Source organism: Lethenteron reissneri, chromosome 64 (assembly GCF_015708825.2).
Source record: "Lethenteron reissneri isolate LAM-NWPU_2019-01 chromosome 64, ASM1570882v1, whole genome shotgun sequence".
In the NCBI taxonomy this organism is placed as follows: domain Eukaryota; kingdom Metazoa; phylum Chordata; class Hyperoartia; order Petromyzontiformes; family Petromyzontidae; genus Lethenteron; species Lethenteron reissneri.
The window spans coordinates 11,125,745-11,186,692 of record NC_083842.1 but is presented as its reverse complement, the minus strand read 5'-3'; the positions used below and the strand labels follow the sequence as shown (position 1 = coordinate 11,186,692).

General features: G+C 49.6%; 1 protein-coding gene across 2 annotated transcripts; it reads left to right on the top strand.

Moving 5' to 3' along the window:
• Positions 1 to 229: 229 nt before the first annotated feature.
• Positions 230 to 22,806, top strand: LOC133359114 (thioredoxin domain-containing protein 12-like). Of its 2 annotated transcripts, XM_061577510.1 has the most exons (8): positions 230 to 425; positions 6,554 to 6,614; positions 9,222 to 9,274; positions 12,141 to 12,214; positions 13,355 to 13,424; positions 16,176 to 16,259; positions 18,442 to 18,558; positions 22,761 to 22,806. In XM_061577510.1, the coding sequence occupies exons 1-7, from the start codon at positions 332 to 334 to the stop codon at positions 18,507 to 18,509; spliced, it is 504 nt and encodes a 167-aa protein (XP_061433494.1). In that variant the 5' UTR covers positions 230 to 331; the 3' UTR covers positions 18,510 to 18,558; positions 22,761 to 22,806. The 2 variants fall into 2 exon arrangements, with proteins under 2 accessions (XP_061433494.1, XP_061433493.1); XM_061577509.1 differs by lacking the exon at positions 22,761 to 22,806 and having other exon boundaries at positions 231 to 425; positions 18,442 to 21,063.
• Positions 22,807 to 60,948: the final 38,142 nt, after the last annotated feature.

The window sequence follows — 60,948 nt, the reverse complement described above, 5'->3', positions numbered from 1 at the left end:
TAGTGTATAGTGTAGTGTATAGTGTATAATGTAGTGTATAATGTAGTGTAGTGTACAATGTAGTGTATAATGTAGTGTACAATATAGTATATAATGTAGTGTATAATGTAGTGTATAGTGTATAATATAGTGTATAATGTAGTGTAGTCATACAAGGGAGTTGACAGTTTTTGCCTTCTATGCAAAATTCGACGGCGACGAAAAACTGCCAACCGACCAATGGGATGGCGGCATTTCGCGCCCTGAAAACGCCGCCTCCGCCCCATTGATCGGCCAAAGTTTTTGTTCTCACCGAAGGAACGTTTCGAAGCGCTCCTCGTAAACAATAAAGATGCTGCTGCTGATGCTGCTGCTTGTGTTGCCGACGATGTTGCTTCTCCCGTGGGCATCTGCGACCGATGCTCAGGAAGGGAATCGTGGCCGAGGTGAGTGAAAGGTTGAAAAACCACGAAGCCGGGTGGGGGGGGGGGGTTGGGGTTGTGTTGCGGGGATTGGAGAGCCGAAGCCGGCAGCGCGGCTAGGAAAGTCGTAAGGCTCCGTGACTAGGCCTACCCGGTGTTCTCGTTGAAATTGTATTTGTCTTCTAAGTCAATGGGAACCTTTGGTCAAACCAGAAAATAAAGTTGATTGTTTCGCAGATAACAGAGAGACGGCCGAATGTTAAACATCGAAAAAGGAGCAGATTTCGGCTTATTGAATGCGAAAAAAAAGACTTAATATTAAAGTTACGGCTAAAGGGTTTTTTTTCCCCGTGTGCCATGCGTACGTTTTACGGTTCTTAACTTTCCACACTTGCGCCTGCAACGCGTTTAACATTGTCGCATTGATCCGTTTAATCATTCTTCGATTTTCTGAGGTTTTACTTTAACCCGGGGCGTAAGGCCTCATCGAGCTGCCGAGGTTTAAATCTCCTTTTTACCGCAGCGCGAATGATCGTGCTCAAGGAAGTTTGGTTTTATCATCATCATCATCATGTGGAAATGTTTAGCAGTTAAATAAATAAATCTTAAAACGCGTGATGTTGATTGTAAATTTGAGAGAGACCTCTTGCATACCAGGCGAGGTAGTCAACATCTCTCAACTGTGATGATGATGAGAGAGAGACACGCAAACTCCAAATATACAGCAGCAGGCATCGTCAGGGTCGGGATCGAACCCACGACCTCCTGTACACCAGGCGATGTAGTCAACATCTCTCAACTGTGATAATGATGATGAGAGAGAAACACCACCAACTCTAAATATACAGCAACAGCATCGTCAAGGTCGGGATCGAACCCACGACCTCCTGTGTACCAGGCGATGTAGTCAACATCTCTCAACTGTGATGATGATGATGAGAGAGAAACACCACCAACTCTAAATATACAGCAACAGCATCGTCAAGGTCGGGATCGAACCCACGACCTCCTGTACACCAGGCGATGTAGTCAACATCTCTCAACTGTGATAATTATGATGAGAGAGAAACACCACCAACTCTAAATATACAGCAACAGCATCGTCAGGGTCGGGATCGAACCCACGACCTCCTGCATACCAGGCGAGGTAGTCAACATCTCCTAGCCACCGTGATGATGATGATGAGAGAGAAACACCACCAACTCTAAATATACAGCAGCAGGCATCGTCAGGGTCAGAATCGAACCCACGACCTCTTGTACACCAGGCGAGGTAGTTGACATCTCTCAACTGTGGTGATGATGAGAGAGAAACACCGCAAACTACAAATATACAGCAGCAGGCATCGTCATGGATCGAGATCGAACCCATGACTTTCCTGTATACCAGGCGAGGTAGTTAACATCTCGCAACTTTGATGATGAGAGAGAAACACCACCAACTCTAAATCTACAGCAGCAGCAGGCATCGTCAGGGTCGTAATCGAACCCACGACCTCCTGTATACCAGGCGAGGTAGTCAACATCTCGCAACGGTGGTTGCGTGCACCCCCTGGTAAAGAAACCACGGCCCCAGAGGGAGCTCTATAGAGAGAGCCCCTCGGGAGAGATCGATAGGCAATGCGTGTTCGTTGGAAAGGTGCAGGCACACCTCGCTTAACGAGCGAGAAGCGTTCCGCAACAGTAGTGAGTGCCTAGGTGGCTAGGAGATGTTAACTACCTCACATGGTCTACAGGAGGTCGTGGGTTCGATCCCGACCCTTGACGCCTGCTGTATATTTGGAGTTTGCGTATCTCTCTCATCATCATCACGGTGGCTAGGAGATGTTAACTACCTCACATGGTCTACAGGAGGTCGTGGGTTCGATCCCGACCCTTGACGCCTGCTGTATATTTGGAGTTTGCGTATCTCTCTCTCATCATCATCACGGTGGCTAGGAGATGTTAACTACCTCGCCTGGTGTACAGGAGGTCGTGGGTTCGATCCCGACCCTGACGCCTGCGGTATATTTGGAGTTTGCGTGTCTCTCTCTCATCATCACGGTGGCTAGGAGATGTTAACTACCTCGCCTGGTATACAGGAGGTCGTGGGTTCGATCCCAACCCTGATGCTTGCTGCTGTATATTTGGAGTTTGCGTGTCTCTCTCTCATCATCATCACGGTGGCTAGGAGATGTTAACTACCTCGCCTGGTATACAGGAGGTCGTGGGTTCGATCCCGACATGGGTTTTTCTCCGGATCCTCCTGTTTTTCCCTCCACATTTCGATTCATCATCACGCGTTTAGAATATTTGACTGCTATACATTTCCACGTGATAAGCCACTTCGTCGAGCTGTCACTTGTTGCTTTTGAAAAGGAGCTATAGAGCTCAATGGGCTTTAGTTGGTAAAATAAAAAAATAGTTTTTAAATACGTGAGAAATACAAATTATAATTTCAAAATAAAGTTATAAAACATCAAATATAAAAACTTGCCGCACGCGAAGGACCGCAGTGCATGTATGTGTAGTGTCCTCCTTCCTCCCGGCGTGTGCGTGTGCGCGCTTGTGGTGTACGGCGCACACACTCAGTCGGAGGCGAGGCAGTTGCAGGAGGCACCGACTCTCTATTTATCCCGTTCACACCACCAACTCTGGCCTCCTCTCTCTCGACCACGCTGCCGTACGGCCCGGCCCAGACACGACCGCCCTGTCCGCGTTGCACCGACGGCGTCGACCGAGACGGTCAACTACTGTCTGCCCGCGCAATGATCGGGCGAAGGCGGCAGCGACGACGAGACGAGGCCACTCCTAGAACCGACAGCCCGGAGCTCTCGACTCTCCGCTGGTTTTAGTCTCCTCGGCGGCGGCCTGGCTCCGCCCTAGCCGCACCTCCCTTCTCGAACCCACCAGAGGGTTCCGGGGGCCTCCCTAATCGGCTCTTCCGTGACCATTGCCCCAGTTCCTCCGCCTTGCCGGCACACCCGTGTGTGTATATTCTCGATGGCGTGTGCGCTAACTGTTCACCGCAGTTTCCGCTGCTGGCCAGCAGTCGGCGCTGTGTCACTGCACATGTGTATGTGTGTACTGCGTGTTGAACTTCTTTCGCACCGTACGTGGCCAAGCGTGCTAATCGGGGGTGCGGGAGAAGGACAACAACAGTCATTAGTATTTATATGGTAGAGTTTTCTCCAGTAATCGCGCATGCCTTCCCCCATGTATTTATTTTACAGAACCTCTGTCAATCCACTGCTGGATGAAAGCCTCCCCCACACCACACTTAATTGTCACTTGACCATTCTTCACCTCGCTGGGCAGTGCGGGTTGGTGAAGGTGAGGAAGCATTGCGGTGCAGCGCAATGGGGTGGTCTTTGCTGCACAGTCGGTCTGCTGACCGCCTTTTCTCCACGGTGGCCTGTGACACCGGCTTTGTGTGTATCGTGGCGTGTCTCCAGGCTCAACCGCCTTGCATGGCTTCCGAGATCTGACCATCGTATCAGGGGCATTCTCGGCTAATGGATTTCTAGTTTTATTTAAAAAAATATCGCTTGGAATGAGTCAGCGATTTGGAAACGTACGCGGACTTCGAAGCCCCATCACCATCCCGGTGATGGGGCTTTGGTCTTGTGTGGAAAGCCCAAGCATGATCACGCGCGCATCTTTTAAAGTATTCTTAGGTTTTTTTCGGTAAAGTCACGTAGGTAAAAAATTAAAATTAATAAAAGTAAAATAAAATAAAAATCACGACGTTTCGGAGGCAACACAAGCTTCCGTCTTCAGGTGGAACCGTCACAGCCACGACAGCTGTATCAAGTAGATGAGAGATTGCAAGAGCTTTTACTTGATACAGCAATCTTGGCTGTGACGGTTCCACCTGAAGACGCAAGCTTGTGTTGCCTCCGAAACGTCGTGATTTTTATTTTATTTTTATTTTACTTTTATTAATTTTAATGTTTTACCTACGTGACTTTACCGAAAAAACCTAACAATATGAATCCTTGCAGTCACGAAAGCTTCAAATCTAGAATCTTTTAAAGTGTCGGATTTGTATGTTCACTGAATCGTGGCTCCGGCACTTTGTTAAAGGTTCTTAAATAGGAAAAATGCTGCTTTTCGTTTTACTTCTTGTATGCCAAGATGGAAAACTCATTTGTTTAGAACTGCTTTTTGTGTTTAATTTGTTGTGTCCTCGCCCCCGAACCTTTAGATCGGCACGGTTGGCAGATACGGTGCGAAAGACGTTCAAAATACATATAGTAGTGAGTGTAGTTGTAGTGTAGTAGTGGATGTAGTGTGATAGTGAGTGTAGTTGTAGTGTAGTAGTGGATGTGTAGTGTAATAGTGAGTGTAGTAGTGAGTGGAGTTGTAGTATAGTAGTGGATGTAGTGTAATAGTGAGTGTGGTGTAGTAGTGAATGTGTAGTAGTGAATGAAGTATAGTAGTGAGTGTGTAGGAGCGAGTAGTGGTGAATGTGTAGTTGTAGTGTAGTAGTGAGTGTAGTAGTGAGTGTAGTTGTAGTGTAGTAGTGGATGTAGTGTAATAGTGAGTGTGGTGTAGTAGTGAGTGTGGTGTAGTAATGAATGTGTAGTGTAGTAGTGAGTGTAGTTGTAGTATAGTAGTGGATGTAGTGTAGTAGTGAGTGTGGTGTAGTAATGAATGTGTAGTAGTGAATGTGTAGTGTAGTAGTGAGTGTGTAGGAGCGAGTAGTGGTGAGTGTGGTGTAGTAGTGAATGTGTAGTGTAGTAGTGAGTGTGTAGGAGCGCGTAGTGGTGAGTGTCTAGTAGATTCAAAACTCGTTTCTTTTAGAGCTGCCCTTTTGTCCTTTTCGCCGCACCTTCCGATCACCACGGTTGGCTATGTAGGGCGCGAAAAAAGTTGAACGTACGCACAAAGTTGGCAGCTATGATGTGCAAAAGAATGCCGGTTGTACACGTGGCTTCTCGATCAACCTGTTTTGACACGACACAGAAAGTGAGTCGGTGTTCTCCAACAGATCTGTCGGTTCAGAAGGGTGGGACTCGGAGCCGGGTGAGCCAGACCAAGGCACCTTGGTAATTCCTTAGGCTCCGTTGTTAATGTTTGAGACACATCCAAGCCAAACTAAAGCGTACCTGTCAACCCAAACGGTTTGCCCCGTATTCTTGTGCAGGGAAATTGAGTTTTCAGGTCCATACGTCGTACAGCCGTTTCAATGCGGGCAACATTTTTTTTCGTCTTTTTTGTGTTTCTCCCTTGCGATGGGACTTTGTAGCATGAATGTTGAGATGTATAAGGGCACGGGGTGACCAGGTAGGTCTTAATTGGTCTGTAAAAAATTTACCCGCAAAAACAAAGTTTTTCACTATAAATCCTTTATATGCGTGGCATCGGTTTTATTTTATTATTAATTTCTGTTTTTCTTGAGTAAGAGTTTCATTTTTATCACATTGGTATTTTAAATTAAATATGAAAAAAAAATTTCTTAAAAAGTGGAAAATTTTGGAAAAACATTTTCACGAAAATAAATTGTCACGCACAACGAGTCTGTGTGCAAAATGTCAGCTCGATTGGATCACGGGAAGTGGGTTACGAAACGACCGAAAGATTTGCACGGTCGTAAGCGCGCAAGCAAGCAAGTGAACTTAATATAAAGGATTTAAAAAGTTATACTAAAGCCTCCTTAGGAATCATTAGGCTGAGTTGTTAATAATGCCAGACTGACACCGTTGTTTAATGTTCGAGATTCAGAGAGCCAGGCTAAGGAGTCGTTAGGATTAATTGATAATTTACAAGGTCCAGAGAGCCAAGCTAAGGGCAGCACCTTTAGGATTAATTGATAATGTCCAAGGTAGATATTGGCCTAAGAAAACCTATTACCGTAAACGAATACTATGCTATTAAACACGTGAAAATCATCTCATCGCTTTATCTCCCGTGCATAACGAGTGAACACTCCTCTCTTTTCACTATTAATGCCTTGACGATCAGAATCGCGATAAGGCCCCTTAAGGATTCTTAGTATCCTACATTGTCAAACTTTCAATCGGAAAGACCGTGGCACAGTTGGGCATCTTAGGGTTTCGTTTTCTGAGGCTCAAGACGAAGGCACCCCTAAGTGTCACCCCTCCCCCTCCCCGGCTCACCTGATGGACCCACGTGCTGACGTTGACGCTGATGTGGCTGTGTCGCCGCAGGATTTGGGGAGCACATCAACTGGCGGCCGTACGATGACGCACTCAAGGAGGCGAAGGCCAGGTGAAGCGCACGAACACACGAGGGTGCTTCCGTGTACACCGTCACGCGTGTGCGGTTACCAGCGGGACATCCATGCATAGCATGTATGTCCCGCGGTTGGGTGTGTAAGAAGTTCAACATACCATTGGAACCTCATTTGTCAGAAGAAAAAAATATGATAATTGGTTTTTTACCCTTTTATCTGGAAACAAAACTGACACCTTTTTTTACAAGGAGTCATGTTTGCATAGACCACAATACCTGCGGTCGTAATGCAAACAAAACACATAACTCTGATTAATGTGCCCTGTCCTTGAAGTTGATTGGTCCACACCCGAGACAGCTTTCCTTAGAGCCTAGTCTCACATGGTGTTGGACCAGATGACGCCAAAAGGCGCACAACTCAAAGACAATGCACCATCCAGAGTATGAGAGCTCGGGGTAAGCATTTACACCATTGGAACCTCATTTGCCAGTAAAAATATGATAATTGTTTTTTTTACCCTTTTATCTGGAAACAAAACTGACACCTTTTTTTACAATGAGTCATGTTTGCATTGACCACAATACCTGCGGTCGTAATGCAAACAAAACACATAACTCTGATAATGTATGCACTGTCCTTGAAGTTGAGGTCATATTTTTCTTCTGGCAAATGAGGTTCCAATGGTGTAAATTCTTACCCCGAGTTCTCATACTCTGGATGGTGCATTGTCTTTGAGTTGTGCGCCTTTTGGCGTCATCTGGTCCAACACCATGTGAGACTAGGCTCTAAGGAAAGCTGTCTCCGGTGTGGACCAATCAACTTCAAGGACAGTGCATACATTATCAGTTATATTTTGTGTTTGCATTACGACTGCAGGTATTGTGGTCTATGCAAACATGACTCTTTGTAAAAAAAGGTGTCAGTTTTGTTGCCAGATAAAAGGGTAAAAAAAAACAATTATCAAGTTCAACATAGATGCATACATAGCACGGTTGACAATGTACGGTGCGAAAAAAAGTTCAACATACATAGGGGCTGTATTTACACTCGCATAGGAACCTGTACTTACATACTCATGCAGCTCAGCACATGCATAATATTAATAAACGAATGATTAGCTATATGAATATGAAGAAAACCTATTACCCTAAACGAATACGTAAATATGCTATTAAACACGTGAAAATTATCTGATCACTTTGTCTCTCGTGCATAACGAGTGAATACACTCTCTTTTAATTATTAATGCCTGGCGATCGGAATCGCAATAAGGCCCCTTAAGGATTCTTAGTATCCTACATTGACAAACTTTTACGGTAATAGGCTATATGAATAGCTAATCGATGAATGAATAGCTACAAGAATAATTTTGTCCTTCCCCTGCACCTCCGTTTAGCATGGTTGACTACGTACGGTGTGAAAGAAGTTCAACATCTACACACACACGGTCCAATTACTATTAAAACATTTCTACTGGAAAGTCCTCTATTGGGTTTTTATATCAAGAAACCCGAGCACCCGGAGAAAAACCCACACACTATCCCATCAGAGTGAAACGGATGATATTCACCACACTTGCTACAACGCTGAGCACATGCGTATCACACCGACCATTCGTGATTACTTCCACTGGCTAGCGATAAAACAGAGGGTTGATTTACAAGCTGTGTGCCCTTCGTGTACAAGTGTCTACACCAATCTGTTCCACTCGATCTGATGGACACGTGGTGTGTGTGCTAGTACATCCACTCACCCACCCACTCATCCAGTCATCCACCCACTCATCCAGTCATCCACCCACCCACTCACCCACCCACTCAGCCACCCACACACTCACCCACCCACCCACTCAGCCACCCACCCACTCAGCCACCCACCCACTCAGCCACCCACCCACTCAGCCACCCACCCACTCATCCAGTCATCCACCCATCCACTCACTTACCCACCCACTCAGTCATCCACCCACTCATCCAGTCATCCACTCACCCACCCACTCAGCCACCCACCCACTCAGCCACCCACCCACTCAGCCACCCACCCACCCACTTATCCAGTCATCCACCCATCCAGTCATCCACCCACCCACTCAGCCACCCACCCACTCAGCCACCCACCCACTCAGCCACCCACCCACTCAGCCACCCACCCACTCAGCCACCCACCCACTCAGCCACCCACCCACTCACCTACCCACCCACTCACCTACTCAGCGGGCTATCGGCGTGGAACTCTTCCCTGCTGCATTATGTTTGAGACTCTTTACAGACGGACATTTAGCCGGTTCAGTAAACCTTTAAACCAGTTCAGTAGAAAATGCACGACAGAGCTGCTTAATGGAGCTTACGATGTATGAACAGTGCACACATGCGACCACCTAGGTGATAAGAGTTGCGCATTTCAACATTCACTTACTTCGATACCCAACCGGAAGGATGTTTTGCAACATTCGTGTGATCCAGCAACCCTCGCCTCCGCAGCGACGGCTTAAAGGCCGCGTGCATAGCCACCACCGCCCGGCATATCGCTCGAAGAGACACCACCATCAAGCAGTCGAAGGGGACAGGAGAATGATGACGTGCGATGTCCCGTATGCAACAGTGTAACATGCGCCCCCCCCCTCCACCCCTTCTCTCTGACAGCGGACTGCCCATCATGCTCATCGTGCACAAGTCCTGGTGTGGAGCGTGCAAAGGTAACCGCCCGCACGCCTCGCCATTCACCGACATTGGGGCGCCGTGGTGGCTAGGAGATGTTAACTACCTCGCCTGGTACGCAGGAGGTCGTGGGTTCCATCCCGACCCTCGACGCCTGCTGTATATGTGGAGTTTGCGTGTCTCTCTCTCTCTCATCATCATCACGGTGGCTAGGAGATGTTAACTACCTCGCCTGGTGTGCAGGAGGACGTGGGTTCCATCCCGACCCCGACGCCTGCTGCTTTATATGTGGAGTTGGCGTCTCTCTCTCATCATCATGACGGTGGCTAGGAGATGTTAGCTACCTCGCCTGGTGTGCAGGAGGTCGTGGGTTCCATCTCGACCCTGACGCCTGCTGTATATTTGGAGTTTGCATGTCTCTCTCTCATCATCATCACGGTGGCTAGGATATGTTAACTACCTCGCCTGGTGTACAGGAGGTCGTGGGTTTGATCCCGACCCCTGACGCTAGGTTCCAGAGGTGTTTGTTCGTAAGGGGCCGTCCATAAATGACGTCACGCACTTCGGGGGGGGGGGGGTGGGGTCAGACATTTGTGACGATGTGTGACGAGGGGTGGGGGGGGGTTGAGAAATGTGACGTCACATCAAAATGCGCAACTTTAAATAAATATAGACAACACGTTCTACTTAATTAAATAGACTTTGTAATAAATGTTTTCTCCTACAACATCGGAGTGCGGCGCCACATTAAATACGCACTACAATGACAATAGTTTAAAGCAATTTTAAGCATGTTTTATTTTCAAAATGCAAATATGGTTTTGGGGGGGCGGTGGGGGGGGGCAGCGATAACTTTCAACGGCGGTGGCGGCCCAGGCAGAAACGCAACTGTGGGCGGCTTTGGGTCGTAACTATGACGGTTCGTGGGTGGAGGAGCCTCCTGTGCTTTGAGAAGCAGTAAAACCAGATCGGGGACCTCCTTAGGGTTTTGCATAGGGAAGCGATCATTTGGGTTTGTATAGCCCAGGGAATCGGCAAAACCTTCACGGGACTGCCTAATGGCGTTTATTTATCAAGGGACACCCGCCACCTTTCTGCGTATTCTTGAAATATTGACGGGTTTTTTTAAATCCTTTATATTAAGTTCACTTGCTTGCGCGCTTACGACCGTGCAAATCTTTCGGTCGTTTTTTAACCCACTTCCCGTGATCCAATCGAGCTGACATTTTGCACACAGACTCGTTGTGCGTGACAATTTATTTTCGTGAAAAAAAATTCCTAAATTTTACACTTTTTAGGTAAAAAAAAATATATTTAATTACCAATTGCTTAATGGTGGCAGGCAATCACCTGACCCATAGGTGGCAGCCATCTCAAGCCAGAGGACGAGAGGACTCTAGCCGCCACGCATATAAAGGATTTATAGTGAAAAACTTTGTTTTTACGGGTTAATTTTTTGTTACCGAATTCGAACAAAAAAAATGGCCGTCCTCTTTGTTATTTTGGTTTCCGACCGCTGGTATCGCCTCATTTACATCTGGTTTGCATTTTCCGCCGATTTGTTTTAGCCGGGTCTATTTCCACCCCCTCTCTCACCACCCCTCCCCCCAGAGACCGCTCCTAGTGGCCTGTCCTGTATTTCTGCATGCCTGAAAGCTGTTGCGTGTGTGGTTTTTGTTTTTACTGTGCCGTGAGTCACAATGGCAATTAAAAATTAGTTTAGTCGACGTACAGATGAAGGTTACGCACGCGCACAAAGACAAAGATCCCCCGTGTAGCCTTAACAGACTGTAGGGGCAAGTGCTGTCACAGCGAGCACCTATGAAGGCCGACACGGCACACGAGGGGGTGGGTGGCCAGCACCACGCCCGGCCGCCTTTATCTCTCCAGTGGCGATGTTTACTACACACCGTTCCAGGTACTCATTTGAGGCCGAGTCGACCTAGGGGAGGCCCAGGACCGGTTCAGATAATCGTCACTGATGGTGTTGGCCGTGAGCGGGAATCGAACTCGTGTCACCAGGTTCGTAGCGCAGCGTAGCGCTACCCGCTACACTACACACCCACGCGTTACGCACGACGCATCAATCTATTGGGGAGCGGTAGTGTCACTGATTGGCTCGCTGCCTCTAGCACCGGTGACGATTGTCTGAAACATCAGCCCCTGTGATCCAGCTGATAATGTCGATGGTGGTGATTATTGCGACGGTGATTATGACGACGCCAATGGTGAGAGCAATTCCAAAAATGATGATGCCATTGATGATGACGATTATTGTGATGCCGTTGGAGATGAATGTCGATGACGATAATGACGATGATAATTACGACGTTGGTGCCGATCACAACGATGTCTGTGGTGCCGATGATAATAATTAATGATGATGAAGATAATGGCAATGAATATATTTAATGCTGGAAGTGTCAATTATTTAGAACTCATACTCTTAGTTCTTTCGGTAAAGTCACGTAGGAAAAAAATGAAATTAAAATTATTAAAAAATAAAATGATAAAATCACGACGTTTCGGAGGCAACACAAGTCTCCGTCATCAGGTGGGACCGTCACAGCCAGATTTGCTGCATTTAATTTTTATTAATTTTAATTTCATTTTTTACCTACGTGACTTTACCGAAAGAACTAAGAGTATGAATCTTTGCAGTCACGAAAGCTTCAAATCTAGAATTATTTAGAACTCCTTTTTGCGTTTAGTTTGTCGTCCTTCCCCCGCACCTCCGATGGGCACGGTCGGCTACGCGCGGTACGAAAGAAGTTCAACGTATCTACAATTCGGCCTGACGATGATGATCTACAATGATTTTGCCGGTGTTATTGACGACGACGTCAATCACGACAGCGATGATGACGATGACGACGACGATGCCACCACCTCTGCTGTGTGCAGCTCTGAAGCCGAAGTTTGCGCTGTCGAAGGAGATCGCCGAGCTGAGCCACAACTTTGTGATGGTGAACGTGGAGGTGAGTTGCTGGGTGGCTGGGACCAGCGCTGTGTCAATGATAACCCTCGGGGGTAGATAAAATCAACCCGTAAAAACAAAGTTTTTCACTATAAATCCTTGATATGCGTGGCATCGGTTTTATTTTATTATTCATTTATGTTTTTCTTGAGTAAGAGTTTCATTTTTATCACATTGGTCTTTGAAATTAAATATGAAAATGTTTTTTTCCTAAAAAGTGGAAAATTATGGAAAAAAATTTTCACGAAAATAAATTGTCACGCACAACGAGTCTGTGCGCAAAATGTCAGCTCGATTGGATCACGGAAAGTGGGTTAAAAAACGACCGAAAGATTTGCACGGTCGTAAGCGCGCAAGCAAGCAAGCAAGCGATCTTAATATAAAGGATTTAAAAACGAGTACCACTTTGTGAGCGTCGCACCTCCGCCCTCCACCGTTGTTGGAGGGCGACTGCGTCCAACCGACCCAGTAGCGCCCGTCACGAGCTTCCTCCACAGAGGCCGATCTTGACACCGACAACAGCCACAACAGCCGTCATTCGCCACTTAGTGGCGGTGACGTCACCGCGGCGCTTGTGCCGGGCTATGTGCACTTTAAGGCCACGTGGCAGAAGGTCACGGGACAAATCTAGGTGCCATGTGTTGACCGACTGAGACGACTGGCAGATGCACCACTTGTGCGTTGTAGCCGCCCGGCCCTCCGCTCGTTGTTGTGAGCATCGCTCCTCCGCCCTCCATTGTTGCTGGAGGGCAAAGACGAGGGACAGAGATCCCCCGTATAGCTGAACAGAATGTTGGGGCAAGTGCTGTTGGCGATCGGCACCTATGCAGGCCGGCACGGCACATAACGACTAACAACGCTGATGTCACCACGGCGCTTGTGCCAGGCCATGTGTACACTTTAAGGCCACGTGAAGTGTGGAACGCCGGCTGGCAGGAGGTCACGGGAACACGCCCAGGTGCCGTGTGTTGACCGACTGAGATGACTGGCCGATGCACCACCTGTGCCCCCCCCCCCCTACTACGCCAACTTGCTGTGCTCTGGCCGCTCCGCTCGTTGACTGACGCTGCTTCTTTGCTGCCCCAACCCCGCGACCCGCCAACCCACCCACCCGCCCACCCACCGTGTGTCGTCCGTGCAGGATGAGGACGAACCAGAGGCACCGGAGTTCAGTCCGGACGGCGGCTACATCCCCCGAATCCTCTTCCTCGGTGAGACGTCGCCCGTCACCACTCCCCACCCCCCCCCCTCTCTTCCCCCAGCCACCCGCACCCACTGCTCGTGTTGAAGCTGACGATGATTGGGGGGGGGGGTCTCGGAAGAAGAAATAAGTTGATAACCCACAACAACAACCGCCGCCATCCGCCACTAACACTCGGCTTCGCCACTTTCCGACGACACGTCTATTCGCGCCACTGCGAGCGCGTTAAACAAGGGACACTCGCCGTACAGACACACGCTGGGCTTTAACACAGGTAGGAACAACAGGTTCCACACTGCCCACCAGGGATTATTTGTCTGTCTGTCTGTCTGTCGTGCGTGTCCGGAATTCCGCCCACCCATGCACCTCCCCACCGAACACCGAGCAACGCCGCGATTGGTTGATGATGTCGGAGAGGGTGGGGGGGGAAGGGTCAACACGCCCACTCACCCGTACCCGATACCTGGCTACCCGTACCCGGCCGAGCATCGGGTAGGGTACGGGTACCTGATTGTGACCTCTGGGATGAAGCCATGTTGCAGGCGCGGGTGGGTTGATTCTAGGAACTTGAATTGTGAGAAGAGACAAGACGTTGGGAAATGAGTGACAAACGGTGACTCACGGCCTACCCATACCCGGCCGCACCAGGGTCGCAAACGGGTACCCGTACCCGTACTCGGCCGGGTACGAGTAGCCGGGTATCAGGTAGGGTACGGGTATCGGGTACCCGGTTGCGACCTCTGCTACCTGCCCACGTGTTCCCTGTTTCGTACGGGGAGAGGCAGTCGGTCAAAGGCAGAGTGGATGATTAGCCAGCAGAGGGCGGCACATACCCACCGACGCTGCCGAGGAAAGAAATAATGTTTGTTTAAGCAAGTGATTCTTAACCTTTACTGCAGCCTTGCACCCAGAGGTCCCAACCGGGTACCCGATACCCTACCCGATACCCGGCTACCCGTACCCGGCCGGGTACGGGTACGGGTAGGCGGTGAGTCACTGGTGAGTAACTGTTTGTCACTCATTTCCCAACGTCTTGTCTCTTCTCACAATTCAAGTTCCTAGAATCAACCCACCCACGCCTGCAACATGGCTTCATCCCAGAGGTCGCAATTGGGTACTCGATACCTGTACCCTACCCGATACCCGGCCGGGTACGGGTAGCCGGGTATCGGGTACGGGTACCCGATTGCGACCCTGGTGCGGCCGGGTACGGGTAAGGAATCAAAACCCGTTTGCGACCTCTGCTTGCACCCCTTTGCTTCTTAATCGTTAAAAAAAAATGTAAATAAATACATCGGTTTGATGACACAAAGTGGTTATCACTTACGTGCCCATGCTTATTTTGTATTTTCGATGCTTTACCTTCTGAATAAATGTGGCCATGTCTCGCACCCCCAGAAAGGGCATCTCGGACCCCCAGGGGGGGGTGTGTGTGTGTGTGTCCCCGGGTTAAGAACCACTGGTCTAAGCCAACAGTTGGAATTCGCAAACCGAGCATTTGGCCACATTTAAGCGCAGAAGAACATTTTTTCACGTCACTCACATCCGTTGCGCGTGCGACTGGGCTTGAGACCGTGACACGACTGCACTTGACGCGCCGGTTCAATCGCAAGCTCGCTCCCGTCGCTCACAAACTATTTCCATCGCTCTCTTACGTAAACTGCTGAATCTCGTAAACTACTCCCGTCGCCCGCTGTGAACTGCTCCATCTCACCCCTTCTTGGTTCTTTCGGTAAAGTCACGTAGAAGGGAAGTAATAAAATAATAAAAATAAAACATGATAAAACAATTCTCACGACGTTTCAGCCACAACGCAAGCAGCCGTCCTCAGGTGAAGACCAGGTCATTCAGACGCTGTCTCCCCGACAGACCTGATCTTCACCTGCGGACGGCTGCTTGCGTTGTGGCCGAAACGTCGTGAGAATTGTTGAACTGCTCCATCTCACCCCTTCTTGGTTCTTTCGGTAAAGTCACGTAGAAGGGAAATAATAAAGTAATAATTATTTCGTCAAGGAGCATAAAGTATCACGTGACCTCCAAATCTTGACAGCGGCTTTTGGCAAGCCGAAAGAACCAAGAATATGAATCCCTGCAGTCATCGAAAGCTTTAAATCGAAATACTAACTTTTTATTCCTTTTTATATTTGACCAGGTAAGGCCCACTTACTTGGTAAAATAGAAATACGGCCACAAATGATAGGCCAATAAAAAGTGGCTTATAGCGTGGAAATTTATATCAGCAGCCAGTTGCTCTGAATGCATGTTGACGCTTAAATGTGGGGGGGAAAACCGGAAGACCAAGAGAAAAACCCATGCGATCAAGGGTCGGAAGAGAACCCACGACCTCCTGCATACCAGGCGAGGTAGTTAACATCTCATAGCCACCGTGATGATGATGAGAGTCGGGATCGAACCCACGACCTCCTCCATACCAGGCGAGGTAGTTAACATCTCATATCCAACGTGATGATGAGAGAGAGAGACACAAACTCCAAATATACAGCAGCAGGCATCGTCAGGGTCGGGATCGAACCCACGACCTCCTGTACACCAGGCGAGGTAGTTAACATCTCGCCGCGGCGCCGTCCAAAGCTCCGGGTTTCACAGCATCCCACGCCTCTTGACTGCCGTGTGGCCGATCAGGCTGAGCGTCTGTGTCTCTCTGTGTCTCTCTGTGTCTCTCTGTGTCTCTCTGTGTCTCTCTGTGTCTCTCTGTGTCTCTCTGTGTCTGCGTGCGTGCGTTGTCTTTGTGCCCTCGCAGACATGGACGGCAAGGTGCACCCGGAGATTATTAACGAGGACGGCAACCCCAAGTACAAGTACTTCTACAGCTCGCCCAGCCAGGGTGAGCGGGCGCCCACACACACACGTACACACACACACACTAACACACACACGTACACACACTAACACACACACGCACTAACCCCCTACATATACACACACACACTAACCCCTACACACACACACTAACACACACACACACACTAACCCCTACACACACAAACCCCCTACACACACACACTAACCCCTACACACACACACACTAACCCCTACACACACACACACACTAACCCCTACACATACACGTACACACACACTAACCCCTACACATACACGTACACACACACTAACCCCTACATATACACACACACACTAACCCCTACATATACACACACACACTAACCCCTACACACACACACTAACCCCTACACACACACACACTAACCCCCACACACACACACTAACCCCTACATATACACACACACACTAACCCCTACACACACACACACTAACCCCTACACATACACACACTAACCCCTACACATACACACACTAACCCCTACACACACACACTAACCCCTACACACACACACACTAACCCCTACACACACACACACACTAACCCCTACACACACACACACTAACCCCTACACGTACACACACACACTAACCCCTACACGTACACACACACACTAACCCCTACACACACACTAACCCCTATACACACACACACTAACACACACACACTAACCCCTACACACACACTAACCCCTATACACACACACACTAACCCCTATACACACACACACTAACCCCTACACACACACACACACTAACCCCGACACACACACACACACACTAACCCCTACACGTACACACACACACTAACCCCTACACACACACTAACCCCTATACACACACACACTAACACACACACACTAACCCCCACACACACACACTAACCCCCACACACACACACTAACCCCTACACGTACACACACACACACTAACCCCTACACGTACACACACACACACTAACCCCTACACGTACACACACGTACACACACACACGTACACACACGTACACACACGTACACACACGTACACACACGTACACACACGTACACACACGTACATAAAGATCCACCACCACCACCCCCGAGAATAGCCTTAGCAGACTGTTGTTGGTGGCAGTGAGCGGGAATCGAACTGGGGTCGCCGGGTTCGTAGCGGAGGCGCGATTATCACCACACTACCGCTCCCACACAAAGACAAAGATCCCCCGTGTAGCCCAAACAGACTGTCGGGGCAAGTGCCGTTAACAAGTAGCGCCTATGAAGGCCGGCACGGTGGCACACGAGGGGGTGGGTGACCAGCACCACACCCGACCACCTTTGTCTCCCTAGTAGCGATGTTTACACACCGCACCAGCTACTCGTTTGAGGCTGAGCCGACCTAGGGGAGGCCTGGGACCAGTTTAGATATTCGTCACTGGCCGTGAGCGCAAATCGAACTCGGGCCGCCGGGTTTTGTTGCACGGCCGCGCTAATCGTAACACGACCGCTCCGCATGTACACACACGCACACACACACACACACAAGGATAGACAAAGATCTCCCATATAGCCTTAACAGGCTGTAGGGGCAGGTGCTGTTAGCGAGCACCTATGAAGGCCGGAACGGCACACAAGGGGGTGGGTGGCCAGCACCACGCCCGACCGCCTTTGTCACCCCAGTGGCGATGTTTACTAATCGCACCGGGGTACTAATTTAAGGCTGAGTCGATCTAGGGGAGGCCCGGGACCGGTTCAGATAATCGTCACCGGTGTTGGCCATGAGCGGGAATCGAACCCGGGTCGCCGGGTTCATAGCGCAGCGCGTTAACCGCTACACCACCGCTCCCCCAACACGCACACACACGCACGCACACACGCACGCACACACGCACACACGCACACGCACACACACACGCACACACACGCACGCACACGCACACACACGCACACACACGCACACACACGCACACACGCACACACACACACGCACGCACACACACGCACGCACACGCACGCACACACACGCACACACACGCACGCACACGCACACGCACACGGACCCATACACCCCGCTCTCTCTCACACACTCGCCCTCGCACACCCGAAGCGACGTCTCGCCTCCCTCCCTCCCTCCCCCCCGCCCTCCCTCCCCCCCGCCCTCCCTCCCTCCCTCCCCCCCGCCCCCAGTGCTGGCATCCATGGCGGAGGCCGAGAAGAAGCTCACGGGCGACGTGACGGGGCGCGACGAGCTCTGACACCAACGCCGCGGAGAGGGGGGCTGAGCCTGCACGCACGCGTACACACGTACACACGTAAACACATACACACGCGTACACCTTCACATATAAACAAACACACACACATACACCTTCACATATAAACACACACACGCGCGTACACACGCGTTCATATATATACACGTATATACACATATATACACATATATACACACACACGTACACACACACGTACACACGCGTACACCTTCACACATAAACTCATGCACAGATGCACACTTGTACACGTACACATCCACATATAAAGCCACACACACACACATAGACATAAACCCATACACACGCACAAATACAAGTACAAAGATCCCCCGTGTAGCCTTAACAGACTGTTGGGGCAAGTGCTGTTAGCGAACACCTCGGAAGGCCGGAACGGCACACGAGGGGGTGAGTGGCCAGCACCACGCCCGACCGCCTTTGTCTCCCTATTGGCGATGTTTACACACACCGCGCACCAGGTAATCATTTGAGGCCGAGTTGACCTAGGGGAGGCCCCGGTTCAGATAATCGTCACCGGTGTTGGCCGCCAGCGGGAATCGAACTCGGGTCGCCGGTTTCGTAGCACAGCGCGTTCACCGCTACACTCCGACGTACACACACACGCACACACGCACACACACATGCACTAGGCATGTAACGATTCATCCCCGCGCCCCCCCCCCCCCCCCCCAAAATATTTCGACAAATCGTCACGATGCAAACTCTTGATCAGATCCCAGATTCTAATCGATATTTCGCTCTGGTCTCGATTCTCACCGTCTTTCATTTGTATCGTTTGTCCTCTCTCTCTCTCGTCCATGCGCCCACCGTGACATGTGCCCCCCCCCCCGTGGCAAATCCACCACCACGGCAATTTGTTTGGACATACTTCACCGCGCCGGTGAACGGAGACGGGCGCTTCCCCGCCCCCCACCCGCCAGAGGTCGCAAACGGGTTTGATTCCTTACCCGTACCCGGCCGCACCAGGATCGCAATCGGGTACCCGTACCCGATACCCGGCTACCCGTACCCGGCTGGGTAGGGTACGGGTATCGGGTACCCAATTGCGACCTCTGGGATGAAGCCACGTTGCAGGCGCGGGTGGGTTGATTCTAGGAACTTGAATTGTGAGAAGAGACAAGACGTTGGGAAATGAGTGACAAACGGTGACTCACCAGTGACTCACGGCCTACCCGTACCCGTACCCGGCCGGGTACGGGTAGCCGGGTATCGGGTAGGGTACGGGTATCGGGTACCCGGTTGCGACCTCTGCCACCCGCCCATTCCCGGCCGTGAAATTCACGGTGCGTGGATATTGGCACCTCCGATTGGCGGTGCGATGGAGGTTGGGGGTCGAACGTGCGGAGAGCATTTCCCCCTGTGGCTTGCACCCATTACGCCGTCAAATAGTCTGCGCGATGTCGTTTAAGATTGGTCGTAAAAAAGATTTGTTAGCGTGACGTGTTTTTAAAAAATATATATTTTTACGATCAAACTTAAATAACGTGCGTATTTCAATGTAAAACTGATTGTATATTTTACGTGTAAATATATACTCGATCTTAGATTGCGTGCAGTGGCGAGCGCACAGCGCTACTATCCCAACCATATAGCTAATTATATATTTATATATCGGTATCCTTATATAAATATATATTTACAGAAATAATAATATTAAAAATATACGTTTTCTATATAATTACCTAGATATAAATGTGAGCTATTTTGTATCCATGAATGGCTGCATCGTTACATGCCTAATCACACGCACACGCACGCACACGCGTAGACCTATAACAAAGACAAAGGAGCCTGCCAACAGCCATACGGACTGCCTGGGGCAAGTGCAGATTAGCGAGCGGCTTTTGTCGAGGCTCTGCACATTGGCCAGCCACACCGCACTAAGCTGCCTATGCCGCTCTTACCGGCTACTCGTTCATTCGGGGCAGCTTTGGGGAAGTTTGGTGGCCGTTCAAAATGATCGCCGGCGTTGTTATCCACGTCCGGGAATCAAACCGAGGGCTATGGGATCGTAACGTCGTGCACTGCACCACCGCTCCTCACGTGATGTACAGCGAGGGAAAAAAATTAACCCGTAAAAACAAAGTTTTTCACTATAAATCCTTTATATGCGTGTTCAATGGGCCACAACCCAGCCCACATTGGTCTTTGAAACGGGCGGCTAGAGTCCTCTCGTCCTCTGGCTTGAGATGGCTGCCACCTATGGGTCAGATGATTGCCTGCCACCATTAAGCAAATGGTAATTAAATATAATTTTTTTTACCTAAAAAGTGTAAAATTTTGGGGAAAATGTTTTCGCGAAAATACATTGTCATGCACAACGAGTCTGTGTGCAAAATGTCAGCTCGATTGGATCACGGGAAGTGGGTTAAAAAACGACCGAAAGATTTGCACGGTTGTAAGCGCGCAAGCAAGCAAACAAGCAAGTGAACTTAATATAAAGGATTTAAAAAGTATTTGATCCCCTGCTGATTTTGTACGTTTGCCCACTGACAATAAAATGATCATTCTATAATTTTCATGGTAGGTTTATTTTAACGGTGAGAGACAGAATAACAGCAAAAAAATCCCGAAAAACGCATGTCAAAAATGTTATAAATTGATTTGCATTTTAATGAGGGAAATAAGTATTTGACCCCTCTGCAAAACATGACTTAGTACTTGGTGGCAAAACCCTTGTTGGCAATCACAGTGGTCAGACGTTTCTTGTAGTTGGACACCAGGTTTGCACACATCTCAGGAGGGATTTTGTCCCACTCCTCTGCAGATCTTCTCCAAGTCATAAAGGTTTCGAGGCTGACGTTTGGCAACTCGAACCTTCAGCTCCCTCCACAGATTTTCTATGGGATTAAGGTCTGGAGACTGGCTAGGCCACTCAAGGACCTTGATGTGCTTCTTCTTGGGCCACTCCTTTGTTGCCTTGGTCGTGTGTTTTGGGTCATTGTCATGCTGGAATACCCATCCACGACCCATTTTCAATGCCCTGGCTGAGGGAAGGAGGTTCTCACCCAAGATTTGACGGTACATGGCCCCGTCCATCGTCCCTTTGATGCGGTGAAGTTGTCCTGTCCCCTTAGCAGAAAAACACCCCCAAAGCATAATGTTTCCACCTCCATGTTTGACGGTGGGGATGGTGTTCTTGGGGTCATAGGCAGCATTCCTCCTCCAAACACGGCGAGTTGAGTTGATGCCAAAGAGCTCCATTTTGGTCTCATCTGACCACAACACTTTCACCCAGTTGTCCTCTAAATAATTCAGATGTCCATTGCCAAACTTCAGACGGGCATGTATATGTGCTTTCTTGAGCAGGGGGACCTTGCGTGCGCTGCAGGATTTCAGTCCTTCACGGCGTAGTGTGTTACCAATTGTTTTCTTGGTGACTATGGTCCCAGCTGCCTTGAGATCATTGACAAGATCCTCCCGTGTAGTTCTGGGCTGATTCCTCACCGTTCTCATGATCATTGCAACTCCACGAGGTGAGATCTTGCATGGAGCCCCAGGCCGAGGGAGATTGATAGTTCTTTTGTGTTTCTTCCATTTGCGAATAATCGCACCAACTGTTGTCACCTTCTCACCAAGCTGCTTGGCGATGGTCTTGTAGCCCATTCCAGCCTTGTGTAGGTCTACAATCTTGTCCCTGACATCCTTGGAGAGCTTTTTGGTCTTGGCCATGGTGGAGAGTTTGGAATCTGATTGATTGATTGCGTCTGTGAACGGGTGTCTTTAATACAGGTAACAAGCTGAGATTAGGAGCACTCCCTTTAAGAGTGTGCTCCTAATCTCAGCTCGTTACCTGTATTAAAGACACCTGGGAGCCAGAAATCTTTCTGATTGAGAGGGGGTCAAATACTTATTTCCCTCATTAAAATGCAAATCAATTTATAACATTTTTGACATGCGTTTTTCTGGATTTTTGTTGTTATTCTGTCTCTCACTGTTCAAATAAACCTACCATTAAAATTATAGACCGATCATTTCTTTGTCAGTGGGCAAAGTACAAAATCAGCAGGGGATCAAATACTTTTTTCCCTCATTGTACATCTGCAGAACGTGACGAACCAGTGGCATCTACATCTGCAGAACATAAAGAACCAGTGGCATCTACATCTGCAGAACGTGACGAACCAGTGGCATCTACATCTGCAGAACATGAAGAACCAGTGGCATCTACATCTACATAACGTGAAGAACCAGTGGCATCTACATCTGCAGAACGTGAAGAACTAGTGGCATCTACATCTGCAGAACGTGAAGAACCAGTGGCATCTACATCTACAGAACGTGGAGAACCAGTGGCATCTACATCTGCAGAACGTGACGAACCAGTGGCATCTACATCTGCAGAACGTGACGAACCAGTGGCATCTACATCTGCAGAACATGAAGAACCAGTGGCATCTACATCTGCAGAACGTGACGAACCAGTGGCATCTACATCTGCAGAACATGAAGAACCAGTGGCATCTACATCTACATAACGTGAAGAACCAGTGGCATCTACATCTGCAGAACGTGAAGAACCAGTGGCATCTACATCTGCAAAACGTGAAGAACCAGTGGCATATACATCTGCAGAACGTGGAGAACCAGTGGCATCTACATCTGCAGAGTGTGAAGAACCAGTGGCATCTACATCTGCAGAACGTGAAGAACCAGTGGCATCTACATCTGCAGAACGTGAAGAACCAGTGGCATCTACATCTGCAGAACGTGAAGAACCAGTGGCATCTACATCTGCAGAACGTGAAGAACCAGTGGCATCTACATCTGCAGAATGTGAAGAACCAGTGGCACCTACATCTGCAGAACGTGAAGAACCAGTGGCATCTACATCTGCAGAACGTGAAGAACCAGTGGCATTTACATCTACAGAACGTGAAGAACCAGTGGCATCAACATCTGCAAAACGTGAAGAACCAGTGGCATCTACATCTGCAGAACGTGAAAAAACCAGTGGCACCTACATCTGCAGAACGTGAAGAACCAGTGGCATCTACATCTGCAGAATGTGAAGAACCAGTGGCATCTACATCTACAGAACGTGAAGAACCAGTGGCATCTACATCTGCAGAACGTGAAGAACCAGTGGCGTCTACATCTGCAGAACGTGAAGAACCAGTGGCATCTACATCTACAGAACGTGAAGAACCAGTGGCATCTACATCTGCAGAACGTGAAGAACCAGTGGCACCTACATCTACAGAACGTGAAGAACCAGTGGCATCTACATCTACAGAACGTGAAGAACCAGTGGCATATGCACCTGCAGAACGTTTATTGTAAATGCCGTACAACGTGTTTGAAATCGACGTCTGGAACTTAACTCTTTCATAAGTAAAGGAGTCTTTGTGTATATCCAGGAGATAGATGCCAGAGTCGAGGTCAGCCAGCCACTTGAGGACTTCAGGAGAGAGAGAGAGAGTTCGTGTAGATTTGGCAATTCCCCCCCCCCTCTGTCGAGGGAGCTCCAACCACAGTGGGTTCACCGTACAGTCCGATAGTTTGAGTTTTCACGGCCACAATTGCAGTGCTCTTGACACTCGCCCTGCCTGAATGAAACAACCAGAGACCAGCACTAGCCACGCCCTCCCCACACTAACCACGCCCCCCCCACACTAGCCACGCCCTCCCCACACTAACCACGCCCCCCCCCACACTAACCACGCCCCCCCACACTAACCACGCCACGCGCCCCCCCACACTAACCACGCCCCTCCCCCCACACTAACCACGCCCCCCACACTAACCACGCCCCCCCCCACTAACCACGCCCCCCCCCCACACCTAACCACGCCCCCCCACACTCAAACCACGACCCCCCACACTAACCACGCCCCCTCCCCACCACTAACCACGCCCCCCCCCACTAACCACGCCCCCCCACACTAACCACGCCCCCCCCCCACACTAACCACGCCCCCCCCACACTACCACGCCCCCCCACACTAACCACGCCCCCCCCCACACTAACCACGCCCCCCCACACTAACCACGCCCCCCCACACTAACCACGCCCCCCCCCAACACTAACCACGCCCCTCACACTACCACCCCCCACCCCACACTAACCACCCCCCCCCCACTAACCACCCCCCCCCCACACTAACCACCCCCCCCCACACTAACCACCCCCCCCCACACTACCACCACGCCCCCCCCACACTAACCACCCCCCCCCACACTAACCACCCCCCCCCACACTAACCACCCCCCCCCACACTACCACGCGCCCCCCCCACACTAACCACGCCCCCCCCACACTACACCCCCCCCCAACACTACCCCCCCCACACACTAACCACGCCCCCCCACACTAACCACGGCCCCCCCACACTAACCACGCCCTCCCCACACTAACCACGCCCCCCCACACACTAACCACGCCCGCCCCCCCACACTAACCAACCCGCCCCACACACTAACCACGCACGCCCCCCCCACTAACCACGCCCCCCCCACACACTAACCACGCCCCCCCCACACTAACCACGCCCCCCCCCCACACTAACCACGCCCCCCCCCACACTAACCACCCCCCCCCACACTAACCACGCCCCCCCACACTAACCACCGCCCCCCCCCCCACTAACCACCCCCCCCCCCACTAACCACGCCCCCCCACACACTAACCACGCCCCCCCCCACTAACCACGCCCCCCCCCCCCCACACTAACCACTCCCCCACACTAACCCGCCCCCCCCCACACTAACCACGCCCCCCCACACACTAACCACGCCCCCCCCACACTACCACGCCCCCCACACTAACCACGCCCCCCCCCCCTAACCACGCCCCCCCCACACTAACCACGCCCCCCCCACACACTAACCACGCCCCCCCACACTAACCACACCCCCCCACACTAACCACTCCCCCCCACACTAACCACGCCCCCCCCACACTAACCACGCCCCCCCACACTAACCACGACCCCCCACACACTAACCACGCCCCCCCCACCAACCACGCCCCCCCCACACTAACCACCCCCCCCACACTAACCACGCCCCCCCCCCACACTAACCACGCCCCCTCCACACACTACCCCGCCCCCCCCATACTAACCCGCCCCCCCACATAACCACGCCCCCCCACACTAACCACGCCCTCCCCACACTAACCACGCCCCCCCACACTAACCACGCCCCCCCACACTAACCACGCCCCCCCACACTAACCACGCCCCCACACTAACCACGCCCCCCACACTAACCACGCCCCCCCACACTACACCCCCCCCCCACACTAACCACTCCCCCCCACACTAACCACGCCCCCCCCACTAACCACGCCCCCCCACACTAACCACGCCCTCCCCCACACTAACCACGCCCCCCCCCACACTAACCACGCCCCCCCCACACTAACCACGCCCCCCCCACACTAACCACGGCCCCCCCCACACTAACCACGGCCCCCCACACGAACCACGCCCCCCCCACACTACCACGCCCTCCCCCCCCACACTAACCACGCCCCCCCCCACACTAACCACGCCCCCCCCACACTAACCACGCCACCCCCACACTACCACGCCCCCCCACACTAACCACGCCCCCCCCCACACTAACCACGCCCCCCCCACACTAACCACGCCCCCCCCACACACTAACCACTCCCCCCCACACTAACCACGCCCCCCCACTAACCACGCCCCCCCCACACTAACCACGCCCTCCCCCACACTAACCACGCCCCCCCCACACTAACCACGCCCCCCCCCACACTAACCACGCCCCCCCCACACTAACCACGGCCCCCCCCACACTAACCACGCCCCCCCACACTAACCACGCCCCCCCCCCCACACTAACCACGCCCTCCCCCCCCACACTAACCACGCCCTCCCCACACTAGCCACGCCCCCCTCCACACTAACCACGCCCCCCTCCACACTAACCACGCCCCCCCCACACACTAACCACGCCCTCCCTAGCCCCTCCTTACCCTCCCCACCCAGCCCCTCCCCACACAGCCCTACCCCTCCCACCCCCCACCCAGCCCCTCCCCACCCAGCCCCTCCCCACCCAGCCCCACCCAGCCCTTCCCCACCCTCCCCTCTCCACCCAGCCCCTCCCCACACAGCCCCTCCCCACCCAGCCCCTCCCCACCCTTCCCTCTCCACCCAGCCCCACCCCTCCCATTTTTGGATGCACGACGGACGGACGGACACAACAATCCCCTGTGGGCTGGTGTAACCAGGTGGTTCCTACCAGTATAAGGCTTGCGACTCTCCGCACTTGCCCCAACGAGGCGTTGCGTGTCGCTGGCTTGCCACGTGTGGATCTCGTGTCGTCGTCTTTGCCTCCGCCTGGCTCAACGAGCCGGCAGCCTGCAGGCGAGGCGGGCGAGTGAGGGGGGCGAAACGCCCCCCCCCCTCTCTCTACGGATTCCTGACATCGGCGCTTGGCACGACCGCTTGATTGAAAGTTCACAAAGGGGGACTTTTTTTAAAATCCTTTATATTAAGTTCGCTTGCTTGCTTGCGCGCTTACGACCGTGCAAATTTTTCGGTCGTTTTTTAACCCACTTCCCGTGATCCAATCGAGCTGACATTTTGCACACAGACTCGTTGTGCGAGACAATTAATTTTCGTGAAAAAAATTGCTACATTTTACACTGTTTAGGGAAAACAAATTAAATATTTAATTACCAATTGCTTAATGGTGGCAGACAATCATCTGACCCATAGGTGGCAGCCGTCTCAAGCCAGAGGACGAGAGGACTCTAGCCGCCACGCATATAAAGGATTTATAGTGAAAAACTTTGTTTTTACGGGTTTACTTGTTTAATCCTTTATATTAAGTTCGCTTGCTTGCTTGCTTACGACCGTGCAAACCTTTCGGTCGTTTTTTAACCCACTTCTCGTGATCCAATCGAGCTGACATTTTGCACACAGACTCGTTGTGCGAGACAATTAATGTTCGTGAAAAATTTTTTCCAAAATTTTACACTGTTTAGGGAAAACAAATTAAATATTTAATCACCAATTGTTTAATACTGGCAGACAATCATCTGACCCATAGGTGGCAGCCATCTCAAGCCAGAGGACGAGAGGACTCTAGCCGCCACGCATATAAAGGATTTAGAGTGAAAAACTTTGTTTTTACGGTTTTTACTTATTCTCCTGGCCACGTCGGCAACTTGACCACTAGTCGAGTCGGCACAATGGCACCTCCATCACCACCACGCCCCTCGCCTGTCCGTCTGGCGAGATGTCGACTACCTCGCCTGGTGTACAGGAGGTGTCGTGGGTTCGATCCCGACCCTGAAGACGCTGTTTCTGCTGTATATTTGGAGTTTGCGTGTCTCTCTTTCTCTCTCATCATCATCACGGTGGCTAGGAGATGTTAACTACCTCGCCTGGTGTACAGGAGGTCGTGAGTTCGATCCCGACCCTGACGCCTGCTGCTGTATATTTGGAGTTTGCGTGTCTCTCTCATCATCATCATCAAGATGGCTAGGAGATGTTAACTACCTTGCCTGGTGTACAGGAGGTCGTGGGTTCGATCCCGACCCTGACGCCTGCTGTATATTTGGAGTTTGCGTGTCTCTCTCTCATCATCATCACGGTGGCTAGGAGATGTTAATTACCTTGCCAGGTGTACAGGAGGTCGTGGGTTCGGTCCCGACCCTGAAGACGCCTGCTGCTGCTGTATATTTGGAGTTTGTGTGTCTCTCTCTTAGCATCATCATCATCACAGTGGCTATGAGATGTTAACTATCTCGCCTGGTATGCAGGAGGTCGTGGGTTCGATCCCGACCCTGAAGACTGCTGTATATTTGGAGTTTGCATGTCTCTCTCATCATCACGGTGGCTAGGAGATGTTAACTACCTCGCCTGGTATGCAGGAGGTCGTGGGTTCGATTCCGACCCTGAAGACGCCTGCTGCTGTTGTATATTTAGAGTTTGCGTGTCTCTCTCTCAGCATCATCATCATCACGGTGGCTAGGAGATGTTAACTACCTCGCCTGGTGTACAGGAGGTTGTGGGTTCGATTCCGACCCTGACGCCTGCTGCTGTATATTTGGAGTTTGCGTCTCTCTCTCATCATCATCATCATAATCACGGTGGCTCGGAGATGTTAACTACCTCGCCTGGTATACAGGAGGTCGTGGGCTCGATCCCGACCCTGAAGACGCCTGCTGCTGTATATTTGGAGATTGCGTGTCTCTCATCATCAAGGTGGCTAGGAGATGTTGACTACCTCGCCTGGTATGCAGGAGGTCGTGGGTTCGATCCCGACCCTGACGCCTGCTGTATATTTGGAGTCTGCGTGGCTTTCTATCATCATCATCACGGTGGCTAGGATATGGTAACTACCTCGCCTGGTATACAGGAGGTCGTGGGTTCGATCCTGACCTTGACGATGCCTGCTGCTGTATATTTGGAGTTTGCGTGTCTCTCTCTCAGCATCATCATCATCACCACGGTGGCTGGGAGATGTTAACTACCTCGCCTGGTACACAGGAGGTCGTGGGTTCGATCCCGATCCTGACGCCTGCTGCTGTATATTTGGACTTTGCGTGTCTCTCATCATCATCACGGTGGCTAGGAGATGTCAACTACCTCGCCTGGTGTACAGGAGGTCGTGGGTTCGGTCCCGACCCTGACGCCTTCTGCTGTATATTTGGAGTTTGTGTGTCTTTCTCTCAGCATCATCATCATCATCACGGTGGCTCGGAGATGTTGACTACCTCGCCTGGTGTACAGGAGGTCGTGGGTTCGATCCCGACCCTGACGCCTGCTGCTGTATATTTGGAGTTTGCGTGTCTCTCTCTCATCATCATCATCACCACGGTGGCTAGGAGATGTTAACTACCTCGCCTGGTGTACAGGAGGTCGTGGGTTCGATCCCGACCCTGGCGCCTGCTGCTGCTGTATATTTGGAGTTTGCGTGTCTCTCTCATCGTCATCACGGTGGCTAGGAGATTATCTGAACCGGTCTTGGGACTCCACCCTAGGTCAACTCAGCCTCAAATGAGTACCCGGTGCGGTGTGTGGTAAACATCGCCGCCGGGGGAGACAAAGGCGGCCGGGCGTAGTGCTGGCCCATCGGCACTTGCCTGCACAAGTCTTGTAAAAGGGCTATACGGGGGATCTTTGTCTCTGTCCTGCCTCTCCGTGGACACAATTGCCTCTCCAACCCCGTCTGGTCTGGATACAAAAGCTCCCCTCCTTGTTAATCCACACCGGTAGGATGGGAGGGGTAGCTTAATTAGGACTTAGATGAGATCAAAATAAGTCATGTTTAAAAATAGTTTTTGTTTTTAAACCACGCTTTAATTAAATGTACCGTACTGGTAATGGCAGAACTCCACGACTCCAGGAAGTGGCCCCGAAGCTTGCCACAACGTAAGGGTGCCGTGGTGATTTCCAGCCAACGTCAGTTGAGCGTGGACAATTAGACCCGAGCCGAAACGTAACATATAAAAATATTGTTTGAAAATATAGTTTTTATTTCTAATGATATAATACAGTATTGTCATCAGTAAGACATATGTATACCAAGTTTGCAGTCGATACCGCATTGGGAAGTGGGTTAAAATTGAGTTACAAGATTTGAGGATACAACAACGACACACAGAGTTCATAGAAAGCGTGTAAAAAGATTGTTTCAATTTTTTTTTATTTTTTATGATAGAATATAGTATTGTCATCAGTAAGACATAAGTATACCAAGTTTGCAGTCAATACCACATTGGTAAGTGGGTTAAAATTGAGTTACAAGATTTGAGGATACAACAACAACAAACAGAGTGAGTTAAATGAAAGCGTGTAAAAAGATTTTTAAAATTTTTATTTTATTTTTAATGATAGAATATAGTATTGTCATCAGTAAGACATAAGTATACCAAGTTTGCAGTCAATACCGCATTGGGAAGTGAGTTAAAATTGAGTTACAAGATTTGAGGATACGACAACAACAGGCAGAGTGAGTTAAATGAAAGCGTGTAAATAGAAATGTACCAGGCCCCGTACCCACCACATATCAACAGAGGAATTTAGCATATTTATGGAAAATGCAGAGATGGGATTAGTCACTACTTGTGGAATGTGTAGGTGGTGGGGGGGGGGGTCCACAAGTAGTGACTAATCCCATATCTGCATCTTCCATAAATATGTTAAATTCCTCTGTTGATATGTAAATTCCTTTGTCAAGGCGCCCTTCCTCCCCTAACCCAGCTTAAATATACGCTGCCAAGCCTGGTGGTGTTCATTCGAAAGCTGTCTTTCCGACAGCCCTGTTCTTCACCCGAGGACGGCTGCTTGCGTTGTGGCCAAAACGTCGTGAGAATTGTATTTTATTATGTTAAATTTATTATTATTTTATTATTTCCCCTCTACGCGACTTTACCGAAAGAACCAAGAAGATGAATTTTATTTCATTAAGTTTTATTTTTATTATTTTATTATTTCCCCTCTACGCGACTTTACCGAAAGAACCAAGAAGATCTTTCGGCAAAGTCACGTGGGTAGAAACATAAAATAAATCACCGACAGAAACAAAGAGGCCAGTTCTAAAGACACGAATTGAGGATACGCACCTATTATGTTCAGTGGTCACTCATCCAAAGCCCCGTCAAAGTCCACGCCCGCTGAGCTTCCAGTGAATTGTGCCATCGGCCACACGCGCGCTCTGCATCGACACTTACTTCGCAAAGACAAAGATCCCCCGTGTAGCCTGAACGGACTGTTGGGGCAAGTGCTGTTAGGGGCAACACCACACCCGGCCGCCTTTGTCTCCCCCAGTGACGATGTTTACTACACACCGCACCAAGTACTTATTCGAGACCGAGTCGACCTAGGGGAGGCCCAGGACCGGTTCAGATAATCGGTGTTGGCTGTGAGCGGGAATCGAACCCGGGTCAACCGGGTTTCTATCCCAGCGCGCTAATCACTGCGCCACCGCTCCCCACGGAGTATCCCACCACCGCCCCATTCACCAACCAACCCGTACTGACCGGCGTGGTGAAGTATGGTTAAAAAACATTAAAATAAAAACCGTCAACGCACACGAACTGCATGGCTTAGGCCTTAGGGACACGCTTTCATACAGCAGTGGATTTTATTTTTGTTAAAGGGGCTATCTTTGCACGCGTACCAACCAACTTAACATTCCTTCGGTTTCACGTCTCAAACGAAACCTGCCCGGCAGGTTTTAAACATTCCAGCGATGCTGTCGGCAGCGATGGTTCAGACACGTTTTCCTAATTCAGCAGTACGAGCTGCTTTAAAAAAAAAAGAAGAAACCCACACAACCGCACCCACAACTCAGCTTCACCATGATTAGGAATTGTCAGTATTTTCTGGAGCCGTACATAATCGTTGTCACCTAACCATCATCCGTTGTGCCCTTGCCTAGATTTGCACAACATAGATTATCTCCCCCCCCCCCCACTACTTAGAAATTATTAAAAAGTTAACTATTGTTTTATTTTACCGGGTAAGGGGCCGTCCTTAAATGACGTCACGCACCTAGGGGGGGGTTGGGGGTCAGATATTTGTGACGATGTGTGACGATGGGAGGGGAGAAATGTGACGTCGTCACATCAATATGCGAACTTTTGATAAATATAGACAACACGTTCTACTTAATGAAATACTTTTAATTAATTAATGTTTTCTCCTACAACATCAGAGTGCAGCGCCACATTAAATACGCACTACAATGACGCAATAGTTTAAAGCGATTTGAAGCATGTTTTATTTTTTTGGGGGGGCGGGAGCTTTGTGACGTCATTTGAGGGGGGGGGTCTGACATTTTGTGACGCTGTGTGACGATGGGGGGGGGGGGTCAAAAATCGTCCAAAATTGCGTGACGTCATTTATGGACGGCCCTTTAAGACCGACCGAGCGACATAGCTGGCCACAAATGAAAGCTCAACAGAGTCGAAATGTACAGCAGGAGCCAAAAGCACAAAAGGCGTGGATGTCAATTCTAATTGCGGAGGGAGGAAAAACCGGAGTAACCGGAGAAAAATCCACGCGACCACGGGGAGAGAGAGCGAGAGACACGCAAACTCCAAATATACAGCAGCAGCAGGCGTCGTCAGGGTCGGGATCGAACCCACTACCTCCTGTATACCAGGCGAGGTAGTTAACATCTCGTCATTTTGATGATAATGATGAGAGACACCATGAACTCCAAATATACAGCAGCAGGCATCGTCAGGGTCGGGATAGAACCCACGACCTCCTGTATACCAGGCGAGGTGGTTAACATCTCGTCATTGTGATGATGATGATGATGAGAGAGAGAAACACCGCAAACTCCAAATATACAGCAGCAGGCATCGTCAGGGTCAGGATCGAACCCACGACCTCCTGTATACCAGGCGAGGTAGTTAACATCTCCTAGCCACCGTGATGATGATGATGAGAGACACCGCAAACTCCAAATATACAGCAGCAGCAGGCATCGTCATGATCAGGATCGAACCCACGACCTCCTGCACACCAGGCGAGGTAGTTAACATCTCCTAGCCACCGTGATGATGATGATGAGAGACACCGCAAACTCCAAATATACAGCAGCAGCAGGCATCGTCATGATCAGGATCGAACCCACGACCTCCTGCACACCAGGCGAGGTAGTTAACATCTCCTAGCCACCGTGATGATGATGATGAGAGACACCGCAAACTCCAAATATACAGCAGCAGCAGGCATCGTCATGATCAGGATCGAACCCACGACCTCCTGCACACCAGGCGAGGTAGTTAACATCTCCTAGCCACCGTGATGATGATGATGATGAGAGACACCGCAAACTCCAAATATACAGCAGCAGCAGGCATCGTCATGATCAGGATCGAACCCACGACCTCCTGCACACCAGGCGAGGTAGTTAACATCTCCTAGCCACCGTGATGATGATGATGAGAGACACCGCAAACTCCAAATATACAGCAGCAGCAGGCATCGTCATGATGAGGATCGAACCCACGACCTCCTGCACACCAGGCGAGGTAGTTAACATCTCGCAATTGTGGCTTTCCTTAAGCAGGTAGGGCCCCGTCTTAAGACACTAAGCCAGGCATGTTACCAAACCCACCAACCAAACTCATTTTACACGCTTTCTATTAACTCACTCTGTCTGTTGTTGTTGTCGTTGTATTTTCAAATCTTGTAACTCAAATTTAACCCACTTCCCAATGTGGTATCGATTGCAAACTTGGTAAACTTACGTCATACTGATGACAATACCATATTCTATCATAAAAAATATTTTTTAATATTATTTTTTAGATGTTATGTTTCGGCTTGGATCTAATTGTCCACGCTCAACTGACGTTGGCTGTAGTTGGCCACGGCCCCTTACGTTACGGCAAGCTTCGGGGTCACTTCCTGGAGTCGTGGAGTTCTGCCATTACGAGTAGGGTACATTTCATACTGGTAGGAACCACCTGGTTCCACCAGCCCACAGGGGATTATTGTGTCCGTCCGTCCGTCGTGCATCCAAAAATGGGAGGGGTGGGGCTGGGTGGAGAGGGGAGGGTGGGGAGGGGCTGGGTGGGGAGGGTGGGGAGGGGCTGGGTGGGGAGGGGCTGGGTGGGGAGGAGAGGGTGGGGGAGGGGCTGGGTGGGGAGGGTGGGGAGGGGCTGGGTGGGGAGGGTGGGGCTGGGTGGGGAGGGTGGGGCTGGGTGGGGGGTGGGAGGGGTGGGGCTTGGTGGGGAGGGGCTGGTCACCCCGTGGTGCCCTTATAAAACTCAACGTTTAACCTACTCACGCCGGCTTGTGCCCGCCCTCACAGTCGGGCATATTTGCGGAATACACCACGCCGCCGTTGACCCTGCAGGCCATTGACCGAGCAACCCAACGTTTCTACCAGCTCCCTCCGCAGGAATGTGTTAAAAGCGTGTTTACAATTTTTTTTTATAATAAATATTACTTATTTTCATTATGGGGCCTTTTTGACCAGTGTCAGAGCTTGTGTTGTTTGCATGTTCACCACACGTACTGAGCGTGGTTACTGCGGTAACTTAATTCCTCGCAAAAGAGGTCATCTATTTGTCGTTTGAACATCTTAGCAAAACTCCTGTTTCATTGGCAGCTGGATTCCAACCAACGGTGAGGGTCTTTGGCGTCAGATGGAGCAACCCACCGGCCAAAGTATTTCTGTGTCGCATCTATGGCAACGTTTCATTGGCAGCAAAGGATAAAAAACTAAAATATTCTTGTTTTTCGATTTAAAGCTTTCGTGACTGCATGGATTCATCTTCATTATTTTTATTATTATAATAATAATAAAAATAATATTTTTTTTATTTTATTACTTCCCTTCTACGTGACTTTACCGAAAGAACCAAGAGGATATTCTTGTTTTTTCCCTACTCATTTATTTCATTGCTAACCGTTCCATCATTTTTGGCTCCGCGTGTCGGGATGGATTTTTGATGTTCGTATTCATCCAGGAGAGCGCACACACACCGCTGCTAAACCCCACACACCGCTACTAAACCCCACACCCCGCTACTAAACCCCACACAATGCTAAGTCGTATGGTCTCTCTGTTTTCTTTTCATCACGAGAGGCCTGCTTTGGCTTTTACATTTAAGCTGCTTTCAGACAATTAATGTTGGGGGCCGTCCATAAATGACGTCACGCACCTAGAGGGGGGGTGGGGGGGAGTCAGACATTTGTGACGATGTGTGACGATGGGGGGGGGGGGGGGGTTAGAAATGTGACGTCACATCAAAATGCGCAACTTTAAATAAATGTAGACAACACGTTCTACTTAATTAAATAGACTTTGTAATAAATGTTTTCTCCTACAACATCAGAGTGCAGCGCCACATTAAATAGTTTAAAGCGATTTGAAGCATAGTTTATTTTTAAAATGAAAATGTTTTTAGGGGGGGGGGTGGCAGAGCTTTGTGACGTCATATTTGAGGGGGGGGGTCTGACTTTTTGTGACGCCGTGTGACGATGGGGGGTCAAAAATCGTCAAAAATCGCGTGACGTCATTTATGGACGGCCCCCTTGAGTGTTCCATCACGCGCGCGACAGCATGGGTCTATGGGTCTCTGTGTGAGTCTATGGGTCTCTGTGTGAGTCTATGGGTCTCTATGTGAGTCTATGGGTCTCTGTGTGAGTCTATGGGTCTCTGTGTGAGTCTACGGGTCTCTGTGTGAGTCTATGGGTCCCTGTGTGAGTCTATGGGTCTCTGTGTGAGTCTATGGGTCTCTGTGTGAGTCTATGAGTCTCTGTGTGAGTCTATGGATCTCTGTGTGAGTCTATGGGTCTCTGTGTGAGTCTATGAGTCTCTGTGTGAGTCTATAGGTCTCTGTGTGAGTCTACGGGTCTCTGTGTGAGTCTATGGGTCCCTGTGTGAGTCTATGGGTCTCTGTGTGAGTCTATGGGTCTCTGTGTGAGTCTATGGGTCTCTGTGTGAGTCTATGGGTCCCTGTGTGAGTCTATGGGTCTCTGTGTGAGTCTATGGGTCTCTGTGTGAGTCTATAAGTCTCTGTGTGAGTCTATGGATCTCTGTGTGAGTCTATGGGTCTCTGTGTGAGTCTATGGGTCTCTGTGTGAGTCTATGGGTCCCTGTGTGAGTCTATGGGTCTCTGTGTGAGTCTATGGGTCTCTGTGTGAGTCTATGGGTCTCTGTGTGAGTCTATGGATCTCTGTGTGAGTCTATGGGTCTCTGTGTGAGTCTACGGGTCTCTGTGTGGGTCTATGGGTCCCTGTGTGAGTCTATGGGTCTCTGTGTGAGTCTATGGGTCTCTGTATGAGTCTATGGGTCTCTGTGTGAGTCTATGAGTCTCTGTGTGAGTCTATGGATCTCTGTGTGAGTCTATGGGTCTCTGTGTGAGTCTACGGGTCTCTGTGTGAGTCTATGGGTCCCTGTGTGAGTCTATGGGTCTCTGTGTGAGTCTATGGGTCTCTGTGTGAGTCTATGGGTCTCTGTGTGAGTCTATGGGTCTCTGTGTGAGTCTATGGGTCTCTGTGTGAGTCTATGGATCTCTGTGTGAGTCTATGGGTCTCTGTGTTAGTCTATGAATCTCTGTGTGAGTCTGTGGGTCTCTGTGTGTGTCTATGAATCTCTGTGTGATTTTATGGGTCTCTGTGTGAGTCTACGGGTCTCTGTGTGAGTCTACGGATCTCTATGTGAGTCTACGGGTCTCTGTGTGAGTCTATGGGTCTCTGTGTGAGTCTATGGGTCTCTGTGTGAGTCTACGGATCTCTATGTGAGTCTATGGGTCTCTGTGTGAGTCTATGGGTCTCTGTGTAAGTCTATGGGTCTCTATGTGAGTCTACGGGTCTCTGTGTGAGTCTATGGGTCTCTGTGTGAGTCTATGGGTCTCTGTGTGAGTCTACGGATCTCTATGTGAGTCTATGGGTCTCTGTGTGAGTCTATGGGTCTCTGTGTGAGTCTACGGGTCTCTATGTGAGTCTACGGGTCTCTGTGTGAGTCTATGGTCTCTGTGTGAGTCTATGGGTCTCTATGTGAGTCTACGGGTCTCTGTGTGAGTCTATGGGTCTCTGTGTGAGTCTATGGGTCTCTGTGTGAGTCTATGAATCTGTGTGAGTCTATGGGTCTCTGTGTGAGTCTACGGGTCTCTGTGTGAGTCTATGGGTCTCTATGTGAGTCTATGAATCTGTGTGAGTCTATGGGTCTCTGTGTGAGTCTACGGGTCTCTGTGTGAGTCTATGGGTCTCTGTGTGAGTCTATGGGTCTCTGTGTGAGTCAATGAATCTGTGTGAGTCTACGGGTCTCTGTGTGAGTCTATGGGTCTCTATGTGAGTCTATGGGTCTCTGTGTGAGTCTATGGGTCTCTGTGTGAGTCTATGGATCTCTGTGTGAGTCTATGGGTCTCTGTGTTAGTCTATGAATCTCTGTGTGAGTCTGTGGGTCTCTGTGTGTGTCTATGAATCTCTGTGTGATTTTATGGGTCTCTGTGTGAGTCTACGGGTCTCTGTGTGAGTCTACGGATCTCTATGTGAGTCTACGGGTCTCTGTGTGAGTCTATGGGTCTCTGTGTGAGTCTATGGGTCTCTGTGTGAGTCTACGGATCTCTATGTGAGTCTATGGGTCTCTGTGTGAGTCTATGGGTCTCTGTGTGAGTCTATGGGTCTCTATGTGAGTCTACGGGTCTCTGTGTGAGTCTATGGGTCTCTGTGTGAGTCTATGGGTCTCTGTGTGAGTCTACGGATCTCTATGTGAGTCTATGGGTCTCTGTGTGAGTCTATGGGTCTCTGTGTGAGTCTACGGGTCTCTATGTGAGTCTACGGGTCTCTGTGTGAGTCTATGGTCTCTGTGTGAGTCTATGGGTCTCTATGTGAGTCTACGGGTCTCTGTGTGAGTCTATGGGTCTCTGTGTGAGTCTATGGGTCTCTGTGTGAGTCTATGAATCTGTGTGAGTCTATGGGTCTCTGTGTGAGTCTACGGGTCTCTGTGTGAGTCTATGGGTCTCTATGTGAGTCTATGAATCTGTGTGAGTCTATGGGTCTCTGTGTGAGTCTACGGGTCTCTGTGTGAGTCTATGGGTCTCTGTGTGAGTCTATGGGTCTCTGTGTGAGTCTATGGGTCTCTGTGTGAGTCAATGAATCTGTGTGAGTCTATGGGTCTATGTGTGAGTTAATGTATGTGTGTTGAACTTCTTTCGCACCGTATGTAGCCAACCGTGCTAATCGCAGGCGCGGGCAAATGAGGTTCCAATGGTGTAAATGCTTACCCCGAGCTCTCATACTCTGATGGTGCATTGTCTTTGAGTTGTACGCCTTATGGCGTCATCTGTTCCAACACCATGTGAGACTAGGCTCTAAGGAAAGCTGTCTCGGGTGTGGACCAATCACTTTCAAGGACAGTGCATATATTATCAGAGTTGTGTTTTTTGTTTGCATTCCGACCGCAGGTATTGTGGTCAATGTAAACATGACTCCTTGTAAATAAAAGGTGTCCGTTTTGTTGCCAGATAAAAGGGTAAAAAAAACAATTCTCATATTTTTCTACTGGCAAAGGAGGTTCCAATGGTGTGAAGTCTTATTTATGTTTGTATTTTATTAAAGGGGGGCCACGGTATGCAGGAGGCTCGTGGGTTCGACCCCGACCCTGACGCCTGTTGTAGATTTGGAGTTTAATACTGGTAGGAACCTCTGGTTACACCAGCCCACAGGGGATTATTGTGTCTGTCCGTCGTGCAGGGAGGGGCTGGGTGGGGAGGGAGGGGCAGGGTGGGGAGGGGCTGGGTGGGGAGGATGGGGCTGGGTGGAGAGGGGAGGGTGGGGAGGGGCTGGGTGGGGAGGGTGTGGTGGGGCTGGGTGGGGGGTGGGAGGGGTGGGGCTGGGTGGGGAGGGGCTGGTCACCCCGTGGTGCCCTTATAAAACTCAACGTTTAACCTACTCACGCCGGCTTGTGCCCGCCCTCACAGTCGGGCATATTTGCGGAATACACCACGCCGCCGTTGACCCTGGCCATTGACCGAGCAACCCAACGTTCCTACCAGCTCCCTCCGCAGGAATGTGTTTTTCTTGGTTCACTCTGGAGCCATCATAAGCTGCTACATTTGAAGGCTTGCCCTCACTTCTCTCTCCGCCTGATGGAGGCTGCACGTGTTGCGATCGAAACGTCGTGGGGTTTTTTTTTGCTTTTATTCAAGATTTTTTTAATTTCCTATCTACGTGACTTTACCGAAAGAACCAAAAATATGAATTCCTGCAGATACGAAAGTTCTAAGTCAAATTTTATTTGGAGTTTGCGTGTTCTCTCTCTCGCCGTGGTCGCGTGGATTTTTTTTCTCTAGGTCTTCAATTTCCCCCACATCCCACCCCACATGTATAAACACGCGTTTGGATGATATATTTTGCTGCGATAAATCTCCACCTGATGTGCCAGTTTGTTGAGCTATCATTTGTGGTCAGGTCGCTTATAAAAAAATAAGTTAGTACCCGAGTGCGCTTTGCCTGGGTAGGATGGGGATGATGCTCTTAGGTTTTTCGGTAAAGTCACGTAGGTAAAAATAAAAATAAACAATACAAATAATAGAAATAATAATAGAAATAAAATAATAAATCACGACGTTTCGGAGGCAACACAAGCCTCCTTCATCAGGTGTAAAAAAGGCACGGCAAAATAACTAAGCTTCAAATCTATAAAAAGGATGGGGATGGTTTCGTTTTATATTTGTTTGTTGTTTGGGTGATGCGTTTACCTTTCTTGTGCTTTGCACGGCTGCCGTGTCGTTTCTCTTCTTGGTTCTTTCGGTAAAGTCACGTAGAAGGGAAATAATAAAATAATAAAAATTTAACATAATAAAATACAATTTTCACGACGTTTCGGCCACAACGCAAGCAGCCGTCCTCAGGTGAAGAACACGTCTGTCGGAAAGACAGCGTCTGATCAGACGCAGACCTGTTCTTGCCCTGAGGACGGCTGCTTGCGAAACAACCAAGAAGATGAATCCCTGCAGTCACGAAAGCTTTAAATCGAGACTGTCGTGTCGTTTGCGTCGTTTGTTGTTGTCACGTGCTGGATATCTGTGCAAAACAAAGAGCTTTGTAGTTCATCGGATTCCTCCTGCAGTATAAATACACATTATTGATTCTACTCCGTGTGGTTTGGTGATGCATCATCAACACGGAGAAATACATTGACAGCCCCAAGTCTTCTTGGTTCTTTCGGTAAAGTCACGTAGAAGGGAAGTAATAAAATAATAAAAAATAAAACTTAATAAAATAATTCTCACGACGTTTCGGCCACAACGCAAGCAGCCGTCCTCAGGTGAAACCAGGTCTGTCGAGGCGACAGCGTCTGAATGAAACAGCACACGTGCTTGGAGCATATATATAAGCTGGGTTGGAATGGGGGGGGGGAAGAGGGCGTCTTGACAAAATAATTTGCATATCAAGAGGAATTTAGCATATTTATGGGAAATGCAGGTATGTGATTAGTACTAATTATGCCCGTGCATTATGCAGGATTAGCAGCATCCAAGGGAGGGGATATGGGAAATGCAGGTATGTGATTAGTACTACTTATGCCCGTGCATTATGCAGGATTAGCAGCATCTAAGGGAGGGGATATGGGAAATGCAGGTATGTGATTAGCGCTACTTTGCCCGTGCATGATGCAGGATTAGCAGCATCTAAGGGAGGGGATATGGGAAATGCAGGTATGTGATTAGCACTACTTATGCCCGTGCATTATGCAGGATTAGCAGCATCACAGGGAGGGGATATGGGAAATGCAGGTATGTGATTAGCGCTACTTTGCCCGTGCATGATGCAGGATTAGCAGCATCACAGGGAGGGGATAGGGAAATGCAGGTATGTGATTAGCGCTACTTTGCCCGTGCATGATGCAGGATTAGCAGCATCACAGGGAGGGGATAGGGGTAGCATTAATAAAGGGAAGGAGTGTTAATAGTATGTAGCTGCAGTAACTAAAACCAACACGTAAACAACTAAAGTATAAACTACATAGTATCATCATTATACTAAATATACTCTACAATAAGCTGAGTTACTAACAGTAAGTAATACATTACAAATTGACAGCCCGGTTTATAGGGAATGCCTCATTTTGTTCACCGAAGAAATTCACTTCCACTTTCAACGTTTTATTTCTGCCGAAGCAGGCAATTGCTACGGCACTCATCTCCATTGGTGGCTCTGAGAGCCAGCGATGGGAATTCCACATTCGTATGACGGGGACCGGTCAACCGATCATCATCATCAATGATCAATCCGCTGTTGGATAAATGCTTCAGAAGCCTCAGTAATTTTACTAATTTTACTGAAAATTCTGAAGCCTCAGTAATTTTGCTGGAGCCTCAGTAATTTGACTAATTTTACAGAAAATTCCGAAGCCTCAGTAATTTTGCTGGAGCAGTCAACATCTGATGATGGTTGCTTGTGTTGCTTCCGAAACGTCGTTATTTAATTTATTTGTTTTATTTTTCTACCTACGTGACTTTCCCGAGAAAAACAAAGAGTATGGATCCTTGCAGTCACGAAAACTTCAAATCTAGAATCACGTAGATGGGTTTTTGTTATTTTCTTTGAACCCATCTACGTGACTTTACCGAAATAACCAAGGAATAGGAAAACCACAGTTGACTTCCCACAAAGTGGTACTAATTTTATGGACCCCCTCCCCCCCGTAGAGTGATGGTTCGGGGGTCAATAGGCGCCTCTCCACGTTACCATGGCGGTGGCCAGTTCATCCAAAGAACCACTGTTGATTTCGATGTAAAGCTTTCGTGACTGCAGGGATTCATCGTTTTGGTTCTTTCGGTAAAGTCACAGACCTGGTCTTCACCTGAGGACGGCTGCTTGCGTTGTGGTGCCGAAACGTCGTGAGAATTGTATTTTATTATGTTTTATTTTTATTATTTTATTACTTCCCTTCTACGTGACTTTACCGAAAGAACCAAGAAGATGAACCAGTGTTGATTTTCCACAAAAGTGGTAACTCGTTTAATGACGGTGTTGAGTCGGACCAAGATTGTTTTGCCCCGATGGTTTTGGACACTGCCCCAATTGAGATCAGTCAATCTCCACCTTAAAAATCTCAATTAAAAACTCATCTCTACTCTCCCACTTTGTTGTATTTTCCGTCACTCCAAGGCTCTTTGATGCTGCTCTCATGTTTAATACATATGCCATTGTTATGTTCATGTTATAGTTGTTTAGTTTTAGGATGTCTAACTTACCTGTCAAGCCATAGCGGTGTTCACTCCTCGTATTCTTGTCCAGGGAAATTGAGTTTTCAGGTCCATACAGCGTACGGCCGTTATCAATACGGGCAAAATAGTCGTGTCTATTCGTTTGTGTTTCTCCCTCCTGGTGATGGGACTTTGTAGGATGAACTTTGAGATTTGTAAGAGGCACGGGGTGATCAATAAAGTCTGAGTTGATCAGTAATAAGGGAGGGCACTGATAAGGGATTCACAGGTATTTAGTAGTGTATAGTGTAGTGTATAGTGTAGTGTATAGTGTAGTATATAGTGTAGTGTATAGTGTAGTGTATAGTGTAGTATATAGTGTAGTGTATAGTGTAGTGTATAGTGTAGTATATAGAATGAACGTTGACACTTGTAAGAGGCACGGGGTGATCAATAAAGTCTGAATTGATCAGTAATAAGGGAGGGTATTGATAAAGGATTCACAGGTATGGCTTTAACATTGAATAGTTTTAGTTTTAATGCCCAGCGCTTTGAGCGTGGGAAAATCGCTATGTAAATAAAATGCATCATCATCATCATTATTAATTTTTGTCCCTGGCCTCAGCAAGGGGTTGGGCAATCTCCACGTTTCTATGGCGGGGACCGGTCCGTCCACGGATTCTCGTTGTATTGACCGCAATGGATGCTTTTGCTTTCTTTCTTCACATGCACGGAAGACGTTCTGACAATCAGTGGGCAGACAAAGGCGACGGAGAACGACCACAATAAATGGATCAACTCCTTCAAAAGACAACTCATTCAATGACCTGATTCCATCAGCATAAAAAAAGAACCGCAAGAAACCCACGCGATTAAGGAATCGATTCGAGAATCGAGGCGCGCGATTCTCCGCCACTTCTCACCCACCAACACCACCAACAACCGTCAATTCCAACGCAACGTGAATCGATACTCAACGACACTTAAAGGAATCGGTATCGAAAATACCCCCCCCCACGTGCCCCCCCCCCCCCCAATCCTTGTCAACGTCATCACCGGCTTGAGGTGGGGGGAGGAGCTGAGGGGGGGTGACGTCACCCAACAAGCCCCCCCTCCCCCTCCCCCCGCACCAACGGTCACGCCCCCTCGTCAGCTCGACCAATCGGACGTCGCGTACCATCGCCGACCCGCACTGCGGAACTCTCCCATTGGCTCCGTGCGACCCCCCCCGCCCCCCCCCCACCGCCACGGAGAGACGCGCGCTGCGATTGGTGCGAGAGCGCGCGCTCGGCTCGAGGGTGGGGGGGGAGGGGGCGTGGCGATGAAGTGGGTGACGCCCCTTTGGGCGAAGTAAGCCCCGCCCCTCGTCCTCATGGCCACGCCCACCGTCACAAATCTTTTGGCTTAAATCAAGGCAGCAGCTGTTTAATGCATTGACGGGATTTAAAGCATCGGGAAAGGTAAGAGCCGCTACGTGGATGTTATTTCTTCTTGTTGTTATTGTGTTATTTTTATTTTTCTTAAAATAACACACACACACGCGCGCGTGTCAAAAAGCTGCAGTGAAATAGACCGATTTTTTTTGAATGGCATTTCAAACGTAGGTGGTGGTGGGGTGGGGGGGCTTTTTAATTGACACCAATTGAATGTCCGTCCGTCCGTCCGTGTGTCTGTCTGTCTGTCTGTGGGGAGCGGTGGTGCAGCGGTTAGCGCTACGCTGCGCTGTGAACCTGGCGACCCGGGTTCGATTCCCGCTCACGGCCAACAACACCGGTGACGATTATCTGAACCGGTCCTGGGCCCTCCCCTAGGTCGACTCAGCCTTAAATGAGTACCCCGGTGCGGTGTGTGTAAACATCGCCACTGGGGGAGACAAAGGCGGTCGGGCGTGGTTGCTGGCCACCCACCCCCTCGTGTACCGTTCCGGCCTTCATAGGTGCTCGCTAACAGCACTTGCCCCTACAGTCTGTTAAGGCTACACGGGGGATCTTTGTCTCTTTTGTCTGTCTTTGTACGTGTGTAATTGTGTGTTCGCGATAACCGCATTGCCATCGAACACGACATCGTTACAATGAGCCCCGCGTTGCACTAAGCCGTGCGCGGTCGCGCAAATGATGAAAATTCGGTATCACAATTTCCATCATTTGTGCGACGTCGCATAACGATTCAAACCCTTTGAGCCAGAGTGGTGAAGTATGGTCAAAATAACAACCCACCCCCCTCCCACCACCACCACCTTAATCCAGCAGTGAATCGATCATGATCGATGGTGAATTCGCACGAATGTGGCAGGGTGCTGGAGTGATCAGCTCTTGCGCTACGAACCCGGCGACCTGATGTCGATTTCCCCACCACCCCCCACCCACCTCCCCCTCTCACGGCCACCAACACCACCGGTGACGATTATCATCCGAACAGGTCCTGGGCCGCCTCCTCCCCTAGGTCGACTCGGCCTCAAATGAGTGTGGAGTAAACATCGTCACTGGGGAGGGAGACAAAGGCGGCCGGGCTTGGTTGCTGGCCACCCTCGCTCGCTAAACAGCACTTGCCCCAAGCGGTGTTAGAGGCTACACGGGGGATCTGCGTCTTTGTTGTGGTTGTTGTGGTTGTTGTTGTTGTTGTACCCCATTGATAGAATTATCCAATGCCAACGACGGCTGTAATGACGCAGAGACGATTTCGATGTAAAGCTTTCGTGACTGCAGGGATTCATCTTGTTGGTTCTTTCGGTAAAGTCACGTAGAAGGGAAATAATAAAATGAAAAAAATAAAACATAAAATAATTCTCACGACGTTTCGGCCACAACGCAAGCAGCCGTCCTCAGGTGGAGACCAGGTCTGTCGGGGAGACAGCGTCTGACAGACCTGTTCTTCACCTGAGGACGGCTGCTTGCGTTGTGGCCGAAACGTCGTGAGAATTGTATTTTATTATGTTTTATTTTTTTCATTTTATTATTTCCCTTCTACGTGACTTTACCGAAAGAACCAAGAAGACGCAGAGACGCATTGTGTACGGGGAAAATTAAATAGAGATATAAACAACAATCGTATGGGATCATATCAATCATATCAATCAACATGGGACCTTTTTTGTTGTTGTCAATGATCAAAGTATGGAAGAAAAAAAATCAAGATTGAAACCACCTCTACGGTGGAGGGTTTTCCACGCATCTGTTTAGGGTTCTAGATTTGAAGCTTTCGTGACTGCAAGGATTCATATTCTTAGGGTTTTTTCGGTAAAGTCACGTAGGTAAAAAATTAAAATTAATAAAAATAAAATAAAAGAAAAATTAATAAAAGTAAAATACAAATAAAATAATAAAATAAAATTGTATAATATAATAAAATCATCTGTTCATAATAAAACATCTGTTAGGGCTTTTAACAGACTACGTAGGACACAAGAATGCTCACATGATGGAGTCTCTCACCTTTACCTCGGTGACTTTAGCGAAAGAACCAAAGAGTATGGAAACAAAGAACAATCGGTGTTTTACCCTTCGCTAGCAATCGCACAGGAGGTGCTTAAGATTTTCAAACACCAAATAGAAACATTTCTCAAGGGATGATGCATTAACCACACACACACTGCTTGTGTTGAACATGCAAACAGAACATGCTCTCTGATAATTTTATATGGCTTTGTCTTTGAAACTGCTTTCTATTTGTGTTTGAACATTTTCTCACACACACACACCTCCTGTTTTATTGCCAGCAAAGGGTAAAAAACAATTCTTATGATAATTGTTTTTTTACCCTTCTATCTGGCAACAAAACTGACACCTTTTTACAAGGAGTCATGTTTGCATAGACCACAATACATGCAGTCATAATGCAAACAAAAAAACTATTCTTATTTATACTCTTTGGTTTTATCGGTAAAGTCACGTAGGTAAAACAATCTAAAATAAATGAAAACTCAATTAAATCACGACGTTTCGGAGGCAACACAAGCATCTTTCATCAGGTGTCAAAGAAAAGGGCACAGCAAAAGAATCACAAATAATTGTCGCTACTGTTATTTTTGCTGTGCCCTTTTTTTTACACCTGATGAAGGAGGCTTGTGTTGCGGCCGAAACGTCGTGATTTAATTGAGTTGTTTTCTTTTTGATTCAAAGCTTTCGTGACTGCAGGGATTCATATTCTTGGTTTTTTTCGGTAAAGTCACGTAGAAGGGAAATGATAAAATAATACAAATATAAAACAATAAAATGCTCACGACGTTTCGACTGCAACACAAGCAATCGTCATCAGGTGTGAAATCAACAGCAAGAAAATTTTCTAATAATATCAATGTAAAACAATAAAAAAAATATTGCTGTGGATTTCACACCTGATGATGATTGCTTGTGTTGCAGTCGAAACGTCGTGAGAATTTGTATTGTTTAATATTTATATTATTTTATTATTTCCCTTCTATGTGACTTTACCGAAAGAACCAAGAATATGAATTGTTTTCATTTATTTGATTTCATTGATTGTTTCACCTACGTGACTTTACCGAAACAACCAAAGCGTATGAATCCTTGCAGTCACGAAAGCTTCAAATCTAGAATCAATTCTTTTTTGTTGCCAAGAAAAGGTGCCCTTTGCTGGAGCCGCTCACCCCGATCTCGACAAACGATGCCCCTGATGGTGGCATTGCCATCGTTTTGGTCGCCTTGTGGCGTTCTCCGGCCTGACACTCGTGGCACGAAGCCCCTAAAGAACGCCGCTGTCTGAATGGTGGAGACCAATCGGTTTCAAAGACAATGATCCGACTTAGGACATTTCGATCTTACGATGGAGATAGCGTTCCCACAAAATTGTTAAAATATTTTAAATTTCGCGCGGCAGCCAAACGCACGTGGTACGATTAATGCATACGTAAATACATACGGTATGTAGTTTATACAGTACGGTATTGTAAATTGCTGTTTTGCTAAATTATCACCATTCTTTAAGACTCCTGGGTAGGCTAGGCCATCTTCGACTTACGATATTTTTGACTTACGATGGGGTCGTTGTAACGCATCTCCGTCGTAAGTCGAGGACTGCCTGTATTGGTTTTTTTTTTTGCATGTTCATCGCGAGTACGTGCGGATTAATGATTCGTTGCAAAAAAACAATTCTTATTCGGTGTTAGAACATCTTATAACACCTGTTTTATTACAACATCATCATCATCAAAATAATTTACAAACAGCATAACAAACATCACGTCATCACAATGAGCATCATTGACATCGTAATCATTCACATCAACATCACCACAAACATCACACCTATTTACATCATTGACATCGTCACAATCATCATCACCACCACCACCACCGCATCTGGTCAAATGCTATAAACAACAGCGTTGGGATAAATCCTGAGTTTGGAAATCTCCTAGGTCGACTCGGCCCAAAACAAGATGGCAGCCCCCCGTGGTTATTATTGTTGTTGTTGGGTGTTTGATAGCTGTGAGGATGACACGTGAGTGGAATAGGAGCTCGCAAACCCACCCCTCCTCACCCCCTATTCACCCCCACCCACCACCAGATCGATGGAGCCCCCCCACCCTATTCAACCCTACCCACCCCCAGAGCAATGGAGCCCCCCCCCCACCCTATTCAACCCTACCCACCACCAGATCAATGGAGCCCCCCCCCCCCACCCTATTCAACCCTACCCACCACCAGATCGATGGAGCCCCCCACCCTATTCAACCCTACCCACCACCAGATCGATGGAGCCCCCCACCCTATTCAACCCTACCCACCACAAGATCGATGGAACCCCCCACCCTATTCAACCCTACCCACCACCAGATCGATGGACCCCCCCCCCACCCTATTCAACCCTACCCACCACCAGATCGATGGACCCCCCCCCACCCTATTCAACCCTACCCACCACCAGATCGATGGACCCCCCCCCCACCCTATTCAACCCTACCCACCACCAGATCAATGGACCCCCCCCCCCCCACCCTATTCAACCCTACCCACCACCAGATCGATGGAGCCCCCCCCCACCCTATTCAACCCTACCCATCACCAGATCAATGGACCCCCCCCACCCTATTCAACCCTACCCACCACCAGATCGATAGAGCCCCCCCCCACCCTATTCAACCCTACCCACCACCAGATCAATGGCCCCCCCCCACCCTATTCAACCCTACCCACCACCAGATCGATAGAGCCCCCCACCCTATTCAACCCTACCCATCACCAGATCGATGGAACCCCCCACCCTATTCAACCCTACCCACCACCAGATCGATAGAGCCCCCCCCACCCTATTCAACCCTACCCATCACCAGATCGATGGAACCCCCCCACCCTATTCAACCCTACCCACCACCAGATCGATGGAGCCCCCCATCCTATTCATCCCTACCCACCACCAGATCGATGGAGCCCCCCACCCTATTCAACCCTACCCACCACCAGATCGATGGAGCCCCCCATCCTATTCATCCCTACCCACCACCAGATCGATAGAGCCCCCCCCACCCTATTCAACCCTACCCACCACCAGATCGATAGAGCCCCCCCCACCCTATTCAACCCTACCCATCACCAGATCGATGGAACCCCCCACCCTATTCAACCCTACCCACCACCAGATCGATGGAGCCCCCCATCCTATTCATCCCTACCCACCACCAGATCGATGGAGCCCCCCACCCTATTCAACCCTACCCACCACCAGATCGATGGAGCCCCCCATCCTATTCATCCCTACCCACCACCAGATCGATAGAGCCCCCCCCACCCTATTCAACCCTACCCACCACCAGATCGATAGAGCCCCCCATCCTATTCATCCCTACCCACCACCAGATCAATGGACCCCCCCCCCCCACCCTATTCAACCCTACCCACCACCAGATCGATAGAGCCCCCCACCCTATTCAACCCTACCCATCACCAGATCGATGGAACCCCCCACCCTATTCAACCCTACCCACCACCAGATCGATAGAGCCCCCCCCACCCTATTCAACCCTACCCACCACCAGATCGATGGAGCCCCCCCCCCCACCCTATTCAACCCTACCCACCACCAGATCGATGGAGCCTCCCCCCCACCCTATTCATCCCTACCCACCACCAGATCGATGGAGCCCCCCCCCCCACCCTATTCAACCCTACCCACCACCAGATCAATGGACCCCCCCCCCCCACCCTATTCAACCCTACCCACCACCAAATCGATGGAGCCCCCCCCCCCACCCACCCTATTCAACCCTACCCACCACCAGATCGATTAAGCCCCCCCCCACCCTATTCAACCCTACCCACCACCAGATCGATGGAGCCTCCCCCCACCCTATTCAACCCTACCCACCACCAGATCGATGGAGCCCCCCATCCTATTCATCCCTACCCACCACCAGATCGATGGAGCCCCCCCCCCCACCCTATTCAACCCTACCCACCACCAGATCAATGGAGCCCCCCATCCTATTCATCCCTACCCACCACCAGATCGATGGAGCCCCCCCCCACCCTATTCAACCCTACCCACCACCAGATCAATGGAGCCCCCCATCCTATTCATCCCTACCCACCACCAGATCGATAGAGCCCCCCCCCACCCTATTCAACCCTACCCACCACCAGATCGATGGACCCCCCCCCCCCACCCTATTCATCCCTACCCACCACCAGATCGATGGAGCCCCCCATCCTATTCATCCCTACCCACCACCAGATCGATGGACCCCCCCCCCCACCCTATTCATCCCTACCCACCACCAGATCGATAGAGCCCCCCATCCTATTCATCCCTACCCACCAACAACAACAACAACGTGTGTCGGTGGATGTTTGTAAAATGGCCACCGCGTGTGTTGGATGAATGAACACGAGTAGCGTGCACCGGCAAGGCTCTCTCGCTCTCTCTGTGTCCGTGTGTGTGTCTGTGTGTGTGTGTCTCTGTGTGTGTCTCTGTACGTATGTGTCTGTGTGTGTGTGTACGTGTGTGTCTGTGTGTGTGTGTCTCTGTGTGTCTGTGTGTGTGTGTCTCTGTGTGTGTGTGTGTGTGTACCTGTGTGTGTTTATCTCTGTGTGTGTGTCTCTGTGTGTGTACGTGTGTGTGTGTCTGTGTGTGTGTGTCTCTGTGTGTGTCTCTGTACGTATGTGTCTGTGTGTGTGTGTACGTGTGTGTGTCTGTGTGTGTGTGTCTCTGTGTGTCTGTGTGTGTGTGTCTCTGTGTGTGTGTGTGTACCTGTGTGTGTTTATCTCTGTGTGTCTGTCTCTGTGTGTGTACGTGTGTGTGTGTCTCTGTGTGTGTGTGTCTCTGTGTGTGTACGTGTGTACCTGTGTGTGTGTAGCTGTGTGTGTTTATCTCTGTGTGTCTCTCTCTGTGTGTGTACGTGTGTGTGTACGTGTGTTTATCTCTGTGTTTATCTCTGTGTATGTATCTGTGTGTTTACGTGTGTACGTGTGTTTATCTCTGTGTGTGTGTGTGTACATGTGTACGTGTACACGTGTACGTGTGTTTATCTTTGTGTGTACGTGTGTGTGTACGTGTGTTTATCTCTGTGTATGTCTCTGTGTGTTTACGTGTTTACGTTTGTTTATCTCTGTGTGTGTCCGGTGTCTTTATCTCTGTGTATGTCCGGTGTGTTTATCTCTGTGTGTACGTGTGTTTATCTCTGTGTGTGTACGTGTGTTTATCTCTGTGTGTGTCTGTGTGTGTACGTGTGTTTATCTCTGTGTGTGTCTGTGTGTGTACGTGTATACATCTTTGTGTGTACGTGTGTGTACGTGTGTACATGTATACGTGTGTGTACATGTGTGTGTACGTGTGTATGTGTACATGTATACGTGTGTGTACATGTGTGTTCGTGTGTGTACATGTGTGTGTACATGTGTACGTGTGTGTACATGTGTACGTGTGTGTACGTGTACATGTGTTCGTGTGTGCATGTGTGCATGTCTCTGTCCGTTGCGTTGGTGTCTGTGCATTTTCTGTGGATGCATCTGAAACGGTCCTGAGCCTCCCCTAGGTCGACTCAGCCTCAAATGGGTAGCCTGGTTGTGATGCGTGTGTGTTTCACCACTTGGGAGACAAAGGCGGCCGGGCGTGGTGCTGGCCACCCACCCCCTCGTGTGCCGTGCCGGCTTTCACAGGGGATCTTTGTATTGAGTGTGTGGTAGTGAGTGTGTGTATTGAGTGTGTGTAGTGTGTGGTAGTGAGTGTATATTGAGTGTGTGGTAGTGAGTGTGTGTAGTGTGTGTGTGTAGTGTGTGTAGTGTGTGGTAGTGAGTGTGTGTAGTGTGTGTAGTGTGTGGTAGTGAGTGTATATTGAGTGTGTGGTAGTGAGTGTGTGTAGTGTGTGTGTGTAGTGTGTGGTAGTGAGTGTGTGTAGTGTGTGTAGTGTGTGGTAGTGAGTGTGTGTAGTGTGTGGTAGTGAGTGTGTGTAGTGTGTGTAGTGTGTGGTAGTGAGTGTGTGTAGTGTGTGGTAGTGTGTGTGTGTAGTGTGTGTAGTGTGTGGTAGTGAGTGTGTGTAGTGTGTGGTAGTGAGTGTGTGTAGTGTGTGTGTGTAGTGTGTGGAGTGTGTAGTGTGTGGTAGTGAGTGTGTGTAGTGGGGTGTGTGTATTGTGTGGAGTGTGTATTGTGTGGTAGTGAGGGTGTGGAGTGTGTGTAGTGGGTGGTAGGGAGTGGAATATTGAGTGGTGTGGTAGTGAGTGTGTGTAGTGTGTGTGTGTAGTGTGTGGGAGTGTGTGTAGTGAGTGTGGGTAGTGTGTGTAGGAGTGTGTGTAGTGTGTGTGTGTAGTGTGGGTAGTGGGTGGTAGTGGAGTGTGTGGTAGTGTGTGGTAGTGAGTGTGTGGAGTGTGTGTGTGTATGTGGTGTAGTGTGTGGTAGTGAGTGTGTGTAAGTGTTGTGTAGGTGAGTGGTGTGTAGGTGTGTGTGTGTAGTGTGGGTAGTGGTGTGGTAGTGAGTGTGTGGGTAGTGGTGTGGTAGGGTGATGTGGGTGTAGTGTGTGGGTGTAGTTGTGTGTAGTGTGGGGTAGTGAGTGTATATTGAGTGTGTGGTAGTGATGTGGTGTGTGGTAGTGATGTGGTGTGTAGTGTGATGTAGTGTGTGGTAGTGATGTGGTAGTGTGTGGTAGTGAGGTGGGTGGGTAAGGGTGTGGTGTGTAGTGTGTGTAGTGTGTGGTAGTGAGTGTGTGTAGTGTGGTGGTAGTGAGTGTGTGTAGTGTGTGTGTGTAGTGTGTGTAGTGTTGGTAGTGAGTGGTGTAGTGTGTGGTAGTGAGTGTGTGTAGTGTGTGTGTGTAGTGTGTGTAGTGTGTGGTAGTGAGTGTATATTGAGTGTGTGGTAGTGAGTGTGTGTAGTGGTGTGTGTAGTGGTGTAGTGTGTGGTAGTGAGTGTGTTGTAGTGTGTGGTAGTGAGTGTGTGTAGTGTGTGTGTGTAGTGTGTGGTAGTGAGTGTGTGTAGTGTGTGGTAGTGAGTGTGTGGTAGTGAGTGTGTGTAGTGTGTGTGTGTAGTGTGTGGAGTGTGTAGTGTGTGGTAGTGAGTGTGTGGTAGTGAGTGTGTGTAGTGTGTGTGTGTAGTGTGTGTAGTGTGTGGTAGTGAGTGTGTGTAGTGTGTGGTAGTGAGTGTGTGTAGTGTGTGTGTGTAGTACAATGAAAACTAATTTATTTAGAACAGCCCTTTGTGTGTCGTTTGTTACACCTCAGATTAGCACGGTTGGCTACGTACGGTGCGAAAAAAGTCGTGCGTGGTGCTATCCACCCCCCCCCCCCCCTTTCATGTGCCGTGCCGGCCTTCATAGGTGCTCGCTAACAGCACTTGCCCCATCGATCTGTTGAAGGCTACACGGGGCATCTTTGTCTTTGTCTCAGAATTTGTGATGCGGGCTATGTTACTGTCGAGGTTGTGGGGGTTAGGGTGTAGGGTTAAGTGTTCGGGTTAGAATTCGTGGTAGGGTTGAGGTTGGGGTTGTAGGGTTGGTAGTAGGGTTAGGGTTTAGGATGTGTGTGTGGTGTTAGGGTTGGGATCATGGTTGAGTTATAGGGTTGGTGGTAGGGTTAGGGTTTAGGGTTGGCATTGAGGATGTGTGTGTGGTGTTAGGTTTGGGATTATGGTTGAGTTGTAGGATTGGTGGTAGGGTTAGGGTTTAGGGTTGACATTGAGGATGTGTGTGTGGTGTTAGGGTTGGGATCATGGTTGAGTTGTAGGGTTGGTGGTAGGGTTAGGGTTTAGGGTTGGCATTGAGGGTGTGTGTGTGGTGTTAGGGTTGGGATTATGGTTGAGTTGTAGGGTTGGTGGTAGGGTTAGGGTTTAGGGTTGGTATTGAGGTTGTGTGTGTGTGGTGTTAGGGTTGGGATTATGGTTGAGTTGTAGGGTTGGTGGTAGGGTTAGGATTTAGGGTTGGCATTGAGGTTGTGTGTGTGGTGTTAGGGTTGGGATTATGGTTGAGTTGTAGGGTTGGTGGTATGGTTAGGGTTTAGGGTTGGCATTGAGGATGTGTGTGTGTGGTTTTAGGGTTGGGAGTATGGTTGAGTTGTAGGGTTGGTGGTAGGGTTAGGGTTTAGGGTTGGCATTGGGGATGTGTGTGTGGTGTTAGGGTTGGGATAATGGTTGAGGTTGGGGTTGTAGGGTTGGTGACAGGGTTCGGATTTAGGATGTGTGTGTGGTGTTAGGGTTGGGATTATGGTTGAGGTTGGGGGTGTAAGGTCGGTGGCAGGGTTAGGGTTTAGGGTTGGTATTGAGGTTATGTGTGTGGTGTTAGGGTTGGGATTATGGTTGAGGTTGGGTCGTAGGGTTGGTGGTAGGGTTAGGGTTTAGGGTTGGCATTGAGGATGTGTGTGTGTGGTGTTAGGGTTGGGATTATGGTTGAGTTGTGGGGTTGGTGGTAGGGTTAGGGTTTAGGGTTGACATTGAGGATGTGTGTGTGGTGTTAGGGTTAGGATTATGGTTGAGTTGTAGGGTTGGTGGTAGGGTTAGAATTTAGGGTTGGAATTGAGGTTGTGTGTGTGGTGTTAGGGTTAGGATTATGATTGAGTTGTAGGGTTGGTGGTAGGGTTAGGGGTTAGGGTTGGCATTGAGGTTGTGTGTGTGGTGTTAAGGTTGGGATTATGGTTGAGTTGTAGGGTTGGTGGCAGGGTTAGGGTTTAGGGTTGGCATTGAGGTTGTGTGTGTGTGGTGTTAGGGTTGGGATTATGGTTGAGGTTGGGTCGTAGGGTTGGTGGTAGGGTTAGGATTTAGGGTTGGAATTGGGGATGTGTGTGTGGTGTTAGGGTTAGGATTATGATTGAGTTGTAGGGTTGGTGGCAGGGTTAGGATTTAGGGTTGGAATTGGGGATGTGTGTGTGGTGTTAGGGGTGGGATTATGGTTGAGTTGTAGGCTTGGTGGTAGGGTTAGGGTTTAGGGTCGGCATTGAGGTTGTGTGTGTGGTGTTAGGGTTGGGATTTGGTTGAGTTGTAGGGTTGGTGATAGGGTTAGGGTTTAGGGTTGGCATTGAGGTTGTGTGTGTGTGGTGTTAGTGTTGGGATTATGGTTGAGTTGTAGGATTGGTGGCAGGGTTAGGGTTTAGGGTTGGCATTGAGGATGTGTGTGTGTGGTGTTAGGGTTGGGATTTGGTTGAGTTGTAGGGTTGGTGGTAGGGTTAGGAGGGTTTAGGGTTGGGATTGAGGATGTGTGTGTGTGGTGTTAGGGTTTGGGATTATGGTTGAGGTTGGCTTGTAGGGTTGGTGTTAGGGTTAGGATTATGGTTGAGTTGTAGGGTTGGTGGTAGGGTTAGGGTTTAGGGTTGGCATTGAGGATGTGTGTGTGTTGTTAGGGTTTGGATTATGGTTGAGTTGTAGGGTTGGTGGTAGGGTTAGGGTTGGCATTGAGGATGTGTGTGTGTGGTGTTAGGGTTGGGATTATGGTGAGTTGTAGGATTGGTGGCAGGGTTAGGGTTTAGGGTTGGCATTGAGGATGTGTGTGTGGTGTTAGGGTTGGGATTATGGTTGAGGTTGGGGTTGTAGGGTTGGTGGTAGGGTTAGGGTTTAGGGTTGGCATTGAGGATGTGTGTGTGGTGTTAGGGTTGGGATTATGGTTGAGGTTGGGGTTGTAGGGTTGGTGGTAGGGTTAGGAGGGTTTAGGGTTGGCATTGAGGATGTGTGTGTGGTGTTAGGGTTGGGATTTTGGTTGAGGTTTGGGTTGGTGCTTTATATCTGATTAGCCGTGTGTAGGGTCCGTGCTGCATGGTTAGGATCAGGGTTGTTGTTAATAGTTGGGGATGAGTGATGACATTGGTGATGGTGATAGCGATGGGGTTCGTGTGATTGTGATGTGTGTGATGATGATGGTGATGGCGATGGCGTGATTGCGATGTGTGTGATGATGATGGTGATGGCGTTAGTGTGATGGTGATTGTGATGTGTGTGTTGATGATGGTGATTGCGATGTAGGTTGGTGATGGTGATTGTGATGGTGTTGGTGATGTGGTTGGTAGTGGTGTTGGCGATTGTGATGTCATTGGTGATGGTGATGATGGTGAATGATGGTGATTGCGGGGAACGGCAAAACCGTTCCTGGGCCTCCCCTAGGTCGACTCAGCCACAAATGAGTACCTGGTGTAGCGGTGCGTAGTAAACGTCGCCACGGGGGGGGGGGTGAGGGGGGAGGGGGAGGAGATACAAAGACGGTCGGGCGTGGTCTCTGGCCACCCCACCCCCCCCACGTGTGTGCCACGGTGCCGGCCTTCATAGGTGCTCGCTGACTCGCCGACAGCACTTGCCCCATCAGTGTGGCTGGAGGCTATACGGGGGATCTTTGTCTGTGCGGATGGTGAGGTTGGGTGTATCCCAGGGTGTGACCCCCCCCCCTACCCACCACTATCCCCCCCCCCACCTTCAGCTGTGGGTGACGTGGAACAAAGTGAATGGGTGTGAGCCTGAGAGAGAACGAGAGAACGTGTACAAGGTGAGCGTGTGTACAGGTGAGCGTGTGTGTGTACACGTGTACAGGTGTGTGTACTGGTGAGCATGTGTGTGTACAGGTGAGCGTGTGGATACGTGTACACGTGTACAGGTGAGTGTGTGTGTACAGTTGAGCGTGTGTGTACAGTTGAGCGTGTGTGTGTACAGGTGAGCGTGTGTGTACAGGTGAGCGTGTGGATACGTGTACACGTGTACAGGTGAGTGTGTGTGTACAGTTGAGCGTGTGTGTACAGTTGAGCGTGTGTGTGTACAGGTGAGCGTGTGTGTGTACAGGTGAGCGTGTGGATACGTGTACACGTGTACAGGTGAGCGTGTGTGTACAGGTGAGCGTGTGTGTACAGGTGAGCGTGTGGATACGTGTACACGTGTACAGGTGTGTGTGTACAGGTGAGCGTGTGTGTACAGGTGAGCGTGTGGATACGTGTACACGTGTACAGGTGTGTGTACTGGTGAGCATGTGTGTGTACAGGTGAGCGTGTGTGTGTACAGGTGAGCGTGTGTGTGTACAGGTGAGTGTGTGTGTGTACAGGTGAGCGTGTGTGTGTACAGGTGAGCGTGTGTGTGTACAGGTGAGTGTGTGTGTGTACAGGTGAGCGTGTGTGTGTACAGGTGAGCGTGTGTGTGTACAGGTGAGTGTGTGTGTGTGTACAGGTGAGTGTGTGTGTGTGTACAGGTGAGCGTGTGAGCGTGTGTGTACAGGTGAGCGTGTGTGTGTACAGGTGAGCGTGTGTGTGTACAGGTGAGCGTGTGTGTGTACAGGTGAGTGTGTGTACAGGTGAGCGTGTGAGCGTGTGTGTACAGGTGAGCGTGTGTACAGGTGAGCGTGCGGATACATGTACACGTGTACAAGATGAGTGTGTGTACAGGTGAGAGTGTGTACAGGTGAGAGTGTGTACAGGTGAGAGTGTGTACAGGTGAGAGTGTGTACAGGTGAGAGTGTGTACAGGTGAGCGTGTGTCCAGGTGAGCGTGTGGATACGTGTACACGTGTACAAGGTGAGTGTGTGTGTGTACAGGTGAGCGTGTGGATACGTGTGGATACGTGTACACGTGTACAGGTGAGTGTGTGTACAGCAGGGTGTGGGTGTGTGTGTGTGAAATGACTCTGGCTCAAATGAGTAGCTGGTGCGGTGTGTAGTGAACATCGCCACTAGGGAGACAAAGGCGGTCGGGCGTGGTGCTGGCTTTCCCACCCCCTCGTGTGCCACCGTGCCGGCCTTCATAGGTGCTACTTGTTAACAGCACTTGCCCCGACAGTCTGTTCGGGCTATACGGGTGATCTTTGTTACAGTGTGTACAGTGTGTGTGTGTGTGTACAGGTGTGTTGGTATGTGTGGGGAGCGGTGGTGCAGCAGTTAGCGCACTGCCGATACGAACCCAGCGACCCGAGTTCGATTCCCGCTCACTACCACCAACACCCGCGACGATTATCTGAACCGGTCCTGGGCCACCCCTAGGTCGACTCGGCCTCAAAGGAGTATCCGGTGCGGTCTGTAGTAAACATCGCCACTGGGGAGACAAAGGCGGCCGGGCGTGGTGCTGGCCACCCACCCCCTCGTGTGCCGCAGTGCCGGCCTTCACAGGTGCTGTTACTCGCTAACAGCACTTGCCCCAACAGTCTGTTACAGGCTACACGGGGGATCTTTGTCTTTGTTGCGATGTGCACGGTCAGTCAGCTGGGTGTGTTCCGTGACTTCCTGCCGGCAGGCCTTCCTTCTGCACGCCACGTGGCCTCAAAGGGCACCTAGCCTGGTACAGGCGCCGTGGTGACGTCGCCGCCAGTTAGTAGCGAATGGCGGTGTGTGTGTGTGTGTACAGGTGTGTGTGTGTGTGCAGGTGTGTGTACAGGTGTGTGTGTGTACACGTGTGTGTGTGCAGGTGTGTGTGTGTGTGCAGGTGTGTGTAATGTGTGCAGGTGTGTGTGTGTGTAGAGGTGTGTGTGTGTACAGGTGTGTGTGTGTGTGTACAGGTGTGTGTGTGCAGTTGTGTGTGTGTGTACAGGTGTGTGTAGGTGTGTTTGTGTGGGTGTGTGTAGGTGTGTGTGTACAGATGTGTGTGTGTACAGGTGTGTGTGTGTGTACAGGTGTGTGTGTGTGCAGGTGTGTGTGCAGGTGTGTGTGTGTGTACAGGTGTGCGTGTGTGTACAGGTGTGTGTGTGCAGGTGCGTGTGTGTGTGCAGGTGTGTGTGTGTACAGGTGTGTGTGTGTGTGTACAGGTGTGTGTGAGCCCTACAGGGGATCTTTGTGTGTGTACAGGTGTGTGTACAGGTGTGTGTGTGTAGAGGTGTGTGTGTGTGTGTACAGGTGTGTGTGTGTACAGGTGTGTGTGTGCAGGTGTGTGTGTACACAGGTGTGCGTGTGTGTACAGGTGTGTGTGTGCAGGTGCATGTGTGTGTGCAGGTGTGTGTGTGTACAGGTGTGTGTGTGTGTACAGGTGTGTGTGTGTACAGGTGTGTGTGTGTGTACAGGTGTGTGTGTGTGTACAGGTGTGTGTGAGCCCTACAGGGGATCTTTGTGTGTGTACAGGTGTGTGTGTGTTTGAATACCTCTACAGGTGTGTGCGCGTGTACGTGTACGGGGAGTGGTGGTGTAGTGGTTAGCGCTACGCTGCGCTACGAACCCGGCGACCCGAGTTCGATTCCCGCTCACGGCCAACCCCCAGTGACGATTATCTGAACTGATCCTGGGCCTCCTCTAGGTCGACTCAGCCTCAAATGAGTACCTGGTGCGGTGTGTAGTAAACATCGCCACTGGGGGAGACAAAGGCAGCCGGGCGTGGTGTTGGCCACCCACCTCCCTCGTGTGCCGTTCCGGCCTTCATAGGTTCTGCTCGCTAACAGCACTTGCCCCTACAGTCTGTTACAGGCTACACGGGGGATCTTTGTATATACGTGTACAGGAGTGTACACCATTAATGGTGTTGGTCCATGTGTGATTCTCAACAGAGTTGTCAGCTCGTTAAATAAAGAACGGTGGTCATAGGCACTAGCACAGGTGTACTGTACCGCAGTGTCTCTCCTCTAGGTTGACTCGGCCCGAACTTTTTGTGCAAGGCCATCGCCGGGGGGGGGCGGGGGGGGGGGGCTCTGGTGACCTTTAGCGCGTGTCACTGACTCCATCATCATCATTCTTTGGTTCTTTCGGTAAAGTCACGTGTAAAGATAAAATAATAAAATAAATTAAATACTAGCATACGACGTTTCGATTGCAACACAATCATCATCAGGTATAAATGAAATAGAAACACAAATCTAGTAATACTTAGAAATGTAATGTAATACAACAGAGAGAGTCGGATAACATAACAGGCAACACCCTACCTGGTTGATTACGTTCTTCCTATCTGTCTGCTTATATGTCTGTCTATATGTCTCTGGTTCTGGGTTTCATCTCTCTCTCAAATTTAGCATTCTCAGGAAGAAATACAACATTAATAAAATAATACAAATAAAGCATAATCTAATAATTTAATAATGTTTTATTTCTATTATTGTATTATTTCCATTCTACGTGACTTTACTGAAAGAACCAAGAAGTTGTATAAAGGTGTCAGTTTTTGTACCAGTTTAAAGGGTAAAAACCTACTAATATATTTTGCCACTGGTAAAGGAGGTCTCATAGCATAATTGCGTCGTTCGACCCGCCGCCAGACGACGCAGCCAATTGTTGAGGTTTGTCACGTAAACAACAGAACATGGCCAATTCGCTACGAGTACAGCAACACCGGGTGCGTTGGAGAGCAAATCCACAACATTTTAAAATCCTTTATAATAAGTTCACTTGCTTGCGCGCTTACGACCGTGCAAATCTTTCGGTCGTTTTTTAACCCACTTCCCGTGATCCAATCGAGCTGACATTTTGCACACAGACTCGTTGTGCGTGACAATTTATTTTCGTGAAAATTTTTTTCCAAAATTTTACACTTTTTAGGAAAAAAAAAGATATTTAATTACCAATTGCTTAATGGTGGTAGGCAATCATCTGACCCATATGTGGCAGCCATCTCAAGCCAGAGGATGAGAGGACTCTAGCCGCCCGTTTCAAAGACCAATGTGGACTGGGTTGTGGCCCATTGAACACGCATATAAAGGACTTATAGTGAAAAACTTTGTTTTTACGGGTTAATTTTTTACCACCTCGAGCACGACGTTTCACCGGTGATTGCAACGAGCTTCATCAGGCGACAGCCGACGTGTTTTAAACAAACCCGGTGGTTTTAAATGCGCGGTCCAAGGGGGGTGTCCTCTTTGCGCGCACCAGCGGATGATGTCTTCTCGGCCAAAGTGGTTCCCCTGCTCTGAAAAGATTTAGTGAAGGTCCCACCGCCCAAGGTTTGACTCGGCCAGATGTTGTGTGCGACGGCCTTCGTGTCGGACAAACTCGGGGGGCGGAAATTGGGGGGGGGGGGGGGGCTGCGAGGTGAGCGTTACGGTTGTGGCACCTTGGGATGTGCAAGAAAAAAGAAACACAACGGGACCTTTTTCTTCTTCTTGGTTCTTTCGGTAAAGTCACGTAGAAGGGAAGTAATAAAATAATAAAAATAAGACATAATAAAATAATTCTCACGACGTTTCGGCCAGGACGGCTGCTTGCGTTGTGGCCGAAACGTCGTGAGAATTATTTTTATAATATTTTATTTTTATTATTTTATTACTTCCCTTCTACGTGACTTTACCGAAAGAATCAAGAAGATGAATCCCTGCAGTCACGAAAGCTTTAAATCGAAATGATGGTTATGATGGTTATGATGGTTATGATGGTTATGATGGTTAGGATGGTTAGGATTGTTATGATTGTTATGATGGTTATGATGGTTAGGATGGTTATGATTGTTATGATGGTTATGATGATTATGATGGTTATGATGATTA

Excerpts from the sequence above, each read along its gene's own strand:
- LOC133359114 (XM_061577510.1), top strand. The coding sequence starts at position 332 with ATGCTGCTGCTGATGCTGCTGCTTGTGTTGCCGACGATGTTGCTTCTC. Across the intron at positions 6,615-9,221 it reads CTCAAGGAGGCGAAGGCCAG|CGGACTGCCCATCATGCTCA; the intron begins GTGAAGCGCACG and ends TCTCTCTGACAG. Across the intron at positions 13,425-16,175 it reads CCCCCGAATCCTCTTCCTCG|ACATGGACGGCAAGGTGCAC; the intron begins GTGAGACGTCGC and ends GTGCCCTCGCAG.